Below are 72,089 nucleotides of genomic sequence, written 5' to 3' on the forward strand. Positions count from 1 at the left end.
TAAACATAGATGTATCAATGACAATGCTAATGAGCGTGTCTTGACCTACATGTCCATAGAACAACGCTAATGAGCACTTTCCTTTGCATTCACAAGCAATATCAGTGCTAATAAGCACATCCTTTTAAATCATGTAGTAATCAAGGGCCAGACCCTATCAGAATATCTTATGCTACCTAATAAGGCATGCAGATAAGGCATTTATATCCTATTTAAGCATTTAAGCACATAACCACATAAATAGTTACCAAACCCTGAGTCGAGCTTGTCTTCAATGGCGAGTCTACATGCCCAGCCTGTCTTCAGGAACCCTTAACCTTGGCACGCTCTGATACCAAGTTTAACGCCCTGGTTAGCCAAGACTGTTACACTGTGTATTTTAAATAGTGCTTAACTCACTAAACGAGTCATTAGGCCAAAAACATGCATCTAAATATAATTAATGGTCTAGGGTTAAAAATTTTGGTCAAAAGGAATGGATATTTTATTAAAACGTTAAGTTGTACATGGGATCCCATAATAAATGTTTACAAAGTTTTTTACAGTTCCAAAAAGGTAATTACAACTCAAAAGCTACAACCCGCTGACCTAAGCGGCAAAAATAGGGTTTAACCCTAGTTCCTCTGAGAAACCTTGGTCGTGGTGATCAAGCGGCCGCATATGTACACATCACCACCTAAGCTCTCCAACTCATGGTCGGTCCAGCTTTCCTTTCCCTTTACCTGCACCACATAGCACCCATGAGCCAAGGCCCAACAAGAAAACTTAAACATGCCCATAAGAAGTTAATAACACATTTCTAAATCACCATAACACAGGCCCAGCAGTAATGACCCTACTCATGCATGCATACCATTCATATAAATGACTACAATGTCATATGGGGCCAGATGCCCTAATTAAATGATTAACTGAATCATATTGGGGCTCGTTGCCCAAGTACATGATTAATAAATCACACTAGGGCTCAGCGCCCTAGGATCTGGGACTAATAAGTCACCCCAGGGCCCATTTCCCTATCCTCTGAATAACCATCCTTGAAGCTGGCCCAGCGTACCTGGCTTTTTAGTTTTCCACAACCTTTGGGTCGGACAAGTGTATAATGCACTCCTGATTAGATCTAATCATATCGACAAACACTCATCGCTATTGTCATCCTTGACAGATAAGTCAATGCTTTTCGACCAGCACTCAGCGCTACTGCCATCCTTGACTGATAAGTCAAGCCTTTCCCAATTATATAATGCTAACAGGAATTCACCATATTTCAATTATCCATAAACAGAGCATTCAACAGGCTTAATCAATCATTCACAGGCATAATCATAATCATGCACATTTACAAGGGTCCAAGCCCTAATCATGTACATCACATATTGGGTGCAGTTTTCTTACCTCAGGTCCAGGTGTAATGTAAAATAAGAACGAACCTTGAGCACGATCCTGATCCCAAGCCCCTAGCAATAACCTACTCACAACAAAGTATAGAGTCCCGTCAAAACGAGTAAATAAAGGCTTTCGGACTGAGTCCCGGCCTCTGAGATATCGATCATACTAAATCTGGTAGTAAGATTGATCCCAACCCTTTAGGTTTGAGTTCCTGCACTCATAACCTCCCCAAGCCCAAAATCCCTTAAGTGTCGCGACTCCCAAACATTTGAGTCGTCCGCTCAAGTCAGAGGCCCGAGCCTCCTTCTTGCCTGCACTAGCTCCGTGGCGCACCCTATCAGGAACCGTAGCTAAAAAGCCCCATATCCACGTGCTTCTCCTTCGCCCAATTTGAGCCGCGACGCCCTAAGTACAGGGTCGCGACTTGACCTGCAAACTCAGTTTTTTCTTTGTTTTTCTCATGCCAAATCCCTTCATAAACCTAACCAAACATAGCCAGATCCCATCAACAAAGTTCCCAAACAACTCAACAGCCCAAAACCATCAAAATCCAAGTTACAATCCAATCAAAAACTGATCAAAACTAAAAATCCAATCAAAGCTTATGAACTCAAAAACTCAAAACTTAAAGTTTGGATTACCTCTGATTAAGTCGTTTTCCAGTTGAATCCTCTGGCTATCAAGCTTCTAGTCTTTCCTAGAATCGTTATGACTCTAACCTTGCTTGAATCCAAGCCCTAAAACTCGAGTTTCCTTCAAAAATGAAACGAGCGGTAAAAATGAGAATGGGAGAGAGAGACAGAGTAAATGTTTGAATGTACTTTTCTGTTTTTGTCAGGTTACTTCGAACTCAAGTAACCTTAAGTAAAACCCAAGGCTTGGAGTCCCAAAAACGCCCCCGAGGGTAAAATAGTCAAAATTCCTAGAATTCCCTCATAATCTCACTAACTCCAAATATTGATTCCCATTACCCAATATCCCAGTAATGTGCTAAATACTCAATATACTCCTTGACTCACCCCGAGTCAAGTATTGGTCTGGTTGTGACTTTCCTGCTAACTTGCTCCCTAGGATTGCCTCGTGCCGAGTAACCCAAATATATCCACATAATAATGTGGTCTCACACATATATCACATATATGCCAAATATACCCATAACGGGCCAAATTATGAAAATTTCTCTTATGATTAGAAACGGGCCCACATGCATATTTAATACACCTAAACATGCATAATAAGTCATATTATAATATAACTCACATAATCATATAATAACACCCAAATACATCACATAAACACATAATTTCCATAATTTTCCATCCAGGCCCCCTAATCAAGGACCTAAGCCTTATTAGGTAAGTTGGGACGTTACAATACCAGTCGAGTTGACCCCCCCCCCCCCCCCCCCCCCAATCACATAGACGAAGTACGTATGACCAAGCTAAAAATGATCAATTATTACCAAATACTCTTGATCTGACCAAAGAACGACGAGAGCAATCACAATTGCGGGTAACTGCTCACCATAAAAAATTTATTCGATATTTCAACTCTCGAGTCAAGGATAGAAAGTTTGCCACAAGAGATTTATTCTTGCAACAAGTGTTCTAAAACACTAAGGATCCTGATGTAGGAGTTTTGGGGCCTTACTGGGAAGGACCGTATCAGATCGTAGATATTTTACAGCAAGGCACCTACAAACTTGCTTGATTAAACGGTGAACTAGACACAAGATATTGGAATGGCGAACATCTAAGAAAGTATTATCAATGGCATTGGTCGCCATGCACATACTTGCCAATTTTGCTCAACCAGTGTATTTCTTGTTTTTGTTATTTTTTTAATTCAATAGACACGGTTTTGTCCATTTTATTACGAGTTATTTACAAGGGAGTGTGCTTGACACATTCAAATTTTGCCAATTTTTGTTATTTTAACAAGTATTGCTTAACATGTGTGATTTTTCTTAACAAGTATACTACTTTATGAATATTATTACGAGCAGTAGGTTTAGCTCGAACAGGCCTGGTTATTTGGCAAGTGACCAATGACTTACCTCCTTGATCACTTGGGGGGGCATATAGGATATACATAATATCTCATAAGCAAAAGAGTAAAAAGCACAACTGAGTAATACTTATTTTTTTTAATGATTTATAAAGTATTGTGCTTTGTTAAAAAAAACATAAAAATTAAAAACTTTGCTTGTTCACACGAGCAGGAAATTTAGAAAACTCATGTAGCAATTAATTGTTATATATAGTCAAAGTTAAACAAGAAGCATAGTGTATGTAATGCAAGAAAAATATTACACAAAATACCTGAGATTAAAAGTTGTTCGGATAGCCAATGTTTTTACACCACGAACATTATTGCTCGGGTGATCCAAAGAAAAACAGAAAAAGCTCCAGCATCATTGGTCGACCACCTCCTCCTCAACCTCCTCACGAGACTGGTCGCCATCTGGATTCAAGGAGATTTATGGCTCAAGATTCTCAGGAGAAGTAGCTCTAGCAGCCTCGCAAGCAACGCACTTGGCAATCTCCATTTCTCAGAGACCAGCATACATGTATTCAAAATTTTCCTCCTTGTTGTTTTTCCAAAACATGAAAAAAAAATTGGAGGTGGCATTTTTGAACCTAGACATATCTGAGGAATGTTTCCCCCTTTACTGAGAAATTTCCTCCTCGAGCCTTTTTATCCGCTCAGCGTTGTCCTTCTGCTTTTGTCCGTGCTCCTTGAGGAGGCGAGCCTGCCTTGTCTCCTTCTCTTGGAGAGCTTTAATAACTTGGCTCTTCCCCTCAATCTTTGTGATCTTCTCTTGTAGATCCTTCTCAAGCTCCTTAGCCTTGTCATGGTTCTTTTTATTGGCCTCTTTGAATTTCTCCAAAGTGGCCATGGTCTTTTTCAACTCGTCGACAACCGCTTTTGCTCGAGGCCGAGTGTGGGCAAGTGTCATCACACCTTGCAAGAATATAAAAGTTAGACATGAGTAGAAGACTAAGATCAAATATACAAATGATAATTCAAGCACTTACTGACACGTCCTCTGAGATGGCTCGACCATAGGCCTGGTCCACAGAGGCCTCCTCAAGGGTCGCAAAAGCCTTAACACTTAGGCAATGCTGAGAGAGCTTGAATGTACGGGTGTAGATGGCCTTAATGGAGGCCTTGAGGTGTTGGATTATGACTAAAGAAGTGCTCAGGTCAGCCGCCGAGGCTACTGGGGAGCCGATCGACGAAGGAGGAGCTTGGTTGGCTGGAGGAGTCTGGTTTGAAGGAGGGGTGATTGTCTCTGTGGGAAGAGTGCCTCACTTGGGCTGTTTAGCTGCAGCTCTTTGCTTGACCCAACACCAGCTGTTGTAACGTCCTTCTAATCCAGGATCATTACACTGTGTAATTAAATAGTGCTTTACTTGCTAAACGAGTCATTTGGACTTAAAACATGTAATTGAAACTAACCACATGTTTAGGTACTAAAATTTTTGGTCAAAAGGCAATCATTTAATTAAAAGAGTTTGATTTCAATACATGGGATCCCAACAGAGTTTCAAAACGGTTACAAACTCAAAATGAATACAAAATTCAACCTAAGCGGCAAAAGCAGGGTCCAACCCTAGTTCCAACTGAGAACCTCAGTCGTGGCGGTCGAGCAGGCCGCATATATACACCCTGCCCCTGAAGCTCTCCAACTTATGCCTGGTCCAGCTTTTCCTTTCCCTTACCTGCACCATTAAGCACCCGTGAGCCGAGGCTCAACAAGAAAACATAATCATGCTCATAAGCAATAAATCATCATATCACAAAATCATAATCAACATGCCTAGCAGTAATACCCTACTCGTGCATGCAATCAATCCAGATAAGTGACTATAAAGCCACGCTAGGGCCTAATTCCAAATTCCTTGTATAACCAGCCTTAGAGTTGGCCAAGCGTACCTGGCTTTTATTATTTCAAGCGGCCATAAGGTCGTTCAAGCGTATATCATGATTTCTGGTTAGCTTAACCACATTGGCTGACGTTCAGCACACTATTGTCGCCCTCAACTCATGAGTCGAGCCTTTAAACCCTCAACTTACAAGCCGAGCCTTGTAAATCCTCGACTTATAAGCTGAGTCTTTTAATATATCCTTGACTAATAAGCCGAGCTTTTAATCATATATCATAGATAGATCCTCGACTTATAAGTCAGGCTTTTAGGCTGATACAATAAATAGGTCCTCAACTTATAAGCCGAGCTTTTCAGTCGATTATAATCGATAAAATCTCAAATTATAAGTCGAGCCTTTCAATCAGATATAACAAATAACCCTCGACTTATAAGTTGAGACTTTTAATCAGATATACAGATAAGAAGATATTACTTAACATAGGTAAGCATAGTGCAATCAACATGTTTAATACAACATTCTCAGCATGGTTATAACCATGTTCTATAACCAGGCCAAGCCATAAACACAGACCGGGTGCAGTTTTCTTAGCTCAAGTCCTGAGTTAAATAGTGTTTGACGACCCCGAGTGCGGTCCTTTTCTTCCGAGCCTAATGGTTCACCCTAGTCACAACCACAACAATGAATAACTATCAAGAATCAAACTAATAAAGGCTTCTGAACCAATTCCTAGCCTTCCGAACCTTGCATTCTACTAACCTTGGTAGTAGAACCATTCCCGAGCCCTTAGGTTTGGGTTCCCAGCTCCCAAAACATACTTGTTATCGTTTCCCTAATTAGGGCTGCGACGCTCAATAAGTCAGAGAGCCTGAGCCCAAAACCATTGGACACGTGCCATGGTGCAACCCACCCAGCACTGCGACGCCAAGGCAGTTCAAGGTACCTCCCCTGTTCTCTAAGTTCACGAGGGCCGCGACGCTTCAAGAACAGTGTCGCGGTGCAACAATGCGAACTTAGAAAACCAATGATTTTCATAATCGCCAACTTCCCAAAAATCATCCCTAAAGATGATTTTCACCTGTTTCGACCACAATAATGGTCCCAATAGCTTAGAAATACAACAACCAACCTTAAAACTCAATTGAACAACAATATTCCATAAATTCCATAAACTTCAAAACTTTTAAAGAAAACAAACTAAGACTCAAACAATTGAGTTACCTTTGATGGAGTTCGATTCCCAGTTGGATCCTAAGCTTAAACAACTTCCAATCCCACCAAAAGCTTGCCTCAAAACCTTAAGGATTAAGAATTTCTCCAAAACTCAAACCAACCTAGGGAGAGAAAACGTGAGGAGAAAGAGAGAGATTGTTCTGTTTTGTTTTCTAAACTGAGCTAATAAGCTTCAGCTTACTTATGGCAGCCCATGGTCAAAATGACCATAATGCCCTCACTCCCTAAAATCCTCTCAAAGCCCCTCAAGGGAAAAATCTTCATTGTACCCTCATGTCTCACAATACACTTAAAATTCTCAGTTAATTCCGCTAAACCCAGAATATCACTATTTTTCCCAAAATACGACTCATACTCTAGTGAGTTCCAGTAATATATTTAGCATGAACATATATATTTACTAACCTATATTTACTATCCTATAATAATATCAAATTTTTTTAGGTAGTTTTAGTTTGAGATGGGTAGAGTTTAGATGAAAAAAATAGATTGTCTAAAGAATATGTGGAGAGGAGTTGAATATTTCATAAAGTTTACAATAGAGAATGGAGATGTTTCTAATATGATATCTTGCTTAGTTTATAGGTTAACTACTAGTTATAGTTGCTAAACTTATTTTCATTTAATCCACAACTTATATACACTTTCTATGAGCTATAGTTGTTAAACTTATTTTCATTTAATCCACAATTTATATACACTTTCTATGAGCTTTTGGATAATTTTTGGTAGCATAATGTTATAAGATATATACTCTATAATTTGTCTATCTGTTGTAAATTGTTTGAGTTTTCTGTAAATATAAGATACAATCAATGAAATAGACCAGAGGGAAATAGAAAAAAAAAAAAAAAAAACCCTGCTCATATTCAATCTCGACGGGCTAGCCCGTCGAGAATGAAGCCTATCTCGACGGGCTTTTACTGGCTCGTCGAGATTACCTCTATCTAGGCGGGCTAGGCCTGTCGAGATTGCTCCATAGATGGTCGAAAAATGACCAATCTCAGTGGGCTAAAACCGTCGAGATAGACACCATTATCAATCTCAGCACTCAAATTTACGATGGGCCTGGCCCGTCGAGAAAGGAAATTTTTTTAGTAGTGAATACATTTTAAATAATAAATGATAATTAACAAACCCTAGATGAATAATATATCATATAATTATCTCTCAAAGAAAAATATGATTTTCTCAAAGCCTATTCCAAGATCTCATGTGTTGAGTACATCTTATGAATCACAAACAATCTCATTGTTTTCTTACGTGCCCACACATATCTTGAGGTGTAGAAAACTTTTTGAAAGATCGTGCTTTGAGTTCTTGTCAGAAAGCTTTTTGATTGGATGTTCGTTTATAAATACTAAAGGATAGCAATGACATTTGATAGATCTTCAAATGGTATGTTCTTCTTTATTTTATGTGTTTATGATTATTGTATGTATATTAATGAATCTGTTGTTTAAAAGTATTTTAAATAAAAAAAAACTGTAATCTCATGGCCCACCTATTGCTAAAAATATAACATTAGATCACAAAATTAGCACTCTATTAAAAATACTCTCAATCAAATCAACTAAGGTAAATCATACTAAAAAAATTATTACAATTCTAAGATAAATGTGATATTCTTTTTAAAAATAATACACAATAAACTACAACTTATACCTAAAATTTCAAACAAGTAAACAAATGGAATACAAAAATCAAGAAACATACTAATTTATTTTTCATGATAAAGTTCAAGGCTAATTTCAATTATTGCTATCTTTTAACTAATATGTGTATTCAAGGATGGAAACTATCATAGAAACTCATTTCAGTTTAAGATGTAGATATTCGTGAGTAGATGATTTTATGTGATTTGGTTTAATTGTTTTGGACCAACAACCTTCAAACTTCATATTAGTGGCTTAATATTTTCTTTGGTCTTGATTATTGCCAAAAACATGAGTCTATAAATCACCACCATCCCAAACAAGATCCCAACATCAACCCACTTGGAATAGCCTAGCTCCACTTGCCAAACACTCTTTAGAATTTCCTCACCGCTAATGGTGGACATCCCCCCTCCAGCTTGCTGATTTGGAAAAGTCAATCCTTGAAACTCATTCTTATAAAATCCTTGATTTGCGTACTTGTGGAATGCTATATAGTACATTGGATACCTCCAAAATGGTTTAGGAAGGTCATTTGGTAAGCGAAAAAAACCACCGTTTAACATCATAACACCTTGGATTCCAGCACCTGTGATGATCCCCATTAGGAAGTCTGGGACTATGCTTGCCACAATCATCATAAGGCTCTCAACCAACATCATACATACAAAGAGCATGATTGAAAAGTAGGCAAAATGTTCAACGCTCTTTTGAAGTCCAACAAGGTAATAGGCTATGGCTCCTGGGATTATAGATATGAGAAGCAAGTAGGGGATTGAAGAGAAAGTATTCCCCACTACAAATGAAGCCACTCCATAATGCCCATTTAGTCTTTCTCTCCCAAATATCTGATTAAGAAATGAAAATTAAGAATAAGGTTGGCTTATAATAAACAAGTTGTGTTGTAACTTTTAATTGTTATGTTTTGGAGTTTTCATACAAAATAGTATAAGTTAGATTTAAGCCATGTTTCACAAACTAAAACCCTATTAATGTATACAAAAGTAAAAAATTCTAACATGAAATTGTTATGTGACTAACCTTCATGTCCTCTACAAAAGATGGGAATCCACCAATAGCCATAAAAGTCAAAAAAGCTGCTACAAACATCAGCATTGCTCCTCTAGCCTGAAGTGAACAATGAAAGGTCACATAGTTAGCATTCAATTCCTTTACAAATCTACCGAGTTTTTCATATTGGTTTCTATTTTACAGCATGTTAACTAGGTGTATAAATTCAAATTACCTGAATTGAGCCATAACTAGAGCCAATGTCATAAAAGATGGTTCCTACACATAAACACAAGGCAATATAGATTGCAAGACGGAGCCAGTAGTAACCAAGATCGCGGTACATGTTCACAAATGATCTCTTAGTGAGAACAAGGCACTGGGTAAGGAAACTTGCTTGGCTTCCCTTCTTCTCTGCACTTCTCCCTTTCTATAAGAAGAGTAAAAGAAAGACAATTTCATCAACTAATTTACATGAACTTTATCTTCTCTTGGCTGTGTGATAAAATATCTATTTCTATATAACTTACCTTTTGACATATCTTGAAAACTTGCTGCTTAACTTGTTTAAAAGTTTCAGAAGACTTGTAGGACTTCACAAGAGTGTCAATGGCTTTTTCAGTTCTTGTATTGCTGCCATAACCTTGCTCTAAGTCCTACATTACCAATAACAATATGCTTACTAAAAAAAATTGTAAGTTTATGTTTTGTACATAGTCTCAATCTTTAACAAAAAAACTGATCAAACAAAATATATAGAAAACTACTTTTATGTAAAAGACTCACAACATCAAAGTCCTTGTTGATAGTTCTGAGGTAGTGATCAGATGGGTTTCTTAATGATGGGCAAGGAAAGCCATTTGAAGTAAAAAACTGCAACATATTAGTATTATTGATTAATTTCTCGTTAAATAAATGATCATGAAGGCCTTTTCAGAGGAAGTATAATATATGACCAACTCTTGGTTAGACATACCTCTTCTGCCATTGAAACAGGACCAAAATAAACAGTTCTACCAGAGGAGAGAAGGCACAAATTATGGAAAAGCTCAAAAACTTCACTGCTTGGTTGATGAATTGACGCAATAACTGTCCTTCCATCTCGACGCGCAAGATTAACAATGCGGCTCATGACATGGTAAGAGGCTGCACTATCAAGACCACTAGTAGGCTCATCAAGGAAGAGAAGCTTTGGCCGAGTCAAGATTTCGATACATATGCTTACTCTCCTCATTTGTCCACCACTGAGGCCTTTTACATTCCAACCTCCAATTCTTGTGTCTATTGACCCTTGCAAACCCATCTCTCTTATAGTTGTCTCGGCTCTTTCTCTCTTCTCTGATCTTGACATTGAATTAGGAAGTTGGAGCTGTGCTGAGTAGTAAACAGCTTCTCTGACTGTTAGCGTTTTCATTAAAGTATCATCTTGTGTTACGTAGGCCTAATAAAATCATGGTAAGTCAAGAAAACAAATGTATTTGTTAGCTTTAGGTGGATTCATTTCTCATGGTTTTCTAGTGGATTAGTGATACATTATAAAATGTGACATGCATGCAACAATGTAGCTAGGCCCTGGTCCCCCCTTAATTTTTTTTCTCTATATTTTTGTATATTATATTTTAAAAAAATATTAATACATATATTGACCCCTCTAAAATTGAAGAAAAACTTATTCATTTACATATTTTCAGTATGTTAGTATAATTTTTATTAATTTTTTTTGGCCTTATATTTTAGTCCTTCTAGGTGAGTGCATGCATAAATTTATATATATATATATATATGGTGTGTGAGAGAGTTTTCAGTAGCTTATTTTGCTTACCGAAATACCATAAGCAAGTGTTTCTTTTCGACCATTGATAAGTATTTTCCCTGTCTGCTTGGTCCGTGAACTCAATCTCCCTGTAATTAAATACGTATCAAATATAATCTTCTTTCTGTCTTTTCCTCCTAACTTTCCTTAATTACAGCCATATATATAGTGCAGTCTTTTATTGACAAGATTAATTTAATTGAATATTTTAGTTAGTCAATTAAAGAATGAAGATAAACTAAACAAAATCAACACATGCATAAAAGAGAGAATGAGTTCATATTAGTTAAAGCAAACGGATCGGAATATTATGCCTAATTTTTTTCCCTGTCTCCACCTACCACTAAACAACAACCCAGCCAACTCATTTAAAATAATCAATATATTTATAAAAAATAAATGATAATTTTTTAATCAAGTTGATTGCTCGTATGAAGATGAGAAAAAGAAAAAAAAAAAGAGTGGAATCAAAGCAAACAAGCAACCAAATATAGTATTAATTATTCCAAGTCATTATGTGACTGTCACCAATTCTTCCTATATATATATATATATTTTAATCGGATAATGTTTGGCCAAGCCTTACCAACATGTTCGCATAAGAAAAAAGTTAAAAGACAAATATGATAGAAAACTTCATACATTCGGTAAATAACCATAAGGTACCTTATGTTTTATGGAAAAATATATTTAGCACTTTATATTTTTAATAATACTTATATGATATTTTATAATTTAAAATTGTAAATATTTGGTACTTTGAATATAAATTTTATCAATATAAACAAACTATCTTCAATTATATGAGTTTTAAATTCAAATTTAATTATTTAATTACATATAACTAAGGACAGTTTAGTCATTTGATGAAATTTTATTGTTCAAATTTGAGTGCAGGATATCAAATAACTACAATTTCATATTACAAAGATACTAGATAAGTATTATTAAAAATATATGAAACCAATCTGCATTTCAATAAAACACATGCTACCAAATTATAATATTCCCTAAAATACAAATTTTAAGAAAATATATATCAATGGGGTTTATTGACCATTTAGGTACAAATAAATTGCTAACCATAAAATCAAAGCTTGTAAGACCAATATTTATATTGGTTGTGGACAAATATTCCTTCAAATTTAATGTAAGAAAATAATTTTTAATTAAATTCTTAACACAAGTAGAGATGTAAATGGAAGAAAGAAGTGTTGATCTTGTATTCTCCAAAAAAAAAATCATCCATCTTTGACCTTATTTCAGCTTAAATTTGAATGGAGAAATATTAATTTTTATATTAAAAATAATATAAAAATATAACTATATATATAGAGTAAATTACATGTAAGTACCTATTTATATAGAGAATTAATAAGTGACTCCAATAGCATACCATAATTAGTACAATTTAATATTGAGATTTACATCATTTAAATTTATAATTAATACAGAGGAACTTTGGCTGACAAATAGACACTCGTGTGTATATATATTTGTGAAGATAATACTTGTATATTACGTGCCCACAAAAGAATTATATATACTCCATCCCAAACCCGATATAGCCTATAGCTATTAGTTTCCATACATGGATTCGCCCTGTATTTAGAGATCTCGTTCACACCCCTAATTAATTAATTGCCCAAATCAGCTGAGTTATTTACATTTCTAACCAAGTATATCAACTTCTTTATTTTTTAACATTCAAATAGGATACAAAAAAAGACAAAAAGTTTCTTTAATGTGGTCTGATACGATTATTATAACCGACTCAGACCATCACATGGCATTGATAAATTAATCTGAACTCACATTTTTAACTCACATATTTGTATCAGTCAGTACTTAAGACGATCTATAATAATATGTGTATAAATTAATTATAAAATACAATTGACAGTATAGATATAGTTATATCTCCTACATATATGCGTAGTTGACAATATAAACAGAATAATGATAGTGGAATTAAGCAATACGTACACACCTGCCAAAGCATCCAAGAGAGTGGACTTTCCGGAGCCAGAAGGACCCATAATGGCCAAAACCTCGCCTGGTTGGGCGTAGCCGGTGAGATCTTGTAGGATCATTTTTGGTCCATTTTTCCCATCTGAAACTCTAACTCCCAACTCCCCCCATGTCAAACTAAAATTGCCATCTAACATTTCTTTTCCCAGCTCAGGCTTTTCAACCTCGTCAGATGAGTGATTATCTTTGTTCTTGCTATCGCCAAAGTACCCCTGAGACGGTGCCGTTTCAATAGCACCAAATTCAGTGCTGAATGGGAATTTCGTGCCAGCTGCTAATTCATGAGAACCCATAGTAGGATTATTTTGCATGATCTCCATCTCCAACTCCACCCTACTACTGGGATTGTTGTTTGGTGGATCTTTGAGAAGAGATCTTGTTGGGCTTGGACTTGGTGTCCATCTAGCCACCGCCACTGTAGGAGGCGTATCGTCATTCATTTCTAAGTATATTAATTATGAGTAGTATAGTAATGAGGAACTGCAGGAAAAGAAGAAGCTATATAGACTTATTATCAACACATAAGATATAAATATATATATATGATGATGATGATGATTCAGTATTTCCTCAAATTAATATAATATTCCAACTACTTCTTCATCGTCTTGTATTTATAGCTAGATTTCCATTATTATCCCATAGACACGTATCTAAAACGTTAATTAAATATATTTTATTCTATTAGACAGGTCACATTTTATTTTAGTTTTAATTTTTCGATCGATCTCATTTTTTAATAAGTGGGCGAGAAAACAATATATATTGTCAAATAGTACCCAAACAAGAACAGAGAAAAGGTTTTTTGTTTGTGTGCCTTGACCGATTGACGCGCCTTGTAGCGTTTCCACCAGCAATTTGTTTATATTAATATATTCCTCTAGTCCGTTAGACATAACGGAAAAAGAACACAGTCCTTTGATCTGTTTAAAATATGTGTGAGCTTGGTTATATCTATTCTATATAAAAAGCGTAGATAATAATTTTTTTTTAAGTTTTAAGAGTTTTTTTTTTCATTAACTTTAATCAATTTTTTTTATTTAACATAATATATTTATATTTAACTGTAGAATGTAAAAATAACTTAAATCTAAATAAAATTAAATAAATTAAAATATAATATTTTTTAGATATTTTACAATAATAATTATTTAAAAATAATAAAATAATATGTTTTATAACTTAAATAAAATTTAATTAAACTTAAACTTAATATTATATTAAACATATAATATATAATTTTTTTTGTCACTGCCAAATTAAAAAACTAGAACAAACATAAACTTAAACAAAAAAAAATTAAAATATGATATTTTTAAGATATTTTATGATAATTTAAATAATTAAACCATATTTATTTAAAAATAATAAAGACATAGATATTATTTTTTTTATCTTATAAATTTGTATCACTGTATGATAGTTTGTATTTTATCAAGATATTGAAGCTCTTTTTCTTTATCAAATTCAACAAATGACATTGTAAGATACATTAGAAACTAAAAATAGTTGTGTACGCCCTGGTTTTCCCACGGGCTGATTAGCAAGCCGAGCTGATGACTAATCGTAGTTATCTCATGAACTCCCCTAAGACCGGAGCTTCTGTCGTTAGCTCGAGGAAGCCCAAAGGGCTCCCCTCCATTGTCCAAGACTGGAGCAGGCCCCCTGAAGGTCGAAGGTCGAGTCCAGTATGCAGCTCGCGGTACGAGCTGGATATGGAGCTATGACCCCTTGAGAAGTAAACACATGCAAGGTAAACGTGCATATATCAAGCATCACGTGTCTGATATCCCCCTGACTTCTCGGACACGCAGCAGGAACGTGCGTGTTCAGACACCCACGGTGGGGTTGGGCCGTGCGGCCCATTACTTCCTTACCTATTGATTTGACCACACTTATGTGTCAGGTTTAGGAATTAATCATGAATGTCACAGAATTGATACGACAAGTAAGAAGGTCACGGGATGACCTCCCTACCAACTTCCAGGTGCCTTCTCCTATAAATATGGAGACCCTGGGAGTTGATAGGGGTTGGAAAAATAATCTCTTGTAAGAAATACTTTGTAACCAAATACTCAGTATAGATCAATAATATTGACTAGTGGAGTAGAAGGATTTTAACCTTCGAACCACTTAAAAACCGTGTCTTGAGTCACCCCTTTTGTCCTCTAAGATCATATATCTATTTCGGTTCACATTTAGCAATAATCCTTTTTCTCTCCTTCTCTTAATTACCTGTTGGCGAAGAACCGCGTCAACAGTTTGGTGCTTTCATTGAGAGCTTTTTCGATTAGTGCTGCTACAAACATCCAACTATGGTGACTACTCGGTCCAGGCATGGTAACGAGACAAAACAACATGATGGGCAGGAGGCTCATCATAACAAGTTCCTGAAGTCCGGCAGCGGCCAGGAAAACAGCCGGCGGGCCAAGACGATACTGGTAGTTCGGCACCTCAGCCGCCTAATCCGAACCCGTGTTATTATACTGCGGTGGAGATGGAGAACGCTCAACTGAGGAGCCAGTTAGCAACAGCCAGCCAGCAGATCCAGGATATCCTGGCCCGATTACCCCCTCTCACAACCAGCGTTAACGTCGGAGAGAGGCAAGGCGAGGCTCCTAAGTCTCGCCGGGATAACCGGTCCAGGCGTAGCCGTTCGGATAGGTTTCCGGCAGCCAACTCCACCCTTCGTCACACCATCGAGAGGCAAACTTCGAGGAAGTGCCTAGGACCGGACGACCACAGTACAGCCGTTCAGTCAGGACGTCGACTCCTAGCTCTCAACCATCCTCGAGAACGCCCAGGGGAACTCGAGGAAATTCTCGAAGGAGATCCGGGGGGGGGGGGGGGGGGGGCTCGCGGCGCCAGCCTGTCCCCGACGACCGTCCTGCGCCTCGTCCAGATCGCCCGGCGCAGGACCAGCAGGTTGGCCCGAAAGGCCCCCACCAAACTTGATCCGTCCAGACGGAACTAGGATTGCCTCCCCGTCAGGCATCCTCCATCTCCGATCAGATATCCGTCTCCACCTCGGCCCGTCCAGGACATCCCAGCCTATGGGAGTAGGAGGAACCTGCCATCAACTGGACCTTCCCGGCGTAGCAGGGCGCCAGGGGAAAGCTCAGGTCGTCACCGCCATAGGCGGACTCCAAACCTATCCAACAAGAGCCATTGGACCGGCAGTCGCCAAAGTGATCTCTCTGGAGGAGACCTGCGCCAGCGGTTGAGTTCGGCACAAAGTCACCAGAGCACCCAGGGAGGTGACCTGCGAGATCGCCTCAACTCTCACAGAGAAGACCGAGCTGGAAGTGGTGGCCAGGCTCGTTCAGGGGGGGTCCTGTCCAAAATACGCAACGGAGGGAATGTCCCAAATAACCTATCTCAAGATAGGAGGGGCAATAACCCACCAAATGTGTACAATGGATCCAGAGCTGTTGAACAGCCCCGGAATAACCAAGGACATCAGGACCAAACCCTCGATCGCCTGACCCAGATGGAGGAGCTGATGAGGAAACTTCTATCAGAAAAAGAAAAAGAAGAATATGATTCAGGGGACGAGATGGAACTCTTCGCCCCCAACATAGCAGCGACGACATACCCGTCTGGTTTCTGTATGCCTCATTTGTCAAAGTTCAACGGGGACGGAGACCCGTCGGACCATTTAGGGATGTTCAACACCCTAATGATGGCCCATAATATTGGCCCGGAGCTGAGATGCTTGATCTTCCCCTCCACACTGACCGGACCTGCCAGACAGTGGTTCAAGCAAAGTAAAAAACAGTCAATCAGCTCCTGGAAGGCCTTCTGAGCCGACTTCAAAAGGGCATTCCGAGCCTCTCAGGCCGCCCGTGTTCAGGCCGACTCCCTGGCCAACGTGAGACAGCAGCTCGGTGAGACTCTGAAGGCCTACGTGAGTAGATTCGCAAACGTCGCTGCTCGGGCTAGAGACGCGGATGATAGCTCTAAGCTCATGGCCATGAGAACCGGTATCCTTGTCGGAGGAGACCTATGGAAGGATATACAGAGGAAGGGAGTCAGCTTGGTCAACGAATTCCTTAACAGGGCCCAAGAGTGGATAAACTTGGAAGAAGCCGAGGCCTCAGCTGCGGGAACCAGCCAGGTTCCCGATCAGCCTGCGGGAATAGGGGCGGAGGTTGTGGCAATGACCCCGAACGTCGCGCAGAGCAACCAGCCCGGTGGAGGCAAGAGAAAGGGCAATGGCGAAAACAGTCAGCACGGCCAAAAGAAGAATAAGTCCGTGGATAAGTTTAAGCCTGTTTTCACGACATATACCGAGCTCACCCAGTCCAAAGAGAGTATCTTCTTGGCCAACTCTACTCGGGTCCCCTGGAAGAGGCCGGAGCCATTGAAGCACCACAAGGGAAAGAGAGACACTTCCAAATTTTTCCGTTTTCATAACGATGTGGGCCACAATACCGACGATTGTAGGCACCTAAAAGATGAGATCGAGACTCTCATCTGAGCCGGTCCCTTGGCTCAATACTCGCGGAACAGGGTCCCAGCGAGTCGACCTACTCCAGAGGTCCCAGCCAGTCAGCCCGGGTCCCGGGTAGATCAGGACGTCCCTCCTCTCGTGGTCGGAGGAGAGATATCCACCATCTCTGGAGGACCGCACATGGCTGGCACGAGCAGAGGCGTCCAGAAGAGATATGTGAATGAACTAAAGACTCACAACGGAGTGGAGTTCGTCCCGGAGCAGCGCCAGTCAAAGCAGCAGCGATTGGAAAGACAACCAATCATTTTTACGGAGGAAGATGCAGTCCATGTCCAGTTCCCTCACAATGATCCCTTGGTTGTAGCAGTCCAGCTCGCCAACCAAAGAGTGAGAAGAGTGCTAATAGACAACGGGAGTTCGGTGAACCTCCTATTCCGGTCCACCTTAGAGAAGATGGGTTTGACCGTCGCCGAGCTAAAGGCGACCTCCATGATGCTGTATGGTTTTTCGGGAGAAGGATCAGCGGCAATAGGGACGATCGAGCTGGTGATCACCCTAGGGGAAGAGTCTCGGACAGTCTCCAAGCTACTCGAGTTCGTGGTCATAGACTGCTCCGCTGCTTACAACGCCATTTTGGGTCGGCCTACGCTCATAGCTTTCGAGGCCATCACTTCCATCCGACACCTCGCCATGAAGTTCCCCACTTCGACGGGAATCTGCACGATCCAGGGCGATCAGCTCGCTGCCAGGGAATGCTACAGCATTTCCATGAAGGGAAAATCTAAACCCGGGCAGTTGGATATGGCCATTCTGAGTGAAGAGGAATCCCAGGAACCCTTGGTGGCTCCTGAGATTGAAAAACCTCAAAACGCCAAAGGGGAAAATGTCGCCTTGAGTGAGGACATTGACCCCCGAGTAGGCGAAGACAAATCCGAGCTCCAGGCTATTGAGGAGCTCGAGGAGGTGAACCTTGATCCACAAAATCCATCACGGATGGTCAAGCTCGGGAAAAACCTCTGTAGCAAGAGGAAGGCGGAGCTGATTACGTTTCTGCGGGCTAACTTAGATGTATTTGCCTGGTCCCACGAGGACATGGTGGGAATTAGCCCGAGTGTCATCATGCACACGCTCCATCTGGATAAAAGCGTTCCTGCCAAGTCTCAGAAGCAAAGACGTTTAGGAACAACCCGGGCTGAAGCCCTAGAAGAAGAAGTAGCCCAACTTAAAAAATGTGGTTTTATCCGTGAAGCCAAATTTCCAATTTGGGTCGCCAACCCCGTGCTAGTTCCAAAGCCCAATGGGAAGTGGCGAACCTGCATTGACTTCTCCGACCTGAATAAAGGCTGCCCCAAGGATTGTTTTCCATTACCAAGGATCGATCAGCTGGTGGATGCCACGGCGGGGCACGAGCTCATGTCCTTTATGGACGCGTACTCAGGCTACAATCAGATCGCGATGAATCCGGCGGACCAGGAACACACCAGCTTCATGACCCCGACTAATGTCTATTGCTACAAGGTCATGCCTTTCGGTCTGAAGAACGCCGGAGATACCTACCAAAGATTAGTAAACAGAATGTTCGCGGACCAGATCGAAAAAAACATGGAAGTGTACGTTGATGCATGCTAGTCAAGTCAAAGACTGCCGACAACCATGTTTCCGACCTGGAAGAATGTTTTAAAATACTACGAGAATACGACATGAGGCTCAATCCCCAGAAATTCACTTTTGGAGTCGCGTCAGGAAAATTCCTGGAGTTCATAGTCAATACCCGAGGAATCGAGGCAAACCCGACAAGATCAGGTCACTGCTCGAGCTTCCTTCGCCCAGGTCGCGGAAAGATGTCCAAGGCTTAACAGGGAGAGTGGCAGCACTGAACCGGTTTATTTCCAAGTCAACCAATAAGTGTTTTCCCTTCTACAACCTGCTCCGAGGAAACAAGAAGTCCGAATGGACAGTAGAGTGCGAAAGCGCATTCCTCGACCTGAAGGCGCACCTGGCTAAACCACCTGTGCTATCCAAGCCCAAGGCAGGCGAGCCTCTCTTTCTCTACCTGGTGGTCACTGAGGATGCAGCTAGTGCCGTACTGGTACGAGAAGAGGTCCAAGTTCAGAAGCCAGTCTATTACATCAGCAAGAGACTTCTCGGGGCAGAATCACGATACCCACTGATGGAAAAATTGGCGTTCTGCCTAATCACGGCCTCGCGAAAGCTCAGGCCGTACTTCCAATCCCACTCAGTACACGTCATGACCGATCAGCCCCTAAGGCAGGTTTTGCAAAAACCTGAAGCATCGAGACGTTTGTTAAAATGGGTGGTCGAACTCAGCCAGTTCGAGATTTTATACACTCCACGAACTGCTATAAAAAGTCAGGCCCTCGCCAATTTCGTGGCAGAATGCATGGGATTCCAGGAGAATCCAGCAGAGGGCTCATCTCAGCTCACCTCGCCCTAATCGTTGTGGAAGATCTTTGTAGATGGTTCATCCAACGAGAACGGCTCCGGGGCCGGAATCATTCTGATATCCCCCGAGGGACATAGATTCCATTCAGCGCTAAGGTTTGGGTTCAAAGCCTCCAACAACGAGGCGGAGTACGAAGCTTTGCTAGCCGGACTGAGGATAGCCAGGGAGTTAAAGACGAGCTCCGTCTGGTGCTTCAGTGACTCCCAGCTCGTGGTAAACCAGGTCCTGGGCGAATATCAAGCGCGGGGACCCAAGATGGCTGCCTATCTGGCAAAGGTAAATGCTGAGCTGTCCGCATTTGAGCGAGGATCGATCGAACAGATACCTCGGGAGCAGAACACTAATGCAGATGCTCTTGCCAAGCTCACCACCTCGGGAGAGATGGAGACCTTGGGATTGGTGCCGATAGAATTCTTGGAAAAACCAAGTATAGAAGGAGATCGGGCGGAGGTCGAAATGATTGACGCTAGGCCGACCTGGATGACCCCCATTCTTGAGTATCTCGTCGAGGGCAAGCTGCCTGAAGGACGTAACGACACACGGCGAATCTTGTATCAAGCTCCGAGATATACGCTGGTCGAGGGGGTGTTGTACCGACGTGGGCATTCCCTACCTCTCCTCCGGTGTGTTCTTCCAAGTGAGGCAAAGGCCATCCTGCAGGAAGTTCACGAAGGATTCTGCGAAGACCACACCGGGGGCCAGAGCCTGGCCTTAAAGGTTCTCAGGCAAGGGTATTACTGGCCGACTCTCTCCAAAGACTCGATCTCATACGTGAAGAAGTGCGACAAGTGCCAGTGATTCGCTGCAGTTACCCGAGCTCCTCCAGTCGAGCTGAAAATGATCTCGGCCCCTTGGCTGTTTGCCGTTTGGGGAATAGACTTAGTAGGCGCCCTGCCCACTGGAAAGGGCGGGGTCCGTTATGCCGTGGTAGCCATCGACTACTTTTCCAAGTGGGCTGAGGCAAAGCCGTTGGCAACAATCACGTCTAAAAAGGTGCTTGACTTCGTGGTTAAAAGCATCATCTGTCGCTTCGCCCTGCCCAAGAAGATCGTCTCCGATAACGGCACTCAGTTCGACAGCGACCTGTTCACCGAGTTCTGTGAAAGACATGGGATTGTGAAAAGTTTCTCCTTCGTGGCCTATCCTCAGGCTAATGGCCAGGTCGAGGCTGTCAACAAGACCTTAAAGGCAAGCCTCAAGAAAAGATTAGATGAAGCGAAGGGGGTCTGGCCAGAACAGCTCCCCCAGGTCCTATGGGCATACCGGACCTCGCATCGGACTCCTACGGGTCATACTTCCTTTTCTTTAACTTTTGGGAGTGAGGCAGTCCTCCCCGTGGAGATAAAGGTTCTTTCACATAGAGTCCAATCTTACGACCAAGATCGAAACCACGAGCTTCTGTGCCATTCCCTCGATCTGGTTGAGGAAAGGCGGGAGGATTCGCAACTCCAGCTCGCCCATTATCAATAGAAAATCGCCCGTTACTTCAACACCAAGGTTAAAAAATGCACCTTTAGCGTAGGCGACTTGGTCCTGAGAAGAGTTTTCCTCGCCGGAAAAGATCCCAAAGACGGAGTTTTGGGACCGAACTGGGAAGGACCGTACCAGGTCATCGAAGTCATCAAGGAGGGAACTTATAAGCTAGCTTGACTTGATGGAGGGGCGGTCCCGCGAACTTGGAACACCGTCCACTTAAAGAGATATTACCAATGATTTACTTGTAAGGCCTGGAAGGCCACTTCTTATGTATCGATGAAAATCATACTTTCACGCATATTTGCAAGTGTAATCCTAAAATAACCACAAAAGACCCTTTCCCAGCTACTTGGGGGGCATATGGTACCTGGATATAACCAGGTCTCCTTAATGACTTAGATGTTGATTCTTATCGATTGACCGTTGTTTTCTTAAAAACGCGAGATATTGATAAGGGTTAACGCTAACTAAGTCCTATCTTGGTTTTAACCGGGTCATAAAACTTAGAAGTTAATTTAAATCTGTTGATCGTTGTTCTTCTTAAAGAGCTCGAGATATGGATAAAAGTTAACACGAACTAAGTTTTCAAATTAAGTTCCTGGTTTTAACCGGGTCATAAAACTTAGAAGTTGATTTAAATCTGTTGATCGTTGTTCTTCTTAAAGAGCTCGAGATATGGATAAAAGTTAACACGAACTAAGTTTTCAAATTAAGTTCCTGGTTTTAACTGGGTCATAAAACTTAGAAGTTGATTTAAATATGTTGATCGTTGCTCTTCTTAAAGAGCTCGAGATATGGATAAAAGTTAACACGAACTAAGTTTTCAAATTAAGTTCCTGGTTTTAACCGGGTCATAAAACTTAGAAGTTGATTTAAATCTGTTGATCGTTGTTCTTCTTAAAGAGCTCGAGATATGGATAAAAGTTAACACGAACTAAGTTTTCAAATTAAGTTCCTGGTTTTAGCCAGGTCATAAAACTTAGAAGTTGATTTAAATCTATTGATCGTTGTTCTCCTTCAAGAGCTCGAAATATGGGTTAAAGTTAACGCGAACTAGGTTTTTCAATAAATTATAACCGAAATGCTTAAAAGCATAAAAGAGCGTAAATTAAAAACGTCAAGGCAAATTGTCTTGAGGTGAAACCACCTCATGCAAAGGTTACAAAAAAAAAATACTTGAAAATGTTCAAAGGCAACAGGGAAAGAACGCCCTAAGCTCCGTCAGATGGCCCCTTGGAGGTCGCTGTCTCACCCTGCTCCGCCGCGCCAGAGGCTTCCCCAGTCTCCGAAGGCGGTGCCTCTTTCTCAAGGCGAGCTTGGAACTTCACCAGCAAGCGCGCCCAAAGGCTCGGTGACATGAAGGAAAAGTCAGCCTCCGGATTGTAAGCCCAACAATGATAGAACAGATCCTGCATGGACTGCTCCGAAGTGGCCCGTTCGGCCTCTAGGGCGACCTGGGCGGCCTGGATCTCAGTCTTCGCAGCCTCGAGGTCCGTCCGCGAGGTAGCAAGGGAGGCTTCGAGCTCCTGGACCTTCGAGAGGGCTTTCTCCAACTCGGCCTTCTCGGTCGCCAAGGCATCTTCAGTCGCCTTAGCCTCCTGAAGGGAAGCCTGATGCTCGGCTCTCATATCCTCGAGCTGAGTCCTGGCCCTGATGATGCTCCGGTGGAGAGCGACGACGCCTTGCGAGAAATGAAAGATAAAATTGCCTTGGAGGAAAAACAGAGCAAAGTGTAAGGGTAAGAGCTTTACAGAGAAAACAGGGCAACTTACCGTTAGGGTCATGCTCATTGAAGACTCCATCACCCCAACCGGGCTCAGTGTCTCAATGGCCCGAAGTTCCTTCTCGGTGAACTTATAGATATGGTTGACGACGTAGTTCGCCGACTCGTACACTGTCCCCCGGAAGGCCTCTGGGATCTTCTCCAGGTCCTGAGGGTTGACTGGGATGCGCACATCGGAGGCCACCACGGCCGGAGTCCCGAGCTCCATTCCTCCGTCCTGAGTAGCGGCTGGAGCTCGCGGAGGTGGTGGAGGCATTTGGCCTGCTCCTGCGGCAGGAAAAATTGCTCCCGTGTCCTGGGCTGCCGGGGTTTTCTCCTTCTCCTTTGCCGGAGACTTGGTGGAGGTCCCAGCGGCGCTCCTGGACCCCTGGAACCTTTTTAGTCTTGGTCCGGCCGAGGGGTTTCCCCCGAAGACTGCGCCTCACAAGCTATCCTCGGGCTGAGACATCTCTTCTGTAAAAAAAAAACATGGTTAGTACAAGTTAGCAACCATACAGACAAGGACAAAGGGTTAAATATAAAAAGTGTGCGAATACTAAGGGAGCCCTACCCCGCGAGCTGGAAGAACCTAAGACGATTATTTCCCGAACTGGCGCAAGTTCTGGGCCCAGTTCTGACTCAGGGCTAGATTCTTCTACATACTGCCTAAGCCCCGGAGCATAGATACCCCTCTGGAGTGATGGCCATGTGCGTAGGTTGGTCTCATACTCCTCAAATAGGATCGACCTAAAGGCTAGGGTGTTATCTACTACTACGGTACCCCTAGGCCGGCTCTCTTGGTGATCCAGCACGAGCCGGTCGACGCAATGGAGCAGTAGTGTGTTCAGGTCCGGATCGCTTCGATGACGATGGACGAGCTGCCTAGGATTGAACCTAGCCAGCCGGGGGTCTGCAATGGCCCTATCTAGACTCCTAAACAAGTAAGGGTTACCTTGGCCAGAAGGACCCGCGGCTGCTCCGGATTGGATCCTCTCCTCGCCCATCCTCTGAGCGACCTCCAAGGTCCTCTTCCTGTTCCTCACGAGCGAAACTTCGGCCACCTCGTCCTCCTCGTCTTCATCTCCCGCGACCTCCTCCACGGTGATAGGTCTGGTGTCCCGAGCTGGGGGCGACCCCCGGGGCCTCTTTAGGTTCAGGGTCTAATTTGGAAAAATCAGCTTGCAGAACACCATCGTCTCATCCATCACGAGCACGCGATAATCCTTCTCACTGGGGGGCAAGCCCGCCAGTGTTTCATATTGGGCCCCGAGGGTCACAGATCTCTCTGTCCTCGCGAAGATGGCTGCAAGATTAGTCTGAGTCAAAATGGGGTACGGGAGGAGCTAAAATAACACTTAAAATGCGAGCTAAGGACGGGAGAAACTTACGAGGATGATTGAAATAGTGGTGCTCGCAGTTCCGGAAACCAGTTGACATGAAGAACTGGTCCTTAAAGTCATTGGGATGGCTGGGCAGCTCGATAATTGCCGCCGTATTGGGAAACCGGGTTAGGTAGTAGAACCCGTCACCTCGCCCCCGCTGGTCGGGGCTGGCTTTGAGGCAGAAGAAATATAAAATGTCTGTAGGAGTGGGGACCTCCCACTCGTGCTTCTGGAACAAATACCTCAACCCTGCCAGCAGACGGTAGGAATTGGGGGGGAGCTGAAATGGGGCCAACCCCACATAGTTAAGGAAATCAGCAAAGTACTGATCCAGTGGAAGGAAGGCCCCTGCCTTAAAATGTTCACCACTCCAGGCCGCGAACGACTCGTCGAGCGGCGCACAGCTCCGCTCACCTTCTGAAGCAGGTCGGGCCACTACGGACGCTTTCCCCAGGGCGATGTTGTGGGAAAGGAAGATATTGTTAATCTTCACCTGGTCGGTTATCTTCGAGACGATCCTTTCCGCCTCAAAGAAGGCGTCAGGGGCCACCTCGACCTCCTTCTCCACTGCCGGCCCGAAGCGGGGGATCGGGGAGCTAGGCATCGCCGCCTTCCCTTTGTCCTGCTGGGAGGCCGAGCTGCTGACGTTCTTCTATGGGAGATTTCTCTTTGGAGCCATCTGGTCGCCTAACGAACAAAAGAAAACATTTCAGAAAAGGCGACCCAAGCATGAGGAAAAAGCAATTATTATTTACACGAGCTGAGGTAAGCCCAGCCCGTGGAGAGTGGGACCACGCGGTTCGATGAACACGCGTCTGTGCTCCCAACCGATCCCCGATTACTCAGGATTCGTGTGTCAGGAGGGTTAGGATAGAATTTGCCTTGGGGGGAAAGGTTCAGTAGGCAGAAAATTGCAAAACCGCTTGTGAGGCGTGTTCCTTAAGCTACCCGGTTTTGCACCCAAAATTCCCAAAACTCCTACCCAGAAATTTTCCCCAGAAAAAGCATCCTGAAACCCATACTCTAAAGCGATTTCCTACAACAAATATACCCTAACCCAAAAAGGCTATCACCCTCCATATCCATAAAACCCAGCAAACCCTTGCATGCGGCTACAGTAAATTTTTTTACCTAAGCTACAGTAACATATTTTCAAAACACACAAGGTCAGGAAACTTACAATGTGTGGCTGGGAGGTAGACGAAGGTGTTGCGTTGGTAAGAGCTTCGTCGGTGTAATAGCTTCCAAAGTTTCAGAGAAATCTGTGCGCCTAAGCTTCTTGAACGCTGGGAGTGGCAGTAGCAGGGTCGAGGGTTTCGTTCTTCTGGAGATATAGAGAGAAGAAGAAGAGGAGCTTGAAGCTTGATGATTGAAAAATTTCGAATGAAAGGGTGGCCCATGCGTAGGGTGGCCACCCCTTTTTATATGCGTAAAGGATCACGTATAGAGGGCCGTTGGATGGCCCTGATGGGGGATCCGAGGTCCTCCACTCGAAATACGAAACGACAGCTGGGCATGGGCTAGGCCATTAAATGCGGTTCTCGTAAGACTTACCGTCACCACCCACGATGTTCCACGTATCAGACGCCTGCATAAAAGGTGGAATGCGAAGAGTTCATGGGGAAGTCCAAAAGCCCCTACTGTGGTCTTATATACGACGTGGTATACCACGAGCAGGAGCTTGGGGGGCAGATGTACGCCCTGGTTTTCCCACGGGCTGATTAGCAAGCCGAGCTGATGACTAATCGTAGTTATCTCATGAACTTCCCTAAGACCGGAGCTTTTGTCGTTAGCTCGAGGAAGCCCAAAGGGCTCCCCTCCATTGTCCAAGACTGGAGCAGGCCCCCTGAAGGCCGAAGGTCGAGTCCAGTATGCAGCTCGCGGTACGAGCTGGATATGGAGCTATGACCCCTTGAGAAGTAAACACACGCAAGGTAAACGTGCATATATCAGGCATCACGTGTCTGATATCCCCCTGACTTCTCGGACACGCAGCAGGAACGTGCGTGTTCAGACACCCACGGTGGGGTTGGGCCGTGCGGCCCATTACTTCCTTACCTATTGATTTGACCACACTTATGTGTCAGGTTTAGGAATTAATCATGAATGTCACAGAATTGATACGACAAGTAAGAAGGTCACGGGATGACCTCCCTACCAACTTCCAGGTGCCTTCTCCTATAAATATGGAGACCCTGGGAGTTGATAGGGGTTGGAAAAATAATCTCTTGTAAGAAATACTTTGTAACCAAATACTCAGTATAGATCAATAATATTGACTAGTGGAGTAGAAGGATTTTAACCTTCGAACCACTTAAAAACCGTGTCTTGAGTCACCCCTTTTGTCCTCTAAGATCATATATCTATTTCGGTTCACATTTAGCACTAATCCTTTTTCTCTCCTTCTCTTAATTACCTGTTGGTGAAGAATCGCGTCAACAAGTTGATGCATTTATACTACTGTCTACACTATCACTTTTTCTATTATTATTTTATTTCTATTATTAACTTCTTTTTAAATATTATTGTATTATATATATATACTAGATACACGTGCAATATGCACGTTTGCTTAGTTTTATTTATAGAATTTATTAATTATTTTTATTAAATTTATATTAATGTCATATAAATTTCAAATAAATATCATATTTTAATCAAATAATTTATTTATTTATGTTTAAGTTTATGTTTATTCTAGTTTTTAAATTTGGGAGTGAAAAAAAGAGATTATATATTATATGTTTAATGTAATATTAAATATTATACGTGGATTTTAAATTTAAGTTTCTTGCTATTTTTTAAAAAAAAAATCAATTTGTTGCTAATTGACAGTAAATTATATTATATGTTTAATATGATATTATTCTAATAAGTGAGTTTAAGTTTAATTAATTTTATTTAATTTATAAAATGTATGATTTTATTATTTTTAAATAATTATCATCGTAAAATATCTCAAAAATATCTTATTTTAATTTGTTTAATTATTTATTATTTTTAAATAATTATCATTGTAAAATATCTAAAAAATATTCTATTTTAATTTGTTTAATTATTTATTATTTGTAAATAATCATAATTGTAAAATATCTCAAAAATATCCTATTTTAATTTTTAATGATTTATTTTATTTTATTTAAGTTGAAGTGTTTATAAACTGCCGTTAAATATAAAAATATTCTGTTAAATATAAGAATATTCCGTTAAAGTTAACATTAAAAAATAAAAAACCGCTAAAACCAAGAATTTCCGTTATCTACCCACTTATCATATAGAAGAGATGTTATGTAGTAATGTAAATATATATCTATGTAGAGATTATTGATATAAATATTGTGTTTAGATGTCATATATATAGATTATTAATATAACTATTTATATATACTATAAAACTATAATTCATTATTTCATATATATATATATGTATTTTTTTAAAACAGTAAATCAATTTTTGTTAAAATTACAGACAATGTATACAACTTTAAAATTAAACAAACATGTATTTCGAGTTGTTTTGACCTAATATATATATGATATACCAATATTATAATGTGTTTGTATTATCAAATTATAATTACACGAGAATTACAAACTATAATGAATGTAACATTACGTTACAATTTGCAAATTATTAAATAATATAAAGAATAAAAATGTTTGATCGATTAAATGTATTTTATTACTAGATATAAATAATGTGTAATATGCACCTTCTCCTTAGTTTTATTTATAAAATTTATTAATTATTTTTATTAAATTTATATTATTATCATCATATAAATTTCAAATAAATATCTTATTTTAATTAAATAATTTTTTTTTGTTTAAGTTTATGTTTGTTGTAGTTTTTGAATTTGGAAGTGACAACAAGAGATTATATATTATATATGTTTAATGTAATATTAAATATTATACATTGATTTTAAATTTAAGTTTCTTGCTAATTTTTTTAAAAAAAGCAATTTGTTGCTAATTCACAGTAGATTATATTATATATTTAATATGATGTTATTCTAATAAGTGAGTTTAAGTTATAAAATGTATGATTTTATTATTTTAAAATAATTATCATTGTAAAATATCTCAAAAATATTATATTTTAATTTGTTTAATTATTTATTATTTTAAAACAATTATTATTTGTAAAATATCTCAAAATTATCATATTTTAATTTTTTTTAATTATTTATTTTATTTTATTTAAATTTAAATGTTTATAAACTACGGTTAAAGTTTACATTAAAAAAAATTAAAAAATCGTTAAAATAAGATATTTAAGTTATCTACATACTTATTATATAGAAGAGATATATATATAGATCTCGCTTTAGTAATAATTAATGTGTGAAACATCTTTATATATATAAATAAAGTATGTATTTGATGAAATTTTTTAGTTTAACAGATTTTGTTATTTTTCTTAAAGTTAACAGCTACAGCTATTAAAATAATTAATTAATTATATATAAGTGAAATAATATTATAACATTATAACCAAACGTCTAAATTAAATTCTTTATTTTATTGTTTATATAATATATTTATGTATACTTTATAATTTGATTTAAATTATCTTCAGATAAATAATTTATATATAATTAACTCAAAATATTAAATGTATAATTTTATATTTATTTAATTGAAATTTATAAGATTTTTTTTAATATAATACAAAGTATTTAATTTAAAATTAAAATATACCATATGCCATATGAATTATAATATATACATTTATCCAAATAAAATTTTAAAAAATTGAAGTGAATTGTAAGCATGTGTTTTACCCCTAGTATATATATGTGTCTATTAATTATGTTGAACTTTATAAGTGACGTGCTAATAATATAATATAAGCTTAATTATAAATTGCAATAAATGTGTTTTTCACTAATAAGCTATGTTTATCTAAAATTAGGAGTATGTGGAAGTAGTGCAATAGTCCTAAGGTTTAAAACAACATTGAAAAGGTTAGATAAATATCTTTTGTGTGTTTATAATTTTTTTATGCATATAAATCTATATATGAATTAAAAAATAGCACTGTAAATACTACTACAAAATCAATGTAAGACGACAGTTTAAAACTTTTGTATGAACGTTCATATATGTTAGTTATAATACCGTTGTGCCATGCACTAATACGGGACAACAATTTAAATAAAAATGTCATCTCTTGTGTTAAATGAGATGACATTTTTTGTACAAGTCACTTTCTGCGATACAAGAGACAACAATTTATGGGCAAGTGTTCTTACATGAAACAACAGTTTGTAGAAAAACGTCGTGTCATGTAGTAAATGAGACAACAAAATGTTTTAAACTAATAATTAGTTAAATTGAAATTGAATTAATTAATAAAATAAAATTTCTAATTTTCATTAATGAAAAAATAAGTTGTTTTACAAAATAAGTAAATTATCAAAATGTGAGTGGTGATACAAACATTGTTACAAATACATATTTAAAGTTCAAGCATTTAGTAGATGATGCAACATTTGAACCTAAACCTTTGAAATTATATCAACACCATTATTGAAGAATTGGAGCTCCTAACATCATTATATGATGAGGAAGAAGCGTCTTGTGTTTCATCCAACTATTTCAATTGAGCAGTTAAACTAATTAGTCACCCCATTTTCTTCCTCTTCTTCTTTTTAACTACCATTTCCAGACCCTCTTCTTTATCATCATCTTCTTCTTCTTCTTTATAATTGCCATTTTAAGGCCTATGATTGAAGCTCGTGAATGACTTTGTGGGTTGGGGATCTGTGTGCGCTTCATCCCTCCATTGTTGCGCCAAAGATGAATGAATCTAATGCTCGCTGAGGATGATGGTCACAGAGAGGACATGACCAAATCTGGTGAAGGTTGGGGACGATGAAGGTTGAAGTTCGCGAATGGCTTCGTGAGCTGGACTTCCGTCGAAGGTGATTGTTCTCAAGCAGAGATCTGGGCAACAAGGAGGCTGAATATGCACAACGGAGGCAAGGAAGCTGAGCTGGATTTCTTGACATTAGAGGTGAACGGCAGTTTGAAATTATTTGCAAAATTCTGGGTTTGACATTATTGTTTTAGTGTGTTTTTTATTATGAAATCTGGGTTCATGAATATCTTTAGTTGGATGATTGAACCTAGGTTGATGAACATGTTAATTTGAACAAATTTCCTTGACTAATCCGAGGAAGAAAAGGTTTGATTGTTGTTTTGTATTTTGTGTTTGGGATTTTGAATGATGAGTATGTGTGTTATTGTTACACCAAGATTTCAAGAATGGAGATTTTGATCTCGAAACTCAGGCTGGTAAGGTGTAAGCTCGAGATTAGTATACTTGTCATGTAAATCAACATTAATGAGAAAGTCAGGGACATTCTCGCTAAGCAGTGAAGGCGACAACATTGAAATTGGCGAGCTCGGAAACTACGTGGTCTAGGAGGAGTTCCGAGCTTATAAGTTAGGCTCGAAACCACAATGACAATAGTTCAATACTTGTATAAATCTCCTGATTTATTTCCTACCATCAGACAAGATAGTTCGAGCTCGAGCATTGTGAGCCCGAAGAGGATGATCTTGACAACGTTACTTGTTGAGAGCATAAGCGAACCAAGGTGTCAAGTTCGCGATGGATGAACGGTCTCGAAGGCGTGAAAGTCTAATGTCCCAGCTCGTAAGCTATGTGTGAACGTTTTTATTATTGTAAAATCCTTATGTTTAAGGAATCAGATGTAATTACATCCCAAATATCATGGGATAAATACGCGTACTTAGTAACTGTATTCATTTAATTGTATTTATTTTTATTGATTTGTATCATAACTCCCTGAAATCTGTGGGAAGATATTCGCTTAACCACTCTATAAATAGAGTGGAACAGTTCATTTGTGAGGACGGAGAAATTTGTATTGGGAAGACTCTGTAAAATTGCTTCTAGAAAGCTTTGAGAGAATTCCAACAAGTGAATAACACAGACTCGTGGACTAGGCAGATTTTAACTGCTGAACCACGTACAAAATCGTGTCTATATTGTTTGTTTCCTTTGGTATTTTTTTTAATTGCTCTTCATTTCTAAGTCGACGAAAAATGGCGTCAACAGTTATGTTTGGGTAAAAATCTGGGTTTGTGTGATAAATTTTGATGATGACGGTGATCTCTATCTTTGTTTTTTTATTAATTAAATTAAAAATTTAAGTTTATTTAAGGTTAATTAATAAGTTTTAATTTAATTTTTTTAATTAATTAAATTTATTTTTAAAACATTTTTTAAATAAAAATTTAAGTATTTCGCACGTGACTCAATATATAATGGACATGTGTATCTTCGCTGGTAGATAACACAGCTAAACTAACGGGCATAATGAATTTACCAATAGAACGGTGGTTTGGGAGGTATTGCCACCAAAAATAAAGAATGAACGATTAAGTGAATAAAAATGTAAAGTTTAGGGGGTTTTGTCGCTAATTACTCTGAAAACATTGGGTATTGGATATGAAATATAGATTATCTTTAATTATGAATATTAAATATTATTTGACATTATTTTTTATTTGATAATCATTGAAAGATGGACCCTTTGGCTAAGCGGGCCAGACCAAGCCTAGGCCCCCCTTAGCTTAAAGGTCCCCAAAAAATAGGGATCTTTACAATTATATACCTATAATATAAAATAATTACAAAAATTACCTGCAAAATTTTATTTACAAAAATGCATTGCCACGTCATAAAAAAATACCGAATTCTAAAAATAATATACCAGAATTTGAAACTTTCCTGAAATTTCAGTTTTCCTTTTTTTTCTGGGTTTAAAAAAATAACATTTTGGTTACTTAAAATGTTAATAAGTTACAAATTAATTATTTTTTTCATGAAAAAAATTATTTTTATAGCATATTATTTTATATACATTTTGGTTACCTCCAATACTTATTTTTTGAATTTTTTTTATCTTAAAACATTGATTAGTCATTTTGAAGTTATATTATTGTGTCTTATTACTTAAGATACTTTTACGTTGCCGATTAGTCATTTTTTAGAAACTAATGAGTTATAATAAAATATAACAAATTACTATATAGCTTATTATTAAAAGTTATTTTTAGTATACTATACAATAATTATTTGATATTAAACTTCAGATTGATAATCCCCTCTGTAATGGGGTTGAATTTGTTTGCAGGGAAGCTAATTCCCTTGCTCATACTTTAGCTAAGTCCACCGTTCATGAAGGTGGTTCTGCTCTCTGGATTGGGGAAATCCCCTGTGTTGCATGGTCTGTCCTTTGTACAGATTTGCCTAATCCTGTGTTTTAACTGGTTTCTTGGTTTGTTCTCTAGTAATGAAGTTTTTCCTTTCAAAAAAAAAAAAAAAAAATATTAGAAAAATTGAGAGATCCAATTCAGAATGAGTGTAAGAAATAATCAAATTGTTAACCGATAAAAAATAACAGAACAACAACAACGTAACAGAAAAACATTATCATTGTTGAATAATGATTATTCATAATAATATAGACAATTCAAATCAAATTATTGTAGGGAAATTTTTTTAACTTAAAATTACTTACCAGTATATCAAAATTGAAGATAATTGTATACATTATGTTGTACTATCATTCAAAACATCTCATCAAAATTGATTTAGAAATCCGTTATATTGATGAAATCATGAAAATAGAACAAAAACAGAGTGTAAAAGATCTTAGACTGATCTTCATCTCTGTATATTGAATTTGAATCAACAAAATAAAAATAGAAATTTTGTTATATTCAAAAGTTAACAAATTAAACTGACTTAATAGTAAAATTAGAATAATAATATAAGAGATCTTAGAAATCTAATCGACGATAGACTATCAAAAAGAAAATCTGTAAGAGATTTAAACCAAAATCAATATTAATTATCATATGCACATAATATATACTACCTAAATAAATAATATATTTTTTGGCAACTAAATAAATAATATATTTATTGTAAATATAAGACAACATGATCGATTAATATCCATTTATTAACTATAATATACCAGAAATAAACAATGAAAGAGAATGTTTTCAGCCTCAGTGTTGAACATACAAAACAAAGCATTTCAATATTTATTTATAATACAAGTAGTAATGTGCAATGCACAATTTTGTAGTTTTATTTATAGAATTTATTAATTATTTTTATTAAATTTATATTAATATCATATAAATTTTAAATAAATATATTGTTTTAATTAAATAATTTTTTTAAGTTTATTTTTTTTCTATTTTTTGAATTTGGAAGTGATAATAAGAGATTATATATTATATGTTTAATGTAATATTAAATATTATACGTAGATTTTAAATTTAAGTTTCTTGCTAGTTTTTTAAAAAAAAAACAATTTGTTGCTAACTGGCAGTATATTATATTATATGTTTAATATGATATTATTGTAATAAGTGAGTTTAAGTTTAATTAAATTTTATTTAAGTTATAAAACATGTGATTTTATTATTTTTAAACAATTATCATTGTAAAATATCTAAAAAATATCATATTTTAATTTGTTTAATTATTTATTATTTTTAAATAATTATCATTGTAAAATATCTCAAAAATATCTTATTTTAATGATTTATTTTATTCTATTTAAGTTTAAGTGATATTTACAAACTACCATTAAATATAAGAATATTCTGTTAAATATAATAATATTCCGTTAAAGTTAACAATAAAAAAATAAAAAACCGTTAAACTCAAGAATTTCCGTTATCGACACATTTATTATATAAGAGAGATATACTAGGTAAGAAGAATGTGCAATGCACGTTGTGTTTTGATTTTTTTTTTTTAGAATAATATAAATGGAAGATGTTTTTTTTTAAAAAAAAATTTATAAATTATTAAATAAATATGGTGGTGTGGAGAAATATTCACTTTGACATTTATAGCTTATTTTTTTTGTTGACTCATTTTGAACTTCATTTGTTATATGCAGGGCATAACATGCAATTTTTTTTTTAAAGGAACAATGTAATATTTAGTAAATTAATTAAATTTTGAATTCAAGTAACATTTTTTGAAATAAGTAAACTTCATAACATATATTTTAGAAGAAGTGAAATCATTAAAAAGTTTAACATGGTTTAAAAAGGAAAGTTGTTGTCACATTATGTAAATAAATTATTTTAGCTATTTTATGAGCTAGCTAAGATGAAAATTCAACTATTTCCTTTGGTTGCACTTCTAGAATAGAGTAGGCATTGAAATTTTTATATTTTTGTTCTTTCAGTTTTTCTAGATCTGCATAAATTTGTATTGTCCAGTTGTTGGCAATGTTTTGCTTACACCTTCAATATATTTTTTCTTTTCTTGAAAATTAAATTTTAATAAGTTTATGTTAGTAGTGGAAAATGATATCACTAAAATATATATTTTTTTAAAAAAAAAAGAAAACAACAAACCTCTTTAAAATCTTCCATCAATTGTACTGCCGAACAACCTAATGCCTCTTCTACTACAAAATCAAACATAATTATAAATATGTTTCTAGTGTTGTCATTGATTTAAGCATATGTTCTAGCACTAAAATTGATTTGTTTTTCATTTAGCACTGATGTATAAGAAGATAGATTAGTTATTAAAATATTTTAAATTATTAGATTCATACCGAGGTATGGCAATTGATTCGCTTCCACATTTAACTGACTTTTTTGTGTAATTTTTTTGAAATTCCTGTGTTACATGCTATACATGACATGTAGTATAATATTTGTGCCAAGTTTGTAAGGATTATTTTTCCTTCTATCTAGTATTTTGCTATCTACATCAGTTTTTATGGAACAGTTAGTAATAATGTTGACGCCGTTTTTCGTCAACCGTGAAAGAAGAGCACGTAAACAACAAATAGTGATGGCCAATATAAATATGATAATACAAAACACAATTTTTACGTGGTTCAGCAGTTAAATCTGCCTATTCCACGAGTCTTTGTTATTAAACTCAAGTTGATCTCTGAAAATTCTTCAAGTATGAATTCTCCAGAGTTTTCTCTCAAGATTCAGAGATTCGGTCCCTTACAACGGTGCATGACCTCTCTATTTATAGAGAAGATTGCAGAATACTATCCCACATATTTTGGGTAGTTACTCTTTTTGTGCAAATAAATCAAATGGCCTTAAATGCCTGTAATCCGATATAAAAGGAAACGTCCCCTGAAGACCAGGGGGCGTATAACTAATCAAATAATATCCCATGATTTTAGGGGATTTACAGTAATAAATGTAGACCACGTCTCTTATAGACAACACTTTAAGATATTCAAGGTTATTATCATATATCACCAAGGCCTTATTCTCCCATGTCTCACATCAACTTTCGAGCTAATTACATCTCCCGAGGTCACATGGCTTTCGAGATCGTACGCACGTCAGGCTCGGAACCCATGTTCCGAGGTCATCCCTGAGGACAGATGCATCTCGGGAGCTACCCTTCGAGATCGTGTGGATTTCGAGGCCACCATATTCGAAGTCGTCTCAGGTTTGCAGGCTCGATGTCTAGTCTTGGAACATACTTCAGACTTTATGAGTTCATTCGCTGCGAATCCAGCTTTCGAGGTCACATTTATCATGGCTCGAAATCTGGGTATAACATCTTGCCCCCTCAAAAGTATTTGTTCGAATCCTAAGAGAAGGAAACTTTTGAACTGCTTTCTTCGGGAACCGTACCGTCACACACTTGAGAATGGACACGCGTCAGTTGGATATTGCTCATTTATGGTACTTGAGTACCTTGGAAACCTGCCCACGATCATTCGTCTGCCACCTTTTCGGTACCATCATGTCATCGACCCCTGACCGTTGGATTTCATGAGGATTCTGGCCAATGGCCCAGATTAATCCTTTTTTTTCTTTCACTTTTCTCCGTTTATATATTCAAGGTCTTCTTCTTCCTCTTATTTTACACGCATCAGAAACAAAAAGGGAAGGGACGAAACCAGAGGCCATCCCAGAGAACTTATTTCTTGTGCATGTTCTCTCAGCCGAAAAAACAAAGGACCTCCGGTTTGTTTGAGTCCGTGAGCTCATATTTGCAGCCTCTCCTTCAGTCAGCAATTTCTCTGCAATCGCCATTATTGTGTAAGTGTCCAATCTTTGTTTTCCCTTATCCCAGTTTTTGTTCATATTGTTCTTGTTATCTCTGTGAATGTACTAGTTTATTTTCTTAGTACAATACGTTAGGGAATTTTTATCCGATAGGCTTTTATGTTTTAAGTTTCCATACTGGGTTTACATCACTGGTTCATACCCAGTTTTGATGTTTGAGCAAGATCTTTATTTTCTGGGTTTTAAAATTTTAAAAGACGTTTCTTGTACACCAAGATATCGGGTATAAAATCTTGGCCTTGACAAATGCATGATACCCAAGGTTACCTTTTCTGGTCATCCGCCACTCTTTTTCCCCTGATTTTCGGGATTTTCAAAAAAAAATTGTCCACTCTCCTCTCTTTCTTGTGGAACGCACATTCTGACTCTTTAATAAGGGTCTTAGTATCGAGCTTGTTTTGTTCCTAAACTCCGAGCTCGTCCTGTCAAGCTCGTAATTCTTGCATGCATGGCCCTCACCATTTTTTCTTTCTCGCTAGATGTCACAGAATCTGGAAAGACGGTGGGGGTCGTTGCTGGCAATCCCTTATTCGCCCAAAACCCCGAGCCCGGAATCGCTGTTTGCTCGAAATCAACGTCGAATTCGCAAGTACGATCTCGCCTGCGAACGGGAGGACATTCGAGCTCATTATCGCCGCCAAATTGACGAGGTCATAGAGAAGAAGAGGAGGACCCTTCGAGAGGCTATTTACCCAGAATCCAATTCAGGGCCCAGGCCGATCCCACTCGACCCTAAACTGACAGTGACTGTTGCGTACAGCCCGGGAGAGCTCCAATTTTCACTTATGGGGGAGCCTTCTACCTCGCAACCGAGGAGAGAAATCTTCGAGGGCGAGCACTATTGGAGCTCGGTTACCTCGACAAGTTAGATAACTGACATTCTGGCCCTCCATGGCCTCAGGTTGTCAAGTTCCTTGAAGTGTCGAGCTTCGGCCGCTCACGAACGAAGCTGTCACGCCCCCGGGGACCGTGACAACAGGCTGAGATACGTGGCATGGAGCCAGGAACACATGAAGGCAGGGGCGCTGTTGCCTTTGAAGTCTTTTTTCAAGGACTTCACGGATTTTGTTGGGTTGGCTCCGTTCCAGCTCAACACCAATTCTTACAGGGTTCAGTCTGCCCTGAGGTCGCTATACCACGAGCTGAAGTGGAAGGGGCCTTCACCGCAAGAGATTTTATATCTCTTTTGTCTGAAAAGCAATCCCTCCCGAGCTCGGGGAGGAGATGGATTTTATTACCTTTCGAGCTATCCCAAAGAAAAAAAGGTATTTGAGGACCTTCCCAATCACCCACCTGATTTTAAAAAATCCTTCTTCTGGACAGATGGCTTGTCTCCGTCTCGATGCTACTCATTCAGGCGGATTCGTAAGTATTCCAACCCTTTTTTTTTTATCTTTGTGCTCGGGATTTTAGCTGTAAGATCTGTACTTAGTTGAAATGTGTCTTGCTTTCCAGCCAATTTTCAGCGTCCTACTCCTGACGAGGCAATGAAAGGGCATAGAGAGACCCTGCTCCAACTCCCTCATGGCAGGAGGTCTCTCTTGTACCTTTTACATGAGGATAAGCTCCGAGATTGCAGACTTTTGGGAGAGGGCTGGTCCACCTTTGACTGGTCCAATAAAAAGTATGAACATTGGGAGCAGGTGCCTTTGCCCACAGGCATCCTCCCTCCGAGGAGAGAGGTGAGGCCTCCACCCCCAGCTCGCCGAAGGAGTCCACCATCGGGGAATGAAGCTAATGACGAAGCCTCGAGTTCAGACTCGGATGAAGGTAAAGCCATCCTTACCTCGAGAATGTGGTCCCCCACCTTATTAAAGCATAAACCCGATAGGTTAGTTTCATGCTCGTATGATAGATACCACTTCTACATATGGACTTGGGTAGACGATCGAGTTCATAGGTTTGATAGTTGGCTCGGGAAGTATGGCACCATGTATACTTCAGACGAGGTGTGGAACGGGATAGCTGTCCAATATGGGACCAACGATTATAGGGACCTTTCGAGGTTGACGTCCACCTATAGGGAAGGTACTCCCCCCGCTTCTTCTGAAGATGGGGGAATTTCATGGTCCCCGAGCTCTAGTTCGGGGGAGAGTTCCAGTTAGGTCTTTCTTTACTTGGTTTTTTCTTTTTTATTTTCCAAGCTTATTATCATTATGTCTAACTTCTATTGGAACTGTGCAGGTGCCATGGATCCCGATCTCGATGCTGTGCTTTTTAGTGATGAGGGAGCTGAAGCTCAGAAGAGTAAACGCCCGAGAGCCTCGCGGAGGTCCGACCGACCATCCAAGGTCCCCAGACGCCTTGAGAAGACCCCAACGGCTCAGGCTACTACGAGCACAACCGAGGAGCCGATTGTCCAGGTCGATGCGTCTGGTTCAACCGTGCCCGTCTCGCTCCCTCTGATCGACACTCAAATAACAGTTGACCGACCCCCGAAGAAACCTTCCGTTTCCAAGGTTCAACTGCCGACAGCTCGAACTCATATTGAGGAGTTCGTGCTTCACGGCGCCGCTGGGACCCAAGGGGCTGTGCTTAGCTCGAACGTCCTCTCTCGAGTGGGTCAGAGTTTTTCTGGCTTCGGTGCCAACCATTGGGACCTCGTGCACAAGGCCTCGGACTGTAATACTCTTTATGATAAGAGTATTGAACTCACTGCCGCGGTAGCCTTCGCAGCTCTCCTTTAACTGTTTGTGTCTCAGCTTGCAATCTAATTCGTTCTTTGTATTTCAGGCCCTTGTCGTTTCAGCACAGCTTAATTATAAGCTGACCAACGAAGTGCACACGAGTATGTCTCTGGCCTAAGAGTCGAGGGATCTCCAGCTTAAGATGGTTGATGAACTCAAGGACTCGAAGACCAAACTTGAGAAAGTGAAGACCCGTCTCGCGGAGCTGGAGAAGACAAAAGCCGAGCTTGAACAGGCGAAGACTCGTCTTGCCGAGCTGGAGAAGGCTAACTCTAAGCTCGAAGAGGAGAAAGCTGCTACTTTCGACATCATGGAAGGCGAGAAGGCCCGCCTCCTGAATGAGTTCAAAGAGCAGAAGGAGAAGGCGGTAGACCAGGCCATGTACAAAATTTGGGTTGACAATGCCGACCTCGATACCAGCTTCTTGGGTCCTCTCGAGGCCAAGTATGTAGAGCGGTGGAGTGCCCGTCTTGAGGCGAGTGAAGCCGCTCGAGAGGCTGCTCAGAAGGATAGTCATGCTATTCGTCCTGGGGGGTCTAGTGTCGTTGACGCCGGAAAAGCCAAGGGAACTGCTCCTTCTTGATTCTTACCTCGGGGCTGCATCCCTCTATTGTTTGTAACTATTTTTATTTATGCCCGTAGGGCTGATACAATTTTTTTTTTTAATAAACTTACATATGCTTTACTTTTCTTGGCTCGAAATATTTTGCATATTTTATATGAATGAGTTTTTTATGTTTATTTCTTCATACAAACATAGTTGGGATTTAGGCTCGAAACTCGATGCATCCACGCATTGTTTGTTTGAATTATCCGCTTCCGATCTCGTTATTCATCAAGGTCGGATATTACTTTAACCATGAACTCGAAAGTACTTGTATGGAATGTAATGTGAATGGTTTAGTTATATCTTATTGCTTAGTTACTTTTCCTCATCCTCGGTTATCTCCCTGAGGTTATGAGTTCGAAACTATTTTTCTTTAAGATATTCCAGCCTCGATCTCGACTTATTTCGAAGTAGGTTTAAATTCCAACTCGTCGATTAGTTTTAGCTGGTTTGTTCCAAACCTATTAAGTTTGCACATCTGGTTAAATCCAAACGTTATTATATTTTGATAATTTGGTTGTCCAAACTATCTAAGCTCGCGTATCTGGTTACATCCAAATACTTTTATGTTTTTGATAATTTGGTTGTCCAAAATATCTAAGCTCGCGTATCTGGTTATGTCCAAATACTTTTATGTTTTTGATAATTCGGTTGTCCAAACTATCTAAGCTCGCGTATCTGGTTACATCCAAATACTTTTATGTTTTTGATAATTCGGTTGTCCAAACTATCTAAGCTTGCGTATCTGGTTATGTCCAAATACTTTTATGTTTTTTATTTTTATTTTTTATTTCAATGGTATATATACCAATAATGCCCCCTTAATATCCTATGAGTGTGACCATAGGTTATTAAATTAAGAGAGATTGCAAAAAATAAAAAGAGATAACATATTGAACGAAATAGATCTTTATTTGATGGAATTCAAAAGTAGACAAACTACTACAGATAATCAATCATGGTTACAAGCAACACACTTCCTACACTACTGATAGTAAGGTCTAAGGTGTTCGCCATTTCATGCTCGCGGTACCAGGCTCCCATCCAATCTCGCCATCTTGTAAGCACCGGTCCGGATGACTGACTCTATCTGGTATGGTCCTTCCCAATTCGGTCCGAGCACACCAGCTGCTGGATCTTGTGTTGCCAAAAATACACGTCTTAACACCAGATCTCCCACACCGAATCTTCGATCTTGAACCCTTTTGTTGAAATATCTAGTAGCTCGTTGCTGGTAGGCAGCGTTTCTTAACTGAGCCTCTTCTCGTTTTTCTTCAATCAAGTCTAAGGTCTCCTGGAGCTGAGTGTGGTTTGAACTTTGATCGTAAATCTGAGTTCGGATCGTTGGGATTTCGACCTCGATGGGCAACATTGCCTCGCAGCCGTATGCTAGAGAGAACGGGGTATGTCCTATTGATGTTCGAGCTGTGGTCCTATATCCCCATAGGACTTGGGGAAATTCTTCGGGCCACCGTCCCTTCGCCTCCTCCAACTTTTTCTTCAGAGAACTTTTGAGAGTTTTGTTCACAGCCTCGACCTGGCCATTCGCTTGAGGATGAGCTACTGATGAAAAACTCTTTATTATGCCGTTCTTTTCACAAAAGTTGGTGAACAAGTCGCAATCGAACTGGGTTCCGTTGTCGGATACGATCTTCCTCGGCACCCCATATCGGCACACGATGCTTTTTACTACGAAATCAATGATCTTTTTTGAAGTTATAGTTGCCAATGGTTCAGCCTCCGTCCACTTCGTGAAGTAATCCACGGCGACTACAACATATTTTACTCCGCCTTTGCCAGTCGGGAGAGAGCCTATGAGGTCGATGCCCCATACCGCGAAAGGCCATGGGGAAGTCAACATGGTCAGCTCAGATGGTGGAGCTCGGGGAATCGTGGCGAATCTCTGGCATTTGTCGCATTTCTTCACGTACTCGAAAGAATCCGTTTTAATAGTTGGCCAGAAATATCCTTGGCGTATGATCTTCTTGGACAGGCTATGCCCCCCGGTGTGATCTCCGCAGAACCCTTCATGAATTTCTTCAATGATCTTCTTAGCTTCGATCGGGGTTACGCACCGAAGTAACGGCATGGAATATCCCCTTCTGTATAGCTTTCCGTCCAAAATGGTGTAACGGGGAAGTTGATACATCAACTTTCGAGCCTGGTTCCGGACTTTTGGAAGGACTCCGTTCTCGAGATATTCAACTATTGGGGTCATCCAGGTAGGTTTTGTTTCGATCATACACACATCTTTCTCCTCTGGATCATTAATGCTAGGTGCTGATAGGTGTTCTATGGGCACAACGTTCAGTTCTTCATTTTCAGCGGATGTGGCGAGCCGAGCTAAGGCATCTGCATTTGAGTTCCGCTCGCGGGGAACCTGCTCGATAGTATAAAATTCGAAACACTCCAATGCGGATTTTGCCTTCTCCAAATAAGCTGCCATTCTCGTGCCGCGAGCCTGGTATTCTCCCAAGATTTGATTTACCACGAGCTGGGAATCATTGTAGCAATGTACAGCTCTAGCTTTGAGCTCCTTTGCTATACGAAGTCCCGCGAGTAAAGCCTCGTATTCAGCCTCATTATTCAACGCTTTGAAACCAAATCTTAAGGCAAAATGAAATCTGCTCCCTGCGGGGGTAACCAACATGACCCCTGCCCCCGCTCCATTTTCATTTGATGAGCCGTCGACGTAAAGTTTCCACAGCTCGTGGGCCGGGGTTATTACCTCGTCGTCGGCTATGCCAGTACATTCCACTATAAAGTCAGCCAACGCCTGTGCCTTAATGGTCGTTCTCGGGTGGTAGGTGATCTCGAACTGTCCGAGCTCATTAGCCCATTTAAGAAGTCGACCTGAAGCTTCTGGTTTAGACAAGACTTGCCTAAGTGGTTGATCTGTCAGCACATGGATAGGATGCGCCTGAAAGTAGGGGCGGAGTTTACGAGACGAATGAATTAAACTGAGCGCGAGCTTCTCCATCAATGGGTATCTTGACTCTGCCCCCAGTAATCTTTTACTGATGTAGTAAACGTGTCTTTGCACCTTCTCTTCTTCTCGAACGAGCACTACGCTTATTGCGTGTTCGGTGGTTGAAAGGTATAGGTACAGTATTTCTCCCGTTTAAGGTTTTGACAGGATGGGTGGTTCCGCAAGGTGCTTTTTGAGCTCCTGAAAGGCCAACTCGCATTCCTCCGTCCATTCAAATTTCTTACCTCCTCTCAATAAGTTGAAAAATGGAAGACCACGGTCTGTAGATTTCGAGATGAATCTGCTTAGGGCTGCCATCCTGCCAGTCAAACTTTGGACATCTTTGTGCCTTCGAGGTGAGGGCATGTCAATCAGGGCCTTGATCTTGTCGAGGTTAGCCTCGATTCCATGAGAGTTCATAATAAAGCCCAGGAATTTTCCTGAAGACACCCCAAAAGTGCACTTATGAGGATTTAGCTTCATGTTGTATTTCCGGAGTACGCCGAAGCACTCTTTGAGGTCATCAGCATGGTTCTTGTTGAGTTGAGATTTGACAAGCATGTCATCGACATAAACTTCCATGTTGTTTCCTATTTGTTCTGAAAACATCATGTTCACGAGCCGCTGATATGTGGCCCAAGCATTCTTGAGCCCGAATGGCATGACATTATAGCAGTATAGCCCCTTATCCGTGATGAAGCTCGTATGTTCTTGGTCAGGGGCATGCATGGGAATCTGGTTATATCCAGAATAGGCATCCATGAAGAGCATCAGGCCATGCCTCGCCGTGGCATCCACGAGCTGGTCAATCCTTGGCAACGGAAAATAGTCTTTCGGGGAAGCTTTGTTGAGATCTGAGTAGTCAATACAGGTTCGCCACGTCCCATTGGGCTTTGGGACCAACACCGGATTGGCTACCTTGTAACGCCCTACTTCCTTAGAGCTGTTACTAAGTGAGTTTTAAGACAAAACAGTGTGCAATGAACTCGCTAACCGAGGTTTTGAAACAAAAGTGTGACTAATTAAAAGTTAGGGCTGTAATCTTTGAAAATGCGACGTTTCATTAAAAAGCTTCTAGTATTAAACACTTGGGATCCCAAAATAAGGTTTGAAAACTATTTACATATTGAAATAAGTTTACAGTTGTTTAATCATAAAATCATAGATTATTACAGCCATTTTCGAATAAACCCCCAACCAAAGCAGTCGGGCAGGCCAAACATGTACGCGTCGCTTCACGCTCTCCGTACTCATGGTTGGTTGACTCAGTCATTGCCCTTACCTGCAACACAGAGCACCCGTGAGCCGGAGCCCAGCAAGAAAACTCATGCATAACATAACATATGCAATTTATACAGTTTATCATAACAGATAATCCACATATAAACAAGTCAACCATTAGACTAAGCAAACACGGCCATGCTGCCCCAGAAACCTTACCAAAGCCCTGGGGTATCGGTTCTCACCGCAAGGATAACTCATGTATCCACCGGGCCCCGCCCTAACTATAGCATCCCATGTGCTAGGTGTTACTTTCGGCTTCGCTGCCGTACCCGGCCTACGCCGCACTCGGCCCTTGCCGTTCATTTCATTACAAACATATATAACATAAATCAAGCAACATTCAAACATATGCCAATTTATTTTAAATCTGCACCCTAACATGTGATGCAATATAGGGCCATGCCCGACAATCATCTCATCATGCAACATTCAATATAGGGCCACGCCCGGCAATCACACTATGGGCCCATGCCCTATCCTACGGGTGTTATAGTTTTCTTACCTGTATTCCGAGCCTCCTGATGCACTAAATCCGCGAGCACGGTCCTCTAGCACGAGCCTCCCCAATATCCTAGTCACAACATACACATGAAACATCCTTTAATACTAATCAATCCAAAACCACTTCCCGGGACCAATCCCGCACTCTCGGGACTCCCAAATTCCTAAAACAAATCATCGGAAACATCCCCCGAACCCCCAGAACAAATGCCCAAAAATGCAAAATTTCCCATCCTGAAAAAGGCGTAGCGCCGCGGCGCTACCCTCAAGGGCCACGGTGCCTAGCGAAGTCAGAGAGCTCCTTGGCTGCAAACAGCCTCGCGCCGCGGCGCCCAAGAACAGGGCCGCGACGCTCCTTCGCGAACCCAGAAAAACTGGGTTTTTCCCCTGCATTTCATCATCCAAAACACTCCCAAACTCACACCTAAGCCCCAAAATCAATTCAAAACCCCACATAGACCATTTAACAACTCAGAAACACAATCAAAGAAACCCAAACACACAATCAAATCCCCAAATCCACACCTTTGATTTTCAACTTCAGAAAATATAAAACCCAAAACCAAACTTGAACCATGCTTAAATTCCTCAAACCATAACAGAAACAAGCCTTAAATTTACTTAGAATCCTTACCTTGAATGAAGAATCCAACCCTATGCACCCTTGATTCATCTCCTAAGTCTCAAGTTTCAGCTCCTTCACTCCTCTTCTTCTCCTTCTTCTTCTTCTTGCCCTAGGTCTCCTTCTAGCTTTCTTCTTCTAAATTTTAAACAAAACCTCCAAAATGGATAAATGCCAAACCGTTCACCCCATATAACCCAGCTGAAATTGTCTATTACCCTTTCCAAATGACCACATTACCCCTCCTTGCCTATCCTTTCCTAACTAAACCTCAAGGGCTTACTTGTCATTTCCTATCCATTACAATTCTACCATTTTACCATCAAAAACCTGTTACTCTCTATGGTTACTAACAGTTACACAAGTTACCAAATTACCAGTCACCAAAATCTCTCAAGAACTACGTTACAAAATCCCCGAATTACCCCAGGCTCCTCCCGAGCCGGGTATAGAAATCCCGTTGTGACTCTTAAGTTAATTTGCTCTCTAGGACCGTCTCGGCACGTGCATCACAATAATTAAACCACACCCACGTGGTAAAATTCACAGAATACAATTATCACATATCAATATAGTTATGCCCAACATGGCCAAATATACAATTACGCCCTTCTAACACGATCCGGGCCTACATGCATACTAGTAAACATAGCCATGCATCTCAGTTAAACAAATAGCCAAATAACATGCTTTAAATCATAACCATGCATTTAACTCATAAAATTACACATAAATCCCAACCTGCCCTCCTGACACACTAATCAAGGCCCTTAAGCCTTATTAGCGAATTTGGGTCGTTACATACCCAGTCAGGGTAAAAGGCATCCCTAATGAATCGGTTTGCCTTTAACCTGTCAACCTCCTCCTTTAGTGCTTTCTTTCTATCTTCGTCCAGCTGTCTTCGCTTTTGTTTCTTCGGGGGGAAGCTTTTGTCTATATTCAGTGCGTGGCTTGCTATACTCGGACTTATTCCCACCATGTCCGAGTGCGACCACGCGAAGACATCCTGATTTTTCTTCAAAAAGAAAATTAATTGCTATTTTGTCTCATCTTGGAGGTGTTTTCCGACCTTCACCTTTTTCGAGGGATCGACTTCCTCGAGCTGAATTTCTTCGAGCTCCTCTAAAGGTTCGAGGTCAACTTTCTCCTCAATCCTTGGATCAATCTCTTCGTCAATCTCTAAGACCGTTCCGTCTTTGTTTTGAATGATGGCAAGTGCTTGTGCGCTCGTCTGTTTCTTTCCTCTCAAGGAGATGCTGTAGCATTCCCTCCCTGCTAATTGATCTCCCTTCAATGTTCCGACTCCACTAGGGGTCGGAAACTTAAGGGCCAGATGCCTTACTGATGAAACTGCCCCCAGCCCGACCAGGGCGGGTCTCCCGAGCAGCACATTGTAGGCTGATGGTAAGCCTACTACCACGAACTCCATCATCTTGGTTGCCGAGACTGGGTAGTCTCCCAAGGTCACGGGGAGCTCGATGGATCCCATGCAGGCGGTCCCTTCTCCTGAAAAGCCGTATAAAGTAGTTGCACACGCTTTCAGGTCGCGAAGGGAGAGTCCCATCTTTTCGAGGGTTGTTTTATAGAGAATGTTGACTGAGCTCCCATTGTCTATGAGAACTCGGTGGACCCTTTTATTGGCCAGCTGGAGAGTGATGACCAGTGGATCATGGTGAGGAAATTGGACATGGGACGCATCTTCCTCAGTGAAGGTTATTGGTTGTGTTTCAATCCTCTGGCTTTTTGGAGCCCTAGGTTCGGGTTCATAAGGAGACCCATCCCCAGTTTTCAGCTCGTTAACGTATCTCTTTTGGGCATTCCTGCCTACTCCTGCGGGATGAGGCCCTCCCGAGATGGTTATTACATCCTCTCCATCTATCGGCGGGGGCCTATCTTCTTCCCGAGCTCTAGAATTATTGTTTTGTGCCATCGGAGGCGCGGCTACCCTCTGGCTCGCAGCCGCCTGACTAGTACTCTGGTTTTTGACATATTGCCGGAAGTAACCTCTCGAGATCAATCCTTCGATCTCGTCCTTCAGTTGTCGACATTCATCGGTTGTATGCCCGGTGTCTCTGTGAAATCGGCAATACTTACTGGGGTCCCTCTTGGATTTTTGATTTCTCATCGGGTCCAGACGCCTAAAGGGGACCTGGTTTTCATTAGCCAGGTATATGTTCTCCCGAGACTCATTGAGCTCGGTGTATACTCTATACACGGAGAAATATCTCTCCCCTTTCTTTTTCTTTCCTCCTTCGGCCTCGGGATGACTTCCTTAGTTCTTTTTTCTCTTGGAAGGGTTTTCCACAACAGGCTTTGAAGCTATTGGGTCCGCCGAGGTTGAGGCAGAGTTTACGTTTATCGTTGTAGTTTCGGGCTGGGAAGTCACATTAAGTGTCGACCTCGCTTCCTCTACATTGAAAAACCTCTGCGCTCGTCTATTAAACTCGGTTAGGGACCTCACCGGTTTTCTTTGCATATCGTCCCAGAGGGCGCTTCCTGGCATTACTCAGGCCTGGACAGCCATTTAGTGTCCACTGTCATCCACATTCCGAGCTCGGGCGACTTCCAAGTTAAACCTTGTAAGGTAACTTTTTAATGTTTCACCTGGTTGTTGCCAAACATTAGTTAGGGTTGACGCCTCAGGTCGAACCCCCATTATGGCTTTGAACTGCTTTTTAAAGTCTTTAGACAGCTGCTCCCAAGAGGTTATTGAATGTTTCTTATATTTTTCGAACCAGCTTTTGGCAGGTCCTGTCAATGATGCTGGAAACAACATGCATCTGAGCTCGTAACCCACGTTACTGGCTCTCATTATGGTGTTGAACGTGCTCAGATGACTATACGGGTCGGTCTTTCCTTCGAACGTTGGGACGTGAGGGATCTGAAACCCTTGAGGAAATGGAGTATTGGAAATATGGGGAGCAAACGGTTCGAGCTCCTCGTCAGAGTCTTCATATCGATCATTCTCTTGCTCGTTTTTCAAAAGCCTAAAGGCCTTTTCAAGCTGATCAATTCTTTCTTGGACTGGGTCCGCAAGGGGTACCGTCTGGAATCGGTTGTCATCTATCATAATTCCAGGCTCGCGTCTCCGCATGGGATCTCTACGCCTATTCAAGCGATCCCTCAGGTCCGGATTTATTGGGTCACTATTACCCCGACTTTGATTCAGGTGCTCTCGCAGGTCGGGACGATTTCTGCGGTTTCCAGTATTCTTATGACCTCGGTCATGCTTGCTGACCGACCTGGTATCTCCAGAATCATCACTGGTAAAACTCATCGCATGGTTATTTCGTGATGGATTCTTTCCATGTCGCCTCGTCTCCGCCGTGCGAGACCGAGATGTTTGACTTTTTTCAGATGGGGCGCCTCTCCGCTCCTGAAAAGCCTCCCCGTTTCCTTGTCTTCCTCCCGCACGCCTTTCGCCCTGATCTCGAACTGGTTGAGCATTCCTGCGGGGGGGCGAAGGATATCTTATAGGTGATGGAGGGAACCGTATGGGTGACGGTGGCTGCCATCCATGTCGCGGCCTAGACGGTCCAGAATTTGCCCGAGATGGGTCGGTCGCATTTGGTGCGCTCCCAGGTATTTGAGTCTGAGCCTCTATAGAGGTTTGGTTGTTCTCAGTTCCCGCAGGTACTTCCACAGGCGGGTTAGCCGGGGCCCTTGCCCGAGTATTTCTCTGAGGCCTAGGGGGAGCGGATGGCAGCATCTTTTCGTGGGCGCCCACGGGGTCTACGGGGAGGAACGTGTACGTCCCTTGGAGGAGGGACTTGGTTTTCGCGCGGAGGCGGGGGTTGAGCCACCTGCGCCTCTGCGGCTATCCTTGCCAACTCCTCATTCCGTTTGTTGGCCTCTGCCAACTGCTGCTTCAATTGCCGGTTTTCAAGTTCCACAATTGGAACATACCGCTTAGGATTGTAATACATATCCTCATCCCTTGGTGGAGCAGGTGGTCCCCGGGAATCGAAAGATCCACTTCTTTCTTCAACATCTGGGTTTTCCATTGGTTGTTTCCCAGGACGTCTTGGGTAATTTTCTTCAGTAACATTCTGATTATTAGTGGCCATGACTTACTCAGGGATGAATGCTTAAGGCTCTCAATGAAAGCACCAAACTGTTGACGCCATTTTTCGTCAACCGTGAAAGAAGAGCACGTAAACAACAAATAGTGATGACCAATATAAATATGATAATACAAAACACAATTTTTACGTGGTTTAGCAGTTAAATCTGCCTAGTCCACGAGTCTTTGTTATTAAACTCAAGATGATCTCTGAAAATTCTTCAAGTATGAATTCTCCAGAGTTTTCTCTCAAGATTCAGAGATTCGGTCCCTTACAACGGTGCATGACCTCTCTATTTATAGAGAAGATTGCAGAATACTATCCCACATATTTTGGGTAGTTACTCTTTTTGTGCAAATAAATCAAATGGCCTTAAATGCCTGTAATCCGATATAAAAGGAAACGTCCCCTGAAGACCAGGGGGCGTATAACTAATCAAATAATATCCTATGATTTTAGGGGATTTACAGTAATAAATGTAGACCACGTCTCTTATAGACAACACTTTAAGATATTCAAGGTTATTATCATATATCACCAAGGCCTTATTCTCCCATGTCTCACATCAACTTTCGAGCTAATTACATCTCCCGAGGTCACATGGCTTTCGAGATCGTACGCACGTCAGGCTCGGAACCCATGTTCCGAGGTCATCCCTGAGGACAGATGCATCTCGGGAGCTACCCTTCGAGATCGTGTGGATTTCGAGGCCACCATATTCGAAGTCGTCTCAGCTTTGCAGGCTCGATGTCTAGTCTTGGAACATACTTCAGACTTTACGAGTTCATTCGCTGCAAATCCAACTTTCGAGGTCACATTTATCATGGCTCGAAATCTGGGTATAACATTTTCATTTAATTAATTAAATATTTGACAATTAAATATAAAATATGTTTGGTAACTCTATTTTTATTTATTATTTTTTTAAATTTTAATTAAAATTTATTAAATTTTGAAAATAAAAATTTTCACTTTCAAATTTTTTTTAAACCGTTTTTTTTTTCTTCTTTTCTTCAAATCAACACATCATATTATGAAACAAAAAATAAAAATAAAAGTTATCAAACGCGTTTATTATTTTTTGTTTTTAAAAATAAAAAAAATAGTTATCAAATATATTTTTATTTTTTAAAAATAAAGAAACAAAAATAAAAAAATATTTCCATTTTTGTGTTTAAAAAATTCAAAAACAAAAATTTTACCAAACACGACCAATGTTAATGAAAATAGTTATATTTTTTTTCAATAAAAAAATTTATAATAAGATTGTGAATTATAATATTTACATTTTTCATCAACAATTTTAGATATCTTTTGATAGTCATTATTGACAAATCGACCCGACATAGTCAAACAAATTGGATTGAAGCTACAAATTATGAAAATTTTAAATAGTTAATATTTAAATAAAAATATATATATTTCTTATTTATTTTAAAAATGAAAAAAAATTATGTTTTTTTCTTACCTCTTATCAACAAGATATATTTCTTGGAATTTTTTCATTCCAAATTGTGTCGTTACATCTTCAGTCGGATTCATTTTAATAGCAACTGATAATATATATGTTTTTTGAAATTTTAAATATTAGGAATTTCATAATGAATTTGCAATAAAATATGAGTAAAAGTATTATGACAACATTTAAAATACATTACCTATTTTTCAGGTGACATTTTGCAAGTCTCTAAATCATTGAAATTGACTATTTCAAATGTTGTATGTCATCTTCATTTTTAGGTAACACTTCTATTTTTTTCTTAGAGTGTGACGCCCCATACATCGAGTATGTTTGCCACACACTCATAAATGTGTCAGGCATCCATATGCCATAAAAGAAAAATAATATTTATAAAAGTGTTGGAAATTTACAACATTAATTATAATATTTTCTTTTGCAGAAACGTATAAATTAAACTTATTATATTATACACAACTCTTAATTTTCTATATATTATGGCATTGCTATTGAGTCTGATATCCACAAGCTGCCAAATGATCAAACCACACATAAAAAAATTGGAAAAACAACATAATAAGCTAACACTCAGAAAAGCAAATCTCATGCTAGAAAATTCAAGCAATGCCATGCACTTGTGAGTGTCATGAGCTTGGAAGTGCACTTTTGATAATATACTTGTTTATATATATATAGACATCTAATTTAAGAATTATGCACTCTTAAAACTTTTCTTGTAATGTCTTACCTTATCTTATTTTTGGGCCCTTTACTAGTACACACTGTTTGGTTCGACCCATATGCATGCAGGGCTTGCCTAACGTATAAAATCCCATGAGGTCTCTTTTGGTTAGCCTTCATCACAAAGGAGCTCATACTAATCTTACTCTATCGTTGTCCCATCAAGCTCAAGAATTAAGGCAGCCCTAACAACAACACTATCATACTCGTATAAGTAGAGGAGAGAGAGACGGGTACATGGCATACTATATATGAATGACCAAACTCTAACTTGCTTGCTCTATCAGATTGCCACTACGAGCCTTATAGATCTCCATCTGGATCTTTAAACTTTGCTCCTTACTTCCCCAAAATTTGACACTAAAGCCTTTTTTTTATTAGCTTTACTTTAACTTTCTTAACTGACTTCTATATAATCTTGTATGACATTTCATAATACTATGAGCTTTCTCAAAATCGTGGAAGGTCTAATAATATACTCAACTACTTATATACTTACATGCCATGCATGAGTGCTATGATGAAATGCCAGTGTGCACATGCTTATAACTCCATCCCAAGGCAATCAAATAAGGCAAACTTTCATATAGCACAACACTGTTAAATCATATATCATAAAATATAATCTATTACTCATATCATTCAAAAATCATACAGTTGGCTAACTTATACTTATCACCTATATCATCACTTCACACTTAAACATATCAAGCACTCATAGCCAATAAAACCATATATTTCATACTTAAGCACATAGGTGATTTTTACTTACCTCAAGCGCTTAGATTATTTAAATAGCCCACTAGAAGCTAAAACCTCAACTTGACCCACAAATCTCTAATCCTCTTCAAAGTACCTAACTTATTAAATACTAACTCATGCATAAATATACACTTTAAATAGTGTGAATCACAATAATAATAATAATGTTAACATATTAATATTATCTTTTTTCTGAAATAACTTTTATTAAAAAAGAACCAATTAATTTATTACTATAATCCATCACATCATTATTGTTCTTAAATTGTTGTCATTGCCCCGGGAGATTGAAAAATAAACATATTGAAATCTTGGAATAATAAACATAAATTGACAAATTAGAATATCGTCATTCAAGCTAATGCTATTCTTGATTGGATAATCATAAAACTTTTAGCTTATATAGATTCATTAATTTTTCTTAATATAGTATAACAATCGTAAATTGAATAATTTTTTATATTCCGTTTTTTATGATTACCAATTTAATTATTCAAATTAAATAATTAGTTGTTGTACTGTTACAGAAATGTTTAAACGGACACAGAGACTGTTTGAACAAAAACCAGATATGTTTAAACAGTTTATCACCAGAAGATAAAAACGAACATAAAGTAAAGAACACATGAAATTATACATAGTATCAGCAATCTTTGCAGATTGTTGCTAGTCCACGGGGCCACGCCCAGAGAATGTAATTTATTAGAAGAATATCTAAACGATTATAAAACCAAATTAACGTATACAAATAAAGACTCAATTTTGAATTTGTCGCAACTGTTGTAATCTAAACTCCTAATCAAGTTTCTGAAGTGCTAAGATCTTGAACTCCCTTCAAATCATAACACTTGCACTTTTCCTCCCGAAAAGTGACTCACGAGCAAGACTTCTCCCAAAGCTTGATGAACAATATCCAAGTGTGTTCAACCTGCACAATTAGCACAAAGAAAACAATACAGAAGTACACTGTAATAAACCACCAAGAACTTGCTGGACTCAAGTTCTTCACACAATAAAATCTCTCTCTAAAACTTGAAAAATATTTGGAAAATAATACACCAAGAGAGATAAGATAAAAACAACGACCTAAGGATGTCTATACCCTTTAGAATCCCTTTAGGTCGTGGAAAACAAATCAGAAACCAATCAGCCAATAAATGGAAAAACTTCCCAAAAAAGAAAATCAGAATTTGTTAAAACAGACTGACAATCCGTTCAAACAGATTCATTGAACTTGGGCAGATTTTAAACCCATTTTCCTTAAATACATAAGGAAACAACATATACATTATCTCTGCAAGCTGTACACGATTTCTAGACAAACAAATCAGATCAAGAAATTAAAATAAATACCAAATATTTCCATATATACAAAAGTCATGAAAATATATTCTTTTATAGGAAATTATATATTTATTTTATTAACATATATAGAATAATCTAATTAGAAAACATTTCACAGCAAAACAAGAACCAAACCATTTCGAAAATACCACACAATAAATTTCGAAAAATACATCCATAATTAATTTTGTCAATTTTACCAAATATGCCAAATAAATGATTGTACAATCTCCCCCTTTGGCAATTTGATAGACAAAATTAATTCAAAAACCTGCAACACAAATGTTAGTGATAAGTAAAGAGAAAAAAACTCCCCCTGCAAACATGCATTAACTTATAACAAACATATAAAGAAACTAAGACTTAACTCCCCCTCAAAATAAGAAGGTCAAGAGTTAAACAAAACAACTAACAAAACAAGTTTTTGGAGGTATCTACTCTCCCCCTTTGTGTCTTTCAAAGAAGCCAAAGAAACATAATGCTAAAATAAAGACAATAATCCTAAGACAAAAAAAGTATCAATGTTCTTAGGACAAAAGACATAAAAATAAGTAAAACTAAACCGCTGGATCCTTGGACAAAGCTTAGCAGCCAAAGAATCAACAGAGGCTCGAACAATAGCTAGTTCTGTAGCAACATGTCCTGAATCTGTGGGAATAGAGGAGGATTCAGGAGGAATGTCATCCGAGGAAAAATTTAGAGATTGAGGCTTGGATTTCTTGGATGATGGAGCATCAACAACTTCAGTAGTTGGAGCAGATGCTTTGTAGGAAGTAGCAGTAGTGGGAGCCACCAAATCTTCTTGATCTCGCTTGAGATCTTTTTTCTACATACTCAACACTTTATAAATAACTTGAGGAAAAGGAAGATTCAAGTTTCTCCTATTACCTTTTTGAAATCCAATGATTTGATCATAGATAAACATAGCCAAGTTTATACCAATTCTGGTCCCCACTTTGTACAAAAATTAAGCCATGTCAAATGAGATAGTTGGGGAGTGAGAAGTTGGTTTCCAATTCTTTGTGGCAAACTTATGGAGAATAGCATAAGTGTAGGTGAGATTGGTAACCGAGATGACTGTATTAGGTGGCCATACCATTTTTTGTCCTACTAGTTTAGTGATGATCTCATCCTTGTCAAGAGAGTCAAGATCATCATCATTCTCAACATCAAGAGGAAGATGCAAAGCCTGTGCAATATCTTGTGGAGAAAAAGAGAACCAATGGCCCCTAACATACATTTTGCAATACAAAGGAGATTTATGATCAATAATTTCATTAGTAATATTGGCATAGAATTCCTTGACTATTCTATCCACAAAACCAGTAAATTTAACCAAAGAACCTGTCCATTTTTGATCTTGAAGCATAGTTAGAACACCATAAGGACGATGATCACTCAAGACATAATTTTTCTCAATGAGAAATTTCCTTTGAGCATAAAGAACCATATCATGAGCATTTTCATTATAACAAAAAATAGGAGAATGAGGTTTGAAATTAACACCTGAGAGTCTTTGAGATGGTGTAGAATTAGAAATAGGTCTCTTGCCTTTAGCCTTGGATGACAATGGAGTTGCAACTGGCTCTGTGTCAGATTCGGCTTCTTGTTCAGTAGGGACAACGGCTTCTTGTTCTAGCTCATCAGACTCAGCCTCTGATTCAGCATTGTCGGGAACAGATTCATCAGATAAGGTGGTATCATGGGTTTCTTTAGACTCAGATTTTGCTTCCTCAGGTTCAGATTCAGAGGAAGACGGAGAAGGGGGATGATCCTTCAATCTTTTCTTGGCAGCAGTCAAGGGAGATGAAGACGAGCCTAACACCAACTTTCTTTTTGGAGCCAAAGAGTTCTTCTTGGACTGGCTTAGCTTCATGGGCAACTTGAGTAACCCAACAACAGCAGCTTTGGAAGAAGATGAAACAAACTTGGATTTTTCCCTAGCCGCCAGAGATGGTTCAATCAGAAAAGTAGATTGGTTCTTGGCTTGAGAGGGCACTACCACTTCAGATGGTGGTGCGTCGTCGACAATATCAGCCGATATATCTGGAAACACCATGGGGTGTTCAGTAGAGAGAGAGAGAGATCATCCTCTTGCGCGCCTTGGATTTGGTAGTCCTCCCAACAGATGCAGCAGGGGGAGGCGCTGTTGACACAGACGGAGGAGGCGACAGAGAGGGCTAAGCAGAGGGCTTTCGGGATTGAGTAGCAGGGATCTTCTTAGAGGAAGCTCCATGAGTTTTCACCATTGTTCCTTCTCTGAAAATCAACAAACACTTACAAAAACAATGAGAGAGAAAAAAAGAAGAAGAAGAAGAAGAGACTTAGAGGGATCGTGGGTGAGTGAGAAAGTGGGTAGGTGACAAGCTTTTTAAGGACAAAGACTTTCCCATTTAAGACACACACGACAAAAAGAAGTTTCCCCTTTTTTTTATTAAAAAAAAATAAAAGGAAACAAACCTATTACACACGATAAAAAAAAACTTACCGCTTTTTATTTTGTTGATTTTATTTATAAAAGGAGATAAAATAAATAGAGAATGCCAACACTAAAAAGGTAACCAAAAACCTCACACGATCTTCCTAATGAATTTTTCTCCCCTTTTTTTTATATATTTTTTTTATTAATTGAAAAGAGACAATTAAGGAGAACAAAAAAGACAAGAATACAAAATCTACTCTTACATGATCAGATGTGATCTTTCCCATTTTTGTTGTTTTTAAAAAAAAAATTGCTAAAAAGGCAACAAAGTAAAAGACAATAAAGAGATAAATCATGGTATTCCAAAGAGAGTAAGTTGACAAAATAAATTCCTTGGAGACAAAGAATATATTAAATCACACAAAATAAATGCACAATTTCACATAATTGCCACAAAGATTCGGTCCATCATTAGTTTCCTTGTCAATCAAATATTTTTTTTTTATATAAAAACGCACAAAAATAAAACCCAACCAAAAATATCTGCTTTGATCAATGAGTGTTATCCTGAAAAAAAAAAGAATAAAGCAACTGAAAATAAGTATTAGTGTATACTATGGATAAGAACACTTGTGAGAATGAAAAATTAGAAAGAACATTCGAGAGAAATAATGCACGATTCAGTCACAAACAAATATTCTTAAGTGAATCAATCAACATGTATGAGTCTTACACACATTTTTTTTATTATAAACTGTGTACAATTTTTCTTGCATAGTTTCAAGCATAAGTGTGTGACAGTGTATGCCAGGGAACATTGCCCAATGACAAATAATTATTTTTCGAAATTGTAAATAATTGTAACACATGAAGACGCTGTCACACTACACCAGTGGTAGCCCTTTTCTATGGTAGCGTGTCCTATTTATAACTCCGAATTACAAAGTTCCAACTTACTCAAAAGACGGCTTTCACACACTGATGTAGGTAGCTCTATTCTTGCACATGAGCTTGAAACAATGCTACACAAAAGGAAGCTCAAACATTAAACATTGATTGATTGACTAGAATATGCCTAGGAGGAATTGATTATTTTTCTCTCAAGAATATACAACTAAAAGCTCATAAACACAAGTCAGATTATCTAGCTTGACACACAACAAAATTTTCAAATTAATTGATAATTTTCTTAAACTTAAACAACACACATTTGATCAAGAGTAACTACACAATAACAAGGAAATTTAAAGAGAACAAACCCCCAAATATTTTCGGAGGAAATCAAAGCCAACCGAATCAAGAGCTTTAGTAAAAATATCAGCAATCTGTTTATGTGTTTCAATATATTCCAAGACAAGAACTTTATTTTCAACTAATTCTCTTATGAAATGATGACGAATATCAAAATGTTTAGTACGTGAATGTTGCACATGATTTTTTGAAATATTAATTGCACTTGTATTATCACAAAAAATAGTTAAAATGTCAAGATCAAACCCATAATCCATCATCATTTGCTTCATCCACAAAAGTTGTGCACAACAACTTCCTGCTGCAATGTATTCGGCCTCAGCTGTTGAGAGAGAAATAGAATTCTGTTTCTTGCTGTGCTAAGAAACTAGATTATTTCCCAAGTAGAAACATCCTCCACCAGTATTTTTTCTATCATCAGTGTTACCTGCCCAATCAACATCACTAAAACACACTAGATTAGAGTTAGTTTCTTTTGAATACCAAATACCATAGTCAACAGTCCCATGAACATATTGAATGATTCTTTTGACAGCTGCAACATGAGACTCCATGGGATTTCCTTGGTACCTGGCACACACACCAACACTATAACTCAAATCAGGTCCACTAGCAGTGAGATAAAGAAGACTACCAATCATGCTCCAATACAGTGTAGGATCAACTTTGACACCATTTTCATCTTTGGATAGCTTCACAGTCGTTCCCATTGGTGTTTTGGAAATCTTTGAGCTTTCAAGTCCAAACTTTTTGACAAAGTTCTTAGCATATTTGCTTTGAGAAACAAATGTGTCTTCATCTAACTGCTTGACGTGCAAACCTAAGAAATAGGTCAATTCTCCCACTATGCTCATTTCAAATTCCTCTTTCATTTGTTTCACAAATACTTGCACCTCATTGTCAGAAGTAGAACCAAATACAATATCATCAACATAAATCTGAGCCATAATTATATTAGATTTAATATTTTTGATAAATAAAGTTTTATCTACTCCACTCCTTTTGTATCCATGAGAAACAAGAAATTGAGTGAGTCTCTCATACCAAGGCTGGGGGGCTTGCTTCAAACCATAAAGAGCTTTCTCCAATTTGTAAACATGATCAGGTGCATGGGGATCTTCAAACCCTTTGGGTTGTTCAACATATACCTCTTCATTCAAGATCCCATTGAGAAATGCGGATTTGACATCCATTTGGAACAACCTGAAACCAATTAAACAAGCAATAGACAATAATAATCTAATTGATTCAAGTCTTGCAACAGGTGCAAATGTTTCATCAAAGTCTATTCCTTCCACTTGTGTGTACCCTTGTGCCACTAATCTTGCTTTATTTCACACAATTGTACCAAATTCATCAGATTTATTCTTGAAAATCCATTTTGTACCAATAATATTGGTATGCAATGGTCTTGGCACAAGAATCCACATTTTGTTTCTAAAAAATTATTCCAATTCCTCCCGCATAGCTTTAATCCAATTTTCATCAGTTAAAGCTTCTTTCACATTTTTAGGCTCAAGTAAAGATGAGAAACAAACAAATTGAACAACATTACTAAACCTTCTTCTTGTGACCATACTATCTTTTGGATTTCCAAGTATTAAATCTACTGGATGATTTAATTTAACTCTTGTTGATGGCTCATTTTGAACTTCATTCGAAATAATATCTGGAAATTTCTTTTTTGTCTGTCTAGAATCTGTTTCATCAGATTCGTGATCTGTTGGAACAGATGGACCAGACGTTGCCACAGTAGTATCACTGACAAAAGCTTCTTCGAGTTTTTCAGTAGGTTCATCAATAAACCTATCAATTTATTCCTCAGTAGAAAACTCAGAAAAATCCCTGGCATCATTAATAACAACGTTAGTCAACTCCATTACAGTTTGGGTTCTCATGTTATACACACGATAAGCCCTACTGTTAGTGGAGTATCCAATAAAAAGACCTTCATCACTCTTAGCATCAAACTTACCAAGATTTTCTCTATCTCTCAAAATGTAACAAACACATCCAAAAACATGAAAATAAGCCACACTTGGTTTCTTACCTTTCCAAATTTCATAAGATGTTCTAGATGTACCTGGATGGAGAAAAACACAGTTTATGATATAGCAAGCAGTGTTAATTGCTTCTGCCCATAACCGTTTGGTCAATTTTTTGCTATTTAGTATCACTCTAGCCATTTCTTGAAGAGTTTGGTTTTTCCTTTCTACAACTCCATTCTGTTGAGGAGTTTTGGGAGCTGAAAACTCATGAGAAATACGTGCAGACTTACAAAAATCATCATAGACATAATTCTCAAAATCTTCACCATGATCACTTCTTATACAAACAATTTTTCCAATGTTGTAATATTTTTCAACTTTTAATTTTAAGCAAAGAGTTTTAAATGCATCAAAAGTATCCGTTTTTTCTTTCAAGAAATCCACCCAAGTATATCTAGAAAAATCATCCTCACAAACAAAAATATACCTTTTCCCATTTAAACTCTCAATTTGAATTGGACCCATAAGATCCATGTGAAGAAATTCTAGAACTTTCAAAGTGTTTATGTTAGAAACACTTTTATGTGTAATTTTTAATTGCTTATCAAGTTGGCAACTCTTGCACTTACCATCAAATTCTTTACCTAGCTTAGGTAAACCACGAACAATCCCTGCATGTGACAATTTTTTCAAAGTTTTGAAATTTATGTGACTAAGTTTAGCATGCCACACATCAGTGTTATTACTCACAACAGATTGACACATAATAGAAGGTAGAAGAGTATAGCAATTGTCATTAGATCTAAAACCTTCAAGAACATTCTCACCATTCTTGTTTAAAACAAAACAATTCTCTTTATCAAAGTTAACAGTATAACCTTGATCACATATTTGACTTATGCTAAGCAAGTTAGCTTTAAGTCCTTCCACAAGTAACACTCTTTTGATTCTAGGTAACCCTTCAAAGTTAAGAGTACCCATTCCAAGAACATTACCTTCAATTCCATTCCCAAAAGTAACAAATCCACAATGCATAGGTTTTATGTCTGTAAGAATAGATCTATCACCTATCAAATGTCTTGAACAACCACTGTCAAAATACCAAAAATATGAAGAAGCAGATCTATCACATTCACTAGTAAAACGAGCAAAACAATTATACTTTTTGATCCATATTTTCTTTGATTAAACATTTTCCTTTTTTAATCTTTTGGAATTATCAAAATAATTGAATTTCTAAAAATATTCACTTTTGGAAAAATTCATAAGAGTAAAACACTTAGGTTGAATATGACCCTTCCTACCACAAAAATGGCAGATTAGAATGAATTTTTCAAACTTTCCATTGGATTTACCTGCTGACTGTGTTCTTTCTGTTGGAACAATCCGAGTACTGGATGCAACATATTTCAGTGAAGATGACACAAGAACATCAGACGATAGCATCCCAGCTGAGATAAAGACAGTTTTCTTTGATTTTTGAGAACTTGAAGCACCAAGTCCCATATGACTTCTTTGACCTGCATTCTGTATATTCTAAAAAATAGTTGAACCGGGGTTAAGCATTCTAACATTTTTCTCAAGAGTATCCAAATCATTAGACAACTTATTAATTTCAACATTTTTTGAAATTATTTCTTTTTCAAAATTTTCATTTAAGTCAGTAAGTTGTTTAATTTCAAAGGATAAATCTTTATTTTTGCTTACCAATGAACGATTTTCATAACACACTTTCACCCATGAACCATACATTTTTTTTTTGTAAGAATCACTCAAAGACTCATCATTCAATTTAGATTCATCACTATCAGAATTTTCTTCATCGTTTGAAAAATTATTCAAGTAAACAATTTTTTCATTTTCAGATTTAGAAGCAGGTAAAATAGAAGTGAAGCGACATTAACTTCCTCATCTTCACTACTTTCAAAGTCATTATCACTCCAAGTAGCAATCATACCTTTTTTGTTCTTTTTCAAGGTGTTTGCACATTCAAACTGGATGTGGCCAAATCCCTCACATTCCCTGCACTGAATACCCTTTTTATTAGTTTGAAAAGGTTTAAGAGAAGAAGGATTACCTTTTGACAGCTTGCCATTGAACTTCTTATTTCTTATATTCTTCATATATTTTTGAAAATTCTTTGCAAGCATTGCCATTTCATTATCACCATCTTCATCATCTGATGCTTCTTTTTCAGTACTTTTGAAAACTATCGTCTTCTCTTTCTCTTTGGAAGTACTCGGCTTGTCTTTTTGACGAATCTTTTGATTTAACTCAAAGGTACGAAGTGACCCCATCAATTCTTTTACTTTCATAGTACTGAAATTTTTTGCCTCTTCCATAGCAGTGAGCTTAACATTGAACATGTCAAGAAGAACTCAAACGATTTTTCTAACAAGAACAGAATCATCAAGTTTCTCACCAAGTGCAAAATACTCATTAGAAATATCAGATAATCTCTCATAAAATTCAGATAGTGTTTCAGAATCAGACATCCTAAGGTCATCAAACCTAGTTTGTAACATAATAAATCTAGATCTTTTGACATCTACAGTTCCTTCAAACTGAGTTTGAAGAATTGTCCAAGCATCTTTAGTCGAGACACATGTGGAAACAAGTTTAATAAAACTTTCTCCAACACCATTGAAAATGGCGTGAAGAGCTTTATTATTATAAATGGATAATTTTTCTTCTTCTGTATCCAAAGTAAGTTCAGATTTTACATTTGTGCTTCCATCTTCACATTTTTCAGTAGGAGGTGACCATCCAGACAAAATTTCTCTCCATGCTTTCTCATCTTGAGCATTTATGAAAGCTCTCATCCTAACTTTCCAATATGGATAGTTTGAGTCATTAAGCAATGGAGGTCGAGACACCGAACTACCTTCTGCAAAGAAAGACATTTCACACAAAACAAATCAAACGGAAAATAACCACAAGATCTCACTATGAGTTTAGTGAACTGCTTTGATACCAATTGATATTCCGTTTTTTATGATTACCAACTTAATTATTCAAATTAAATAATTAATTGCTGTACTGTTACAGAAATGTTTAAACGGACACAGAGACTGTTTGAACAGAAACTAGATATGTTTAAACAGTTTATCACCAGAAGATAAGAACGAACATAAAGTAAAGAACACACGAAATTATATGTGGTATCAGCAATCTTTGCAGATTGCTACTAGTCCACGGGGCCACGCCCAGAGAATGAAATTTATTAGAAGAATATTTAAACGATTACAAAACCAAATTGACTTATACAAATAAAGACTCCATCTTGAATTTGTCGCAAATGTTGTAATCTAAGCTCCTAATCAAATTTCTGAAGTGCTAAGATCTTGCACTCCCTTCAAATCATAACACTTGCACTTTTCCTCTCGAAAAGTGACTCACGAGCAAGACTTCTCCCGAAGCTTGATGAACAATGTCCAAGTGTGTTCAACCTGCACAATTAGCACAAAGAAAACAATACAGAAGTACACTGTAATAAACCACCAAGAACTTGCTGGACTCAAGTTCTTCACACAATAAAAACTCTCTCTAAAACTTGAAAAATATTTGGAAAATAATACACCAAGAAAGATAAGATAAAAACAACGACCTAACGATGTCTATATACCCTTTAGAATCCCTTTAGGTCGTGGAAAACAAATCAGAAACCAATAAGCCAATAAATGGAAAAACTTCCCAAAAAGGAAAGTCAGAATCTGTTCAAACAGATTCGCAATCTGTTCAAACAAATTCATTGAACCTGGACAGTTTTTAAACTCAGTTTCCTTAAATACATAAGGAAACAATATATACATTATCTGTGCAAGCTGTACAAAGTTTCTAGACAAACAAATTAGATCAAGAAATTAAAATAAATACTAATAATTTTCATATACACAAAAGTCACGAAAATATATTATTTTATAGGAAATTATATATTTATTTAATTAACATATATAGAATAATCTGATTAGAAAACATTTCACAGCAAAACAAGAACCAAATCATTTCAAAAATACCATATAATATATTTCGAAAATACATTCATAATTAATTTTGTCAATTTTATTAAATATGCCAAATAAAGGATTGTACAATTCCAAAATCTTAAAAAATCTGTATAAATAGCATAATAATTTTCTAGAGCAACCACTACAACATGCGAAACATGTCAAATACATTAAACAACTAGTAAATATCTAGCTAATATATCTACTTACAGAGACAACTCATTGATATGATCATAAACTATTTAGAGAAATCAATATAAATAGGAGCTAAAAATTATAACAACAGTATACATCGCATTCCTTCTTTACAATAAAGTTGACATTTTACATTATAGGAATTTAGGACATCAAAAGCTTACCCCATCTACCACCCAACAACATATACGGACTGCATGCCATAAATTGAATCAAATATTAAATTGAAGCATACATATATATATAATACAACTAATTAATTTCCTTACTTAATTTCAAACCAACAATAGATCCTTAGGAGTTTGTACAATCTAGTTTAAATATCATAGCTTTAAAATTGTATAAAACTAGCTTTTTTTAATCAATTCTTTCACTTTCAGCAAAACCAATATCAACACTCCCAATAATAAACTCGTGCAATAATTATATTGAAATAAGATAGATTACCTTATTCTTATTATATGATATAGAATTACTCTTACAAAAGGGGAGAGCTACAGATTTGCAACTAGAGGAAACCAAGTACACATGAAGAGAAGAACTAATTTATAATGGCTGGTTTGATTGAGTGTGGTGAGGGTATGAAGTAAGTGTTTGCTTCTTTGGGATTTTCGAAACATATACATATTATACCGAGAGAGTAAAGGGAAGTGAGAGGGGAAGAGACAAGAAAGTCTATGTCGGTTTTAGAACTCAAAGAGAACTAAGAGAAGCACCTAAAGTTACTAAAATCAATAAAGAATATTAACTAATATTCAGCATGCAATAATTAGATTGAAATAAAATAGGTTACCTTTTTCTTATTATAGGAACATATGTCACATATTCTGAATTCTTAGAGTGTGACGCCCCATACATCGAGCACGTCTGCCACACAGCCACACACTCACAAAACAAAGTCTTATAAATGGTTAAGGCATCTATATGCCATAACTGAAAAATAATGTCTATAAAAATGTTTAAAATTTAAAACTTTAATTATAATATTTGCTTTTGCAGAAACCTATAAATTAAACTTATAATATTATACACAACTTTTAATTTTCTATATATTATTACATTGCTATTGAGTTTGAGTCTGATATGCACAAGCTGCCCAAGGATCAAACCACAAATGAAAAATATTGGAAAAACAACATAATGAGCTAACACTGAGAAAATGAAATCTCATGCTAGAAAAACTCAAGCAATGCCATGTACTTATGAGTATCATGAGCTTGGAAGTGCACTTTTGATAATATACATGTTTATATATGTTGTCCATGTTTTCACCATCCGACACATGGAAATTAGGAATAATTAACGACAAGACAAGTCATGAGGTTCTCGAAGTGTGAACTACTCAAGGAAACAATTCGGCCAAGTCGTGGATGTCTCTAGGTGAGGCCACGTCCCAAGAAGCTCTCTTCACTCGCCCATCTCCCAGGTCTAGGATTCTGGTCCTCGGACCTGGACTAGCTGCTAGGTGTCAGTCACTGCGGGTATGGGCCACCATAAGAACATCTAACAACATTTGGTGAGCCTTGATTAGTGGTGTCGAGTTCCTACTCTCGAAAATTGGCATTTCCCACAACGTTGCCTGACATGGGCAAACGTGCGCCGCACCCTGATAGTCAAAGATATGTTTGCCATAAAGTTGGTACGCGACTTTCTACAATGGGCTCCGTGCAATACACCTGGGTCGTAGTCTCTATTTAGTTCAGCCCTTTTTGTATTAATTTAATATTAACACCCCAGAATGCGAAAATTTGTATTAATGATAGATGATTAACATTAATGACCTGAACCTTTATAAATAGGGTTGGGGTATCTCCTTGTAAAGGGTTGATATTTTTAGAGACAAAAACTCTGTTACTCAGTGCAATATATACTCTGCCTGAGAACCGCCATCGAAGCTTGCTCAAACAAGCCTTAAGCTCACTAAATATCAGAGACTCGTGGACTAGGGCTCTTTTTAGCCTGAACCACGTAAAATCCTTGTGTTCTTGTCTATTATTTTATTTAAACTCTCAGATTAGGTTGACAGGAAAAAAAGTAGTCAACAATTTGGTACTTTCATTGAGAGCTTGAAGAACATAGCCATGGTGACCACTCGGAGAAATGCACTAGACGATACAACTCCTCCACCACGGTAGGACCTCCCTGAGATGGTAGACGACTAAGACAAAAATGTCAAATACAATGGCGTAGACGACGAGTATTATGAGAAGGAATATCCTCAGCCCATGGACGCAGAGGAGACGCCAGAAGTGGTGGTGCTTCGTGATCAGGTGGCCACTCAGCAGTAAAAACTTGACACCTAATAGGGTAATATCGCCGCCCTATAGGAGATGGTTAACGCCATGAGGGCTACTCTGGCTGCCCAAGGGCTGCGAGTGGACCCCCATGGCGAAGTACCAACTAGGAAGCCAATTGGTGTGATACCTGTTCACCCAGCTGGAGTGCCACCTGTTGACCCAGCCAGTATGCCTTCCAGGCACCCGGCTAATGTGGCACAAGATCTGCCAGCTGGCGTGCTCTCTGTGCACCCAGCTAGAGTTGGAGCTCCACCTATGCCACAAGACTGTGGCAAGGGTAAGGTCAACGAAAACCCTTCTCCCAAGCAAAAGAAAGCTCGTTCGAACCCCGAAGACAACCATGCCTCAAGGCCAGCTAGTAAGAGTAAAGGCCTAGGTGCCCGAGGACACCGCCAGGCCGTCAGAGCCCATGGAGGCCAGGGCGTTCCGCCCAGGCGTGCCTATACGGATCGCGCGAGGCCTGGAGGTGGTGTCCCCCCATCACCTCATCATAACCATAAGAACAACGACCAAGGAGCCAATAGGCGAGACACCTCTGTTAATCAAGCACACAACATCAGCATATCAGTTAACAATGAACACATTGAATTTGACGGGGAAACAAAAGTAGCATACCACGAGGGCAGTGGTGCATTCTGAGGCAAAACTGACCTACGAGATGACTTGAATGCTTGTAGGTGTAACAAGGCTTTCAGGCAGGAACACAAGAGGAAGGACCAGCCAGACCTCTGGGACAGCCTCAATGCCAGAAAGAGGGATATCCCAACATTGCAACCCCCTCCCCATGGAGTTAGAGAGCTTGAAGAAGATAATGCTCAGAATGGCTCGACGGCAGGGCCATGACTCTGACTCAGAAGATGAGGATGGGGAGCCATGTGCTCCTCACATTGTAGAAGCCTCATCACCGTGAGGCTTTAAGATGTCTGCCATCACATCCTATGATGGCAGTAGGGATCCCACCGACCACCTTTCGAAGTTCAATAGGTTGATGTCGGTGCATCGAGTCTTTGAAGACGCCACGTGTCATGTGTTCCCGATAACCTTGATGGGACTAGCAGATGAATGGTTCAAGAAGCATAGTCCGGGATCCATTAATTTGTGGCACTAACTATCGTCTTCATTCTGAAGACAATTCATAGCCGCTCGGAAGGTGAGCTTTGAGGTCAATGCTTTGGCCAACATAAAGTAGGGACCCTTTGAGACCCTCAAGCTTACATCAAGCACTTTAAGAAGGAAGCTATGAGGACCAAGAGGGTCGATGACGGCCAGCAACTAATGGCCTTATAGGCCAGAATCTGTGCAGGGTCCTCGTTGTGGGATGACCTCCAGCAGAGAGGATGCCGAAGGCTCGATTACTTCATTCGTCAAGCACAAGAGTATATAGCTGGGAAGGCACCCAAATCAGAGCATTTGGGGGGCTTATCTCCTTTCTCGCTCCGAAGATGCTAGACCTCATGGCTTCGGGGATCCAGTATCCACCCTACACTATTGTCCAACCAAGTGTGGCATGAGCCCAATCCAGTCCAATTGTCCCGCCAGCTGGCTTTAGTGCCATGCCACCCGCTGGTTTCAGTGCAGCTTCAACGGGATATGGAGCAGCGCCTAGTGGATACAGTTCTTATTAGCTTGCATTCAGTGCTGGAGTTGCTGCTCCATCCTAGTTCACCGCACCCAGCCTGACCCCCAACAGTAGTAGGCATGGGGGCAAAGTCAAGGGCAGAAAGCCCAAGGGAAATGGGACAATGTAGACAGGACATGGGACTGCCCCCGAAGAGAAGTACGTCTCACAGTACTCCAAGTACACTGACTTAGTGGACTCCCAGGAGAACATCTTTGTGGCCATGGAGTAACACGTCCATTACAGGAAGCCATAACCCATTCAGAGAGACAGGGAAAAATGAGATCCCAACAAGTTTTTCCATTTTCATAACGATGTGGGGCACCACACCAATGAGTGCCACCAACTCAAGGATAAGATCGAAAACCTCATCAAACTGGGACACCTTTGCCAGTATGCTCGGGATGAAGCACGCCAGACTTAGCCCCCGCTGTGGTAACACTCGCACAACCCATAGCTCCCCAGGCTCCGGGTACGGTGCCTGCAGCTCCGTAGCAACAGATAGTCCATGAATCTCCCCTAGTGAATGGGCGAGTGGGGACCATCTCTGGAGGACCCCAATTGAGGGGAACCTCCTGAGGCTCGCAGAATAAGTATGTACGGGCCTTAAACCATGAAGATGAAATGTTAGTATCAGGTCAATTGCCAGCTCAGATGTTGAGGACGACGCTCAGAGAGTGCACTTTCCACACCACGATACTTTGGTGATCAAGAGCCAAGTTTCCAATAAGATGGTGGCTTAGATCGTGGTGGACAATGGGAGTTCAGTGAACATCCTATTCAAGTCAGCCTACTACAAGATCGGGTTGACCACAAGTGACTTGTCCCCTACACCTCAACTCTATATGGGTTCTCAGGGGAAGGTCTCATACTGATGGGCTAGATCAAGCTGCCCGTGATGCTTGGAGAGGTGCCATGCCAAGCTTTTAAGTACTGGACCTTCATGGTGGTGGATTTCTCCTCGGCGTGTAACGCCATCTTGGGGCATCCGACCTTAGTGGAGTTCAGGGCGGTGACCTCCATTCAACATTTGTGCATGAAGTTCCCCACGAAGTCGGGGATTGGCACAGTACAAGGAGACCAAAATGAGGCGAGGAAATGCTACAATGTGTCCCTCAGGAAACAAGTGATGGTGGTCGAGGTATTGACTTCCGAGCAGCCTTTTCCCGAGGAGGTGGAGGTGCATGATGTTCGAGTTGATGAAACCAATGAGTTGGAACCACGGGTTCAAGAAGAGAGGGCTATTGAGCCCATGGAGGAAGTCGAGGAGGTGGCCCTCGATGCCTCCATCCCCGAAAGGAAGACTAAGGTCGAGAAGAATCTGAAGGTAATGTCCGAGAAGAACTGGTGAATTTCTCCGGGAAAATTAGGATGATTTTGCCTGGTTTCACTCTGACATGATGGGCATTGACTCGAACATCATTTTTCATGCGTTGAATGTCGATCCCAACGTCGCTCTAATTAAACAGAAGCGAAGAACGGTTGACCAGACAAGGGCAGAAGCCTTAAAGGCGGAGGTTGACAAGCTACTCGCAAACTGATTCATTCGGGATGCCCAATATCCCAAGTGGGTATCCAATCTGGTCCTCGTACCCAAGCCAAATGGCACCTGGAGGACCTGCATAGACTTCTTCGACCACAACAATGCTTTCCCTAAAGACTGTTTCCCGCTGCCAAAAATAGATCAGATGGTCGACGCCACCTCTGGGTATGAGCTCTTGTCCTTTATGGACGGGTACTCGAGATATAACCAGATTTCCATGCCTGGCACAGTCAAGAACACACCAACTTCTGAACTGATAAAGGAGTTTACTGCTATAAAGTGATTCCCTTCGGGCTAAAGAATGCTGGTGCCACCTACCAAAGGCTCGTGAACCGTATGTTCAAGGAACAGTTGGGACGAAACATGGAGGATTAAGTAGACGACATGATGGTTAAGTCTAGAACAGCCCCCAACCACGTAAAAGACCTAGCATAAGTGTTTTCATTACTTCGTAAGTTTGGGATGGAAATGAATCCCCATAAATGCACTTTTGGAGTTTCCTCCGGGAAGTTCCTGGGCTTTATTGTTAGTGCTCGATGGATAGAGGCAAACTATATTGCCCTGGGTAACCAAGACCATTACACTGTGTGTTTAAAATAGTGCAAGACCTGCTAACCAAGTCATTTAAAAAAAACATGTGAATCTAATGTCATCAACGGATTAGAAATAAAAGGTTTTGGTCATAAACAGGGTATTTTTATTCAAAATGACAGTTTAATACATGGAATCTCAAAACAGGGATTAGATGACATATATACAAAAATTCCAGAAGTTATAAATAACTCAGGCCACTCTAATGGAAAAATACACATTTTAGGTTTTCGTCCCTGTACAAACCCTCGACCGTGGCGGCCGAGTAGCTGACAATGTACACCTCGCCCCCAGAGCTCTCCTACTCATGGTTGATCCAACATACCCTTGCCTTTACCTGCACCACGTAGCACCCGTGAGCCGAGGCTAAGCAAGAAAACTAGAATATCATAGAATGATCAATATCAATAACCAAATATTCCACAAAGCATGACCAAGTGTTCAACGATTCATGACATTCACCTATTCAGTGATAACAATTGACAAATCAACAACTTGTCATCCAGATAATTAGCATATCATATTCATCAAATTAACAACAATAATCACATTCATAACCAGCAATTTATCACAACCATTACACAATATTCAGAGTCGGCGCCTTTAGGCTGCACCCTCTGCCTAACCCACTGTCTTCGGCTCACTTAGGCCGCCCCCAGTGTTATACCCACTGACTCCGGTCCGCTTAACCGAACTCAGTGATTAATAAGCTGTCCTCAGCTACCAGTGGCTGAGCCGCGCCCTGTGCGCAAATATTGATTCCGGCACTCTTAGGCCGTTTATCATATGTCCCCATGGCATAATACCATCTCATGACATCATATAAAAATATAGGGAGCTCTTAGTCCCATCATATTCACATGGTTCATCACAATCACATAACAATGCATACAAATATAGGGAACACTTAGTCCCAACCTAACCACATAACCGGGTGCAGTTTTCTTACCACTTGTTCGAGCGAGAAATACGTTACGAACAACCCTTGAGAACGATCAGTCCTTTGATCCCTTAGCGGTCACCTAGTCATAGCCAAATATGGAATCCAATTAATGAAGATATCAATAAATGGGTCTTAACTTAAACCTCACTCCCGGGACCCCGAATTGTACCCAAACAGTGAGTAGATTCGATCCCGAGCCTTAAGGATTGAAACCCCGAGCCTTAAGCCAAAAACCCTTAAAAACACCCAAAATATGCATTTGAGAAAACAGGGTAGCGCTAAAGTGCTACCCCCCTAGCGCCCCAGCGCTACCCTTTGGGCACTATATCGCTAGGACTAGGCAGACATGGCCCTGGTTTTTCCTCCTTCGAATCCTCAATTTCCAACCTAATTCAAAAGCTTCCAAACACCATTTAAACCCCCAATTGAACCCAAATACCATATATACTAGTCCTAGGCATCATAACCTATCCAAGCTTTGCCAAAAAGCCCATTGAATACTCAACTTTCAAACCCAAAATCTCAACTGAACCCAATAATAAAACAGAGCAGAAAACCAGAGTTCTAATGGTTAGAATGTTACCTCAAGCTCGATATGAACTCCTCTTCAATGATGGAACAATACCCTAGATCCTCAACACTTGATTCCCCAGCTTAATTCCTCAAAAGAAGCTTCAAAATTGAAGAAGAAAAGGAGAAAAAATGATGAACGGTTGATGAAGGAAGAGGTGCTCTATTTTTCTACAGCCTTGTACATTTTTCTAGTTTAATTATGGATATATATCCTTTAGGATAAAAAGACCTAAATGCCCTCAAGTCTAATTAAAATCCTTAATATCCACCAAGGGCAAAATCGTCCTTTCGCACCTATCTCGTTAACCATAATTAGCACCCTCCAATTCCCGCTATTCCCAATATCTTCGAATATCAATAATTCATATCCTGTTACCCCTTAACTCACGGCAACACTCTAATCACCAAATTACCTCGGGACTCACCTCGAGCCCCAAACTTACTCCCGTTATGACCAAACCGCTAACTTATACTCAAAGATCGTCTCATGCCGAACAACTTGAACAAATCCACATTATAATGTGCCCTCAACAATAGCTTACCAATATGCACACAAATATACAATTACGCCCTCAACGGGCCAAATTACCAAAATCCCCTCATAACAAAATATATACCCATATGCATGCATTTATCATCATATAATAATATGATCCACATAAACATGCATATAAACATATAATGGCACAATAAATTAGTTATGACCCTCCCGTCCTCCTAATCAAGGTCCTAAACCTTATTAGGAAATTTGGGTCGTTACACAAACCCTGAGAAGATCAAAGCCCTGGTCGATATACCATCCATTGAAAGCATAAGGGTATTCAGATCCTCACAGGGAGAATAGCCTATAACGTCCTCCTAATCCAGGATCGTTACACTGTGTACTTTAAATTGTGTCAGACTTGCTAATCAAGTCATTTGGCTTAAAAC

General features: G+C 39.3%; 1 protein-coding gene across 1 annotated transcript; it reads right to left on the bottom strand.

Annotated features, from left to right (window-relative positions):
• Positions 1–8,068: 8,068 nt before the first annotated feature.
• LOC133805760 (ABC transporter G family member 1-like) lies at positions 8,069–13,590 on the bottom strand. Its single transcript, XM_062243920.1, has 8 exons — positions 12,983–13,590; positions 11,002–11,081; positions 10,156–10,620; positions 9,966–10,052; positions 9,710–9,835; positions 9,415–9,609; positions 9,210–9,296; positions 8,069–9,016 (listed from the first exon to the last, which is right to left on the bottom strand). The coding sequence occupies exons 1-8, from the start codon at positions 13,461–13,463 to the stop codon at positions 8,411–8,413; spliced, it is 2,127 nt and encodes a 708-aa protein (XP_062099904.1). The 5' UTR covers positions 13,464–13,590; the 3' UTR covers positions 8,069–8,410.
• Positions 13,591–72,089: the final 58,499 nt, after the last annotated feature.

The sequence above is a fragment of the Humulus lupulus genome, chromosome 1 (assembly GCF_963169125.1).
Source record: "Humulus lupulus chromosome 1, drHumLupu1.1, whole genome shotgun sequence".
NCBI lineage: Eukaryota > Viridiplantae > Streptophyta > Magnoliopsida > Rosales > Cannabaceae > Humulus > Humulus lupulus.

Excerpts from the sequence above, each read along its gene's own strand:
- LOC133805760 (XM_062243920.1), bottom strand. The coding sequence starts at position 13,463 with ATGAATGACGATACGCCTCCTACAGTGGCGGTGGCTAGATGGACACCA. Across the intron at positions 10,621-11,001 it reads CACTTGCTTATGGTATTTCG|GCCTACGTAACACAAGATGA; the intron begins GTAAGCAAAATA and ends TGATTTTATTAG. Across the intron at positions 9,017-9,209 it reads CTTTTGTAGAGGACATGAAG|ATATTTGGGAGAGAAAGACT; the intron begins GTTAGTCACATA and ends TTTCTTAATCAG.